The sequence below is a fragment of the Strigops habroptila genome, chromosome Z (assembly GCF_004027225.2).
Source record: "Strigops habroptila isolate Jane chromosome Z, bStrHab1.2.pri, whole genome shotgun sequence".
Classification (NCBI taxonomy): Eukaryota; Metazoa; Chordata; class Aves; order Psittaciformes; family Psittacidae; genus Strigops; species Strigops habroptila.
Window position 1 is genome coordinate 85,722,782 of NC_044302.2, and position 72,089 is coordinate 85,794,870.

General features: G+C 39.5%; 1 protein-coding gene across 1 annotated transcript; it reads right to left on the minus strand.

Annotated features, from left to right (window-relative positions):
- Positions 1-38,699: 38,699 nt before the first annotated feature.
- On the minus strand, positions 38,700-43,732 carry MRPS30 (mitochondrial ribosomal protein S30). The gene is made up of 5 exons (XM_030469931.1): positions 42,379-43,732; positions 41,980-42,125; positions 40,801-40,903; positions 40,105-40,281; positions 38,700-39,138 (listed from the first exon to the last, which is right to left on the minus strand). The coding sequence occupies exons 1-5, from the start codon at positions 43,064-43,066 to the stop codon at positions 38,870-38,872; spliced, it is 1,383 nt and encodes a 460-aa protein (XP_030325791.1). The 5' UTR covers positions 43,067-43,732; the 3' UTR covers positions 38,700-38,869.
- Between the last annotated feature and the right edge of the window lie 28,357 nt (positions 43,733-72,089).

Here is a 72,089-nt window from a genome sequence, read left to right on the forward strand (position 1 = left end):
CCCCCTTTAGATACAGAAAGGCTGCTCTGAGGTTGACCTGGAGCCTTCTCTTCTCCAGGCTGAATAAGCCCAACTCTCTCGGGCTGACTTCATAGGAGAGGTTCTCCAGCCCTGTGATCATCTTCGTGGCCTCCTCGGGACTCGCTCCAACAGGTCTATGTGATTAAAAATAAATTGCAACTGTGTGTAGCATTCCAGCTATCCAATGGCACTTAAGGCACCTGGTACCAGTCAATGGAAAGAGACTAGATCTTTCAAGGAGAATTTGTCCCCTGGAATGGGATCTTCTTCATAGATTTGACTGAATTCCTTCTGTAGATATCACACTGCATGCTTAAAGGTAGCTAGAACTAATACAGACTTCTGTCTATATGAAAAATTAGACTGATCTCAAACCATGCCTTGTCATGGGTACTTCAATCATACGGACAGATTGCAACAGACCCGGAGACTATATAAAGCACATCATAGCCAACAAAAGCTTCACATCTATAACCTTCAAAGACTCATAAAACTGAAGCAAATGATTCATAGTTCTTATTGCTGCATCCTAATTACGTACAACTCACAGCTCTACATGGTTTGGGTGCAAAGTGAAACTTCACACTTATGAACAAGTTGTGCTTAAAGAATTTGAATTTTTTTAAAGCTCCAAACTTCTATCTCAAAGGTTGCAGTTTTGCAATGCAAACCCACACTCCCTCAGAAACATAATGGAAGACTTTGCATGAGACCCCCAGAGCAAAACTGATCTGTTTAGGACTACTACAGTGTGATATACACTGTGCAGCTTGTGCTTTCTGCTCTGCTCAGCAAAAAGTAGGAGGCAGAAATACAAACTATGGATGCAAATTGGCTCTGAATGTTCCAGAGCTCACTGCTTGCCAGTCCATGTTGCCTGGGGAGTCAGAGTACCTGAGACTTCTCTGGGAACTCACCAACCAATTTCCGTATACTAGAGAAGGGAAAAACAAAAAAAAAAAACCACCACCACCCCCCCCCCAAAAAAAAAAAACAACAACCTCCCACAACAAAAAACAACAAAAAAAACCCCAAACAAAAAAAAAAACAACAAAAAACAACAAACAAACAAAAACACAGACACACACACACAAAAAACCCCAACCCAAACAAAAAATCCCCAACCACTCCAGATTAGCTAAAAATACTTTTGGTAAAAAAGGGAAAAAAAATCAATCTTACCTCATTTTGCTTTTCTTCCTTTCTCTATTTTAATGGAGATGAAATATATTAGCCCATCTGAAATTAAGAAGCTACTTGCATGAAGTCAAATACTTACTAGTCTGAATTCCTTCTCTCTTTGCATCTCTCTTTTATATCATCTTGGTTGGAACAAAGCCAAGAGACTAATATTATAATATTTCCAGCTACTCAGGATGTCTATTAAAAAATACCTTCTATGACTGATAGAATAACGTGCAATATGGGAATCCTATCCTGAACATCTCAGTGGAAAATTAAAAGCATCTTTTTAAACCAACAGATTCATTTTTCGTTGAGTCCTACCTGAGAGTCATCTTATTTTCATAGATTAGATGATCATAAACTATGGATTAACATAATAAAAAATAACAATTTTGTTTAACTATCTGTTCCTTTAGCTGTGAACTGTGAGTCGGACCATCTGTCTTCCTCTGGATTGCTAACTGAATGAAATAACATCAGCCCTGGCCAAACATAAATTAATATATATCATTATTCAAAATAATACTGCTACAATATCCAAGGAAAACTGCCAGCTACTGATTTTCTGAAGTTATTAATATTTATAGTCAAAGACAAACTGAACCCTTCTTGCATACAAATCCAGGGAGTATTTATTCCATTAGCGTCAAAACCACTTTTCTCCGAAATTACCTGAGTAACATCAAAATAAATTTGGACCTATAATAGCATTAACGTGTCACTTCATTTCAGTTTCTAAATATTGGGGGTTTTTACTTTGATTTGACAATAAAACAAAGAAAAGACATGATGTCGTTGACTAAAATTGTTTCGAAATTTGGTTTGGCAGTTTGCATATAAGTACAACTTGCTTATAAGTTACAACTCTCACTGTCAAAAATAATCAATTTGCTTTAAAATACTTCCTGTGGAATTCATTTAGGTCAAGATTATCTGAAGGTATGACTAAACAGGCATACTATTGTCATATAGCTGTCATTCTAAGAACAGCTTCTTTTCGAAGTTGACTGCAAGCACATATTCAGTTCCTTCATAAGGTATAACTTCCAGTAAACTAAGTATTATTCTCATCTAAGAGAAGATGGGTAAGCGTCAATCATTTTGTGTACTGAAATTCTTAAGCAAGAGATTTCTCTTCTAAATTAAATACTAATCCTAAATGTAGAACCAGAAAGTAGACTTTAATACAGCATCACAGTCTTTTCATCTTAATAAAGAGCTCTCCTAACTTAAAATCTTCTTTTTTTTTTCTTAAAATAAATGAGCAAAGGTAGATCATGGCATGTTCTTACCTCAGAGTTAACAGCGAACATACAAGCAGACATACCCGTTTCCCATATTGCTGGTGGGTTCAATACTTACGTTCATAGGAAATTCTCAAAATTACTATTTTCACTGCACAAAACTTATAGTGTCTACCAAAATTGATCTACTCAAACTTCTTACACGATTCAGTCACAAAGACCAACCAACCTTCTACCTTACTAAGTCAACCTACTTATACTCTTCTAGTACATCCTCACAGACATCATATGTCTCCGTTTACCTTTGCTATTCCAAACATTTATCTGCATGACCTTTCTATATTATGACATCTACATTTCCCTAAATTTTGACATTCATGGAATCTCTGAGGTCACTGAAGGAAAAAAAAGTAGCATTTCACCTTGTAGCACTTGGAGTCAGTGGATCTAAACATTCTTACAAATTATTTGTAGACAACATTGACCCTATTAGAATGGGAAATGAGGGGACTATGGGGAATCTGTGACAGAGTAAGCTGTGCAACAGACATACATCAGTCTAGTGGCAAGGCTGGTAACAGCAAGCTAACCTACTGAATCCCAAGTAATTCTGATACTTTCTGATGAAAAGTATAAATAACATTACCTGAGGACCACTGGGTGTGCAAGTTTTGATTGCGATAGAGTTCATTTTCTTCATAGTAGAGACTATGTTTTGGATTTGAGCTGTTATCAACAGTGTTGATAACACAGGGGGTTTTCTGTTATTGCTGAGCAGTGCTTACACAGAGTCAAGTACTCTTCACACCACCCCACCAGCAAGCAGGTTGGGGGTGCACAAGAAGTTGAGAGGGGACACAGCTGGGCAGCTGACCCCAAATGACCTGAGGGGTATTCATAGAATCACAGAATGGTTTGGGTTGGAAGTGACCTTCAAGATCATCCAGTTCCAACCACCCTTGCCACAGGCAGGGACACCTTCCACTAGAGCAGGTTGCTCAAAGCTCCATCCAGCCTGGCCTGAACACTTTCAGGGATGGGGCAGCCACAATTTCTCTGGGCAACCTGTGTCAGTGTTTCACTATCCTCACAGTGAGGATTTTTTTCCTCGTATTTACACGAAATCTACCCTCTGTCAGCTTAAGAACATTGCTCCTTCTCCTGTCACTACATGCCCTTGCAAAAAATCCCTCTCCAGATTTCTTGTAGGCCTCCTCTAGATACAGGAAGGCTCTGTCTCCCTATTGTGTTGGGGGCCCCAGAGCTGAAATCAATATTGCAGGTGGGGTCTCACGAGAGCACAGTAGAGGGAGAGAATCACCTCCCTCGACCTGCTGGTCACTCTTCTCTTGATGCAGCCTAGCATATGGTTGGCTTTTTGATTTGGAAGTGCATACCATGCCATACCATATGATGTCACACTCAGTGATAAAACTAGGGGAGAAGTCAGCAAGGGGGGTTGCTGCTCGGGAACTGGCTGGGCATCAGTTGGCTGGTGGTGAGCATCTGTTTTCATTTGCATCACTCTTGGTTTTTATTCCTCTCTCTTTGTGATTTTTCGTTTCATTACATTATTATTATTATTGTTGTTGTTGTTGTTATTACATTTCCTGTAATTTCATTTCAATTATTAAACTGTTTCTATCTCAACCTATGAGTTTTGTCACTTTTAGCCTCTTGATTCTCTTCCTCCATCCCACTGTGGAGGGAGTGAGCAAGTGGCTGCATTGTCCTTAGTGACTGGGGTTAAACCATGACACTAAGATACCACACTAAATTTAGGAATGTAAACATGAATGTTAATGATGTGAGAGATGCATTCATACCATCAGGGAGATGGTATGAATGCCAATTCATGGTGGGCGTTTAAATGGAAAAATACTGTGAATAAGTATTAGTGTGTGGAAGTGTAGTGCCTTTTTGTAGCAGCAAAGGTGCTGACCTAACATTTATATTAAATCAATAGAAATCTCTTTAATGAAAGCATGCAAAGAGTTTGCAAGCAGTGCATTCACACTGATGTTTTCCCAGAATAACCTCTGAGAACCTGAGGATGGATGCCTACAGAGGGTGATGAGCAGCAGCTAAAGAAAACAGCACCACAAGGATTCCTCAGAACTACAAATACTTTATTAAAGCAAGGTAGACCTGTGTATACTCCAGGCACTGACACCAGCCAACAGGTTATTTAAACTCCCATTTTGAGGACAATTGGTTTGGAATGGCACACAGTGTTATTCAGGTCTTGGAGTAAATTTAGAATAATTTGATTTGTCTAAAATAGCCCCCATTTTATTTTCTCTTTGACAAAATGCTTTTCCAGAGCAGGAAGAGATATAACAGAAAATAGTCTGATTTCCTCTAACTTTCTATCATCTGACATTTAAGTTACCTGCCTGGAGCAACAAGGCATTCTTCACAGCTCTCACATATTCATTGTGAACTTCAAGAAACGAAATCTCGTTATTTCCCCAGGCCCTGGTGTATTACAGTTCTACACAACATACAATTCATCATAATTGTTTGTGAGGGGCATGTGGCATATATGAATGACAAGTCATACCCAAGCAACTGTGCAACATGCCCTTTATCCAAAGAAAATAATCAGCCCTGAGAGAATGCAGCTGGTGCAGCTTCATTAAGAATATTTCACAGTGGCTGAGACAATCTAATCCCTTTTTGTATAAAAAGTGTCATAGAATATACTAGTAAAGCATGAATTCATAATAATTTCAAATTCTTCTTCCCAAAGAGCTTCAAACCACAGACCTTAAATTGTATCAAATGAGACACTTACACATCTTCTTTTCAAAATCATCCACCTACCCTCATCCTACTCCTATCAGAGATAATTAAAGTCTGAAAGATTACACGATTCATAGCCCAGTAATACGAAACAAGACATCATTTTCAATACTGATATGCTGAGGATGCTGCTGTTCTTTGCTTTGTAAATAACTGAACCTTAGTACACAAGTTTTACGCTATTTTGAATGGGAATACCAAGAAATTTGTCAAAACTAAGTGCAGCATAAGGACCATTTAAAAAAAAAAAAAAAACTAATGGAGAAAATTCCTGTGAAATACATTAAACTTTTGACAGTGACTACAGACAGCTAGGGAAGATATTTATATTCATACTGAAGTATGTAATTCAGAGCAAAAAAATCTCAGCCTGGGAGAGAAGTGTATTTACAGATACTTACAGGAACTCACTCAGTTGCAGCCACTCAGGCCAAAAAATGTCTTAGTGAGAGCCACTCTACTCTCCTATAGTCATGGAGTCCCCTTATGCATGTACCAATATGCCACATAAACCAGAATTTCCTAACTGTATACTGTCTAAACTGTCGGGTTTCAATCACTTCAGTCCACTGCGAAAGACCCACTACTGGAGTCAATGGACATTTATTTCTGAATAAAAATATTCGAGTTGGACTCTTATACCCATTCTCAAGCCAAACATATTTGAAGTGGGAAGGCTAAGATGGAGGGACAACAGCCATATTCAGGTTGCCTGAATCTACCAGTCATACATGGAAAAAAGATATCCTATTTCAACTTTGAATGTCACAAAAAAGAAGCGAAGGAAAAAATTAAAGTACTACACAGCTGTAGATTTATTGTATTCCCCTGGAGTCAGCTCTGCTTGGCAACCTGAATTGTTTTTGAGGATCTTGATGAAAACCTGCAGAGTGTGAAGAGGATCTGCAGGGACTCTTGCCAGATTAGACTTCTCTTGCTGAACCCAGGCTGGTTTGACATACTCATTAGAAAACCAAGCCCTTCCTAACACGTTTGTTTATGTTGACAGCCCTGCTCAAATATAGATGTGTTTGAAGAAATCTGTTGTAACTTCTTTTAGTGAAAGAAATGCACTTTCACTGCAGTCAAAGCTCCTGTCCTAGTGCACTATGCTTTCTAGTTCAGAGCAGTAGTAAAAGTAAAGCAAACAAAAAAACCCAAACCCAACCAGAGCACCAAAAATGCAGGTTTTGCAACAACATAACCGCATTGATAACCACAGACTGCTAGCATTCCCATTGAAATGCTCTGCCTCACACATGGTTCCTTTGTATAGCACCCACCGCTTTCAGCTTCATACAAGCTCATCTGCAACATTTTGGCAGTGTAACCAAAGCCCCTTCTTTTCTTGTACTCCGAAGGATGCCAGAAGCAATCCTACTTACCTATCTTTGTGGAAAAAGGAGCAGCATCTTCAAATGTCTTCCTGGGGAAGACGCTTTCTTTATCACAGCTTATCTCAAAACACAAGGTAGCTGCAGAGGGGAACCTTACACTGTTTTATTTTCTTGGATAGCTGGGCAACTGCTTTTCATTAATAAATAATTCCCAGAACACTCATGTATTTTCTACTGTGGTTTTTGATAGTTTCAAAATGAAGACCTCCGCAATAATCTGACTTCATTTCTTGAGTCTATATCATCCTTAGTGGCTATTGCATGTTTACTGTGGAGTTCATAGAAGCATTGGCATAAAATAAGCCTACAAAATAATAAAATAATACAATAATAACATACAATAATTGAGTAATAACATAGATGTGTGCATGTACATTAGGTGACTACATGCACTCAGATGCTGATAATGATGCCAATGAACCTATAGAAAAAGAAAAGCTTCTATAGGTACTTCAATGATAAAAGAAAGATGAGGGAAAATGTGGGCTCTCGCCGGAAGGAAATGGGAAGCCTGGTTACCCAAAATATGGAAAAGATCGAGGTACTCAACAGTTTTTTCGCCTTGGTCTTCACTGGTAAGTGCTCCAGCCACACTGCCCTAGTTGTAGAAGACAACTCACCTTAGTGCCCAGCAAGATCATGGAGCAGATGCTCCTGGAAACTATGCTAAGGCACATAGAAAATAAGGAGGTGGTTCGTGACAGCCGACATGGCTTCACTAAGGGCAAATCATGCCTGACAAATTTCATGGCCTCCTATGATGGGGTTACAGCACTGGTGGATAAGGGAAGAGAAACTGAAGTCATTTACTTGGACTTGTACAAAGAGTTTGGCACTATCCCACATGACAGTCTCTAAACTGGAAAGGCATGGATATAATGGATGGATGGACTACTCAATGATAAGGAATTGGGATAAGTGCAGGATGATCACACTTAAAAAGCTGAAGTCTACTGCTCAATGTTCAAGTGGTGATCAGTGGCTAGTGGTGTCCCTCAGGGATCAGTACTGGGACTGGCGCTGTTCAACAGTTTTTTTGGTGACATGGACAGTGGGATTGATTAGCAAGTTTGCCAATGACACCAAGCTGTGTGGTTCAGTTGACACACTGGAGGGAAGGAATGCCATCCAGAGGGACCTGGACAGGCTCAAGAGGTGGGTCAGTGCAAACCTCAGGAAGTTGAACAATGCCAAGTGTAAGGTCCTGCCCATAGGTCAGAGCAATCCCAAGCACAAATACAGTCTGGGCAGAGAATGGATTGAGAGTAGCCTTAAGGAGACTTGGGGGTGTTTGTTGGCAAGAAGATCAACATGACCCAGCAATGTGTGCTTGCAGCCCAGAAAGCCAACCATACACTGAGCTGCATCAAAAGGAATGTGCACAGCAGGTCGAGGGTGGTGATTCTCTCCCTCTACTGTGCTCTTATGACACTCTCCCCACAGCACTGCATTCAGCTCTGGGGCCCCCAACACAAGAAGGATGTGGACCTGTTGGAGCGAGTCCAGAGGAGGCCACGAAGATGATCAGAGGGCTGGAGAACCTCTCCTATGAAGACAGCCCAAGAGAGTTTGACTTGTTCAGCCTGGAGAAGAGAAGGCTCAGGGGAGACCCTAGAGCAGCTCCCAGTACCTAAAAGGGCCTACAAAAGAGCTGGAGAGGGACTTTTTGCAAGTGCATGTAGGAAGAGGACAAGGGGGAATGTCTTTAAACTGAAAAAGGGTAGATTTAGATTGGACATTAGGAAGAAGTTCTTTACTGTGAGGGTGGTGAGACACTGCCACAGGTTGCCCAGAGAAGCTGTGGCTGCCCGATCCCTGGAAGTGTTCAAGGCCAGGTTGGATGGGGCTTTGAGCAACCTGCTCTAGTGGAAGGTGTCCCTGCCTGTGGCAAGGGTGGATGGAACTGGGTGATCTTGAAGGTCCCTTCCAACCCAAACCATTCTATGATTCTATAATGTATTTAATAAGGCTACATTCCATATCATGTAGATGATGCAACATATAACAATATATTTAAGTCTTTTCAGTAATTCTAGTTTTAGCTAAAAATAAAAAAACCAGGAGGGGAAAGATTTTGCAGGGAAAGGATTACAAGCCAAGTTATATAGATACTCACTTTGAGATTAATGCAAAAAGTAAAAAGAGAGGAAAAAAGGAATGAGAATAGGGATGGATTAGCATCCTGGTGACAAGCAGGTTCAAGGGGAAGTGAGTACTGCTGGCAGCTTGATGAGTGAAACCTAGCAGAGAAAATTTAAACAAACAGGAGGTATCAGGTCCACAAACACCAGAGAAAACAGATCTTTCCCACGTGGTACAAAATAAAGGTATTCTAGTTATTATCCAAAAAGGAAATTAATATTTTACCTTAAACTAAATTAGGCTCCTAGGAGAAAAGCAGTCATGAAGTCAATAATTTAAATGCTGAGGTAATATTTGATTGGTTTCTGAAAGGGATTCTGGCTCCCTGCAGTATCAGGGAACAATCTCAATGACTTAGAAAATCCCGTTCAGTCCCATGTTTCTTGATAAACAGATATTTTATGACAACTGTGATGTCCACAGAGTTGTAAAGAATGTATGCTCTTAAAATAACCCTGCTAACAAAGTGTTAAAAACATAAAAAGGGGTAAACAAGACTCAGATTTCTGTCTAGAGGGACTTGAGCTGACTTGGTTGCCATGGCAGACATTGTAGGAAACACATGTCAAAGTTTAGAAATGTACTGAAGAAGACAAAGTAAAAGCAGGATCAATCTTAGACAGCAGGGAATCAGGCAGGAAGGCACCATTCTCTAAAGGTGTTTGCTGGGCCTATGATCCCTCCTCACTCTAGTGCATTTCAATGTAAAATATATGGAGCTGACTGCGCAAACAGAATCAAAGACTAAGAGCCCGGGCTGTTACATAGTGTGAGTAAACAGGCAGGAGTAACCCACATCTATAAAAACTGCTCACACCAGCAACTTCCAACAGTTTGTCACACAGGACCCCAGGAGTAAACACCCACATTTTCATATAAAATAATACAATTTCACAGTTCAGTCAAATTAGAAAAAAATACATTCAAATGGAAAACGCCTGTTCCCAAAAATGCATCTTGTAAGACAGCACACTGTCCAAGGGGAATTTAGAGCGCGCTGCTATTGCTGACTCATTATATCTACTGCTCCTGCAAAATAAAAAGTTGCTTTAGCCACCTTTCAGCATCAAAGAGGTTATAGTACAGCCACTAGAGACATATTTTGTTTGCTATAAATTTGCTAGTTCAAATACCAATTTACAATGTATGGGTACATTGCATATAACCCCTCTGTATTAGTCCTACAAAACTGAATCAGTCCCAGAAAAAATTATTCCCAGATTATACTTGTTTCGTTTATTCTGTGAAGGTTAGTGAACTCTAGCCATGCACTCTGCTTCTTGAAACTGTTTCTCAGGTCAGTCATTTATTTTGTTTTATTTATTCATGCCTTCACATTTAAACTTTAAACAGGCTTCTGATAATTTTCACATATTTTACAAAATTTTTTAAGTATTATAATTAGCACACATGCACAAAATTCACCAAGAGATCAGCCCAGAATTCCTTGCTCTTTCTTTCCTTTTACACAGAAAACTAAACAAAAGAACATTATTTTGCTTATCTTCACACCAGAACTATTTTTAGGATAGAAAGAATGGTCCAGTGGTTTCAACACTTGACAACTTCAGCTTAAATCAACCCCATGATTATCCAAAACAAATTATTAGCGTTCTGCAGGTAAAATAAAGGAGGGAGTAGAGAAATAGATAAATATTTAAATACTAAACTAACAGGATATATCCCTCATGAAAGGATTTACTGAAAGGCTTTAATGCATAGAGTGCACATAGCTAAAGTAAAAAAAAAAAAAGTTCAAGTGCATCATAGACACTTCTTAGACCATAGATAAGCAGCAAAAAAATGCCTGATAACATCTCCAAGGTACTATTTAAAGGTAAGTCAGTAGAGCTGGGAACGGCCGTCTTTGGATTTTGGCTTTGCTCTATACCGTTTATTCAACAATACACAGTATTGTGCCTGTGACCTGCTCTATTCCCTAAATAAAACAATACCCATAGAAAGCTGGTCTTGAATTCAGTTTGTTCTTAAAAACAATTGCATGACCTGGCCGACAGGAAGGGCAGTATGTCAAGAGCAGTCAGTAGGGCTGTGAGGCCAAGCGGGGACTCAGCAAGTTCACAAGCAACACCATGAAAGCAGGTTGGAATACTTGGCATGCCAGCCATACAAGCAAAGAGGCAGGACATGGACAGCTTGTGACTGGGTAAGTCTGGAGGCTATGTCCTATCAGTCCTTTTAATGACCTTGGCTCAGATTCTTAGTCACAGATATTAGTGACAAAACAGTTGCTTACCTTTCATGGTCAACGTGACCAAGAATGTCATGTCTCTGTGCCTCCACACCCACCAACTTTCTGACCTCACAGACCATGCAATATTTTCAGACATTCTGAAAAGAGACCAATCAAATGAACTTAGACAAACAAAAAAAAAACCAAAACCCCAACAACCCCCTCCCCCCCCCCAAAAAAAAACCCCAAAAACCAAACCACTAAAAACTCAAACTGTTGAAGGATCTCAAGTTGGCAGAATAACCTACTACCAGGACTAAAATTTGTTCTGCTCACCATGGCAAACATACCTTCTTTCACCAAAGAGAGAAAGTCAGAGGCACACTGCTCTTTCTCAAAGTGTGCCAAAATATTCAGATAAACTATTCCTTCCCAGAAAAAAAAAATGTACTTTTGCAGCCTGCAGGGAACACTGTCCCTGAGCCTCTTCCAGTCAGCATGTTTTCTGTGTGGCCCAACCGGGAACATGAGATTCAACAGGGAATTCTAGTTCCCTTATGTAATGGAATCAGCCACAAAACCTCAGCAGGTTTATAACAGATTCAGCCTCTACAAACACTGATTTTCACTTTGCAAAAATGAGAGTTATTATATTAAACAAATAAATACATATATATATATAGCCTATACCTTAGATGTAAACAAGGGGTTAACTGCTTTCTGAGCTGGGCCATAAATTAGCCAGATTTCTTTGCTCTATAACTAAAAGACCAAGGAAGTCAACACTTCCAAGAAGATTTTACAAAGTTCCGGGAATTCCCTCAAATAGAAGATCAGGAGGTGCCGAAACAGACAGAATAGTATAAAATAATAATTTATCCAAAATAATTCTATTAGAAGCATCCAGATTACAACATCTGCCATGTGCTTGTTAGTAGCCCAAAAGAGTGTAAAGAAACAGCAGCATCTGCTACTATACTTCTTTCCAGCTACTCGTTTGCATGTGTGACTTGCTGACGGACAGAAACATTCAGCCGATCACTGCTGTAAAAGTTGGGTTTAGCCATGCCTCTTTTCATCTATCTTTGTGTAAGTGTGTGTGTAAAAATGTTAGTCATTTTTGCTGTCATTGTTTATACATTACAGAAAGCCATGAATATTTCATTCTGCAGCTAAATTAACATCATACCGCAATTACAGATTTCTTCCCAAATGCAGTCTATTCTGGATGTGGTATTCAATTTCTTCCAGACAGTAGAAAATAAGTACTTTTCTGCAAGGAGTTACTGTTTCAGAATTCAATGTTCTTACTTAGGAACCTGAAAGGATTTTGCTTCTAAATACACTGCATAAATAAGAATTTCTCTACTTGTGCTTCAAACATCAGTTGTCAGACATACATCTCCTTGAAAGCACAGACATAGCAATCAAACCAAATCACCATTAAAAAAAAAAAAAAACCCAAAAAAAACCTAACTCAATGCAAATCAGAATAAAATAGTGTGAATTCAAGTTTGCATACATTTTCAGGTCTGAAAAGACATACAGAAATAGATTGTTTAGAGGAGTAGGATGACATTGATCTTTTTCTTATTAGAGGTATATTATGTCAAGTTTATTTTCCTGTTAGCACACAGAGCTATCACAGATTTAAGCAGCTAATAGGTACTAAAGTTACTGACTCTGCAACACACAAGACAGTCTAGATCAATTACAGATCTGCAATATGAGTATTTATGTACAATATATCTGGGGCCATTCACTGATAGACATTGCTCTAATGACGAAAACACTGGAATTAATGAATGGTAATAAATGGCAATGAAGTCAACACCCACAGTATGATGAAAAGCAGATACACACTTCTTCACATTTGCACTTCTTTTTCTTTTTCTGTTTGTGTTGATGGGTGGATTTTTTGTGATTTTTCTTTTCTAGCCCATGCCAGATCCTGATTCCGTCAAGCTTTGTTATATTTCTGCATAGCTCTTTTATTCAGAAGTCTCAGAGTATTTATTAAATAATGTACTGAGTGCTGGTGTCAAGGATGCTAAAATGCCTGTGACTTCTAGATATATTTATCTTTCAATAGCTTGGTTTCCTGTGGAAACAAGACTTACATTACACAGCTATCCTGCTTGTTATTCTAGTTCTCCTCCTCCCCATGTAAGATTTGAAATCCTTGGCCAGCTTCATCTGAACTTGCTAGAGTCAATGAGGTCTAACAGTTAGTTATGGCCTTATAAGCTTTGTAAAAACAGACAGGTGGATATACACTAAAAAATAATAACCTTTGATTTTATAGGTCTGCTGGTGTAATCAAAACCAGGAACACACATCTGAGTAGGGAATGCTCTCAAAGGGAAGCTGGTAAATATAAGCACAACACAGACTCATACTATAATTCAGTTAAGTAATCAACCAATAAAGAGATACCACAGGAAACCAGGTTACTTTAGTTCCGGTGTTCACAGATCTTCTTGTCTATTATTTGGATCAGTAATAAATTCCCATGATCCTAGTCAGTGTTTTACATTGGAACCGTTCAGACCCATATGCAGGCATGAGCTTAACAGTAATACATGTATGTTCATATTCTCTTTGGTACAAAATTAGACCTGTTCCTGAGACACTGCAATCAGCTGCTTAAGCATAAATGTACCATCACCCTCTGCTGGAAAGAGTTTAATCTGCAGAGACAACTGAAAATGCTAAATCCAGAATAAAACGTAGGCACACAAAGTTGAAGGTTGGAACACATAATTTTTTTAGATAATTATCACATACAATAATGTAGATTGTTGCACTGGATGCCAAGACTCCCCATCTAGCACCAGGGCAGTGTCAAGCTTATCAGAACAGGAATCACAACCAAGACTGGGATGGTGGCAAAACATTCCTGAATGCCAAATGCTAAGGAACGCTAATGACACTGATTTGTCCTCAGTCTGTTTTCTCACCAGGTTATTTGGCGTAGGGGAGTGTTGGTTCTGGGGTTTATTGATTTTGGAGGGAAGGAGTAGAGCCCTAAAGATTTTTATTTCATTAATGAGGAACCAAATTCTAATTCTGCTGATAATGAAATATTTAAAAGCTCCACTCTGCGCAGTACAACACGAGTTCTGGGAGCCATGGGCGTGTCCTACCATCTCTTTTAGTTTACTTTGCATCATAAGGCCAGTACAACACAGACAAAAATCCTACCAACATCAGATACCATTTGGACAAAAAAAATCTGCAGCATTAGGCTACATCCTTTTGATATCACTGTATTATTTGTTAATAGCAGAATTCTATTAATGATTTTTTGCTTATTATTAATAATTTTAACAAATATCTTCCTCAGTCCACAAACTAGCAAAGATTTTCAGTACTTAAAGCAGATGTACAGGACCTCTACTTCCTTGGAATTAAAATATTTTAATTCCTATTCCTTTCCTTGTATGTGTTACTGGTTGATTTTAGTATAAGTATATAAGCTTTGTTTGCAAACAGAGCAAGATATGTGGCAAGCAAACAACTCTTGATGGTCCTAAGACAGTCCTCAAAAAAAAAAAATCACTGGCAACATGAGACAAAATAGAACAGCCAGCTGCTCAGATACCAAGGTTGAGAGAACCAAATGAGTAACAGATGGTACAGACAATCTTTAACCATCAAAATCAAGCCCAAGCGATACACCACCCAGTTGTGCAGAAGAGTGGAAAAACAGATAGGTTGAAGTGAAGGGAAATACACAATGGCTTGAGGGTTCTAGCGTGGAAATTCTTTCAGTGAAGCAATGTTAATGGACCACCACCTATATCTCTGTGAATCTCTTCTTTCAGACCAACAAGCAATAAGAAATGTCCACTCTCTGGAAAAATGTAAGATGAAATAGGTTATGAAAACCAGTCGCATTTCTGCTGTTTACAATATTACTATATATAAAGTGATTATATGTTTCCACATGGAAAGATTCATGCAGTTCTGGTCTCTCTGTCTTCGAAAGAATTAGGTGTTACAGACACAGACGAAGATGTATGATGAAAAGATACTGAGAGCACAAACAGCTGGGCATACTGAAAGAAAAATAAACATCTTATTTTTTAATGGCATCTTTTAACTTAATTTTCACCAAGTTCTGTCAGTGTACTGGGCGCTGCTTGCTCCCAAGTGCTACAGCACAGCTCAACAAAAAAAAGGTTTAGGTATCTTACTACTAACTGGCACATGCATTTAGGGAGAACAGGGTAGACACCACAGTGAACCCGCTCTCAGGCTCCAGTAGGCACAAAAACATAAGATGAGAAGTTCAAAACAAGTATGAGAAGGTGGTTTCCACACAGTGTGGAACTAGTGGTGAACATCTTTGCCACAGGAAGCTGCAGATGCTGAATTTTAATGTCTCTAAAAAAGCAACTGGATAAATTCACTGAGGAAAACAGAGCAAAATAGTGAAATATAAAGACATCCATATCTGGATTGATGAAAATGTGTATCACTGCATATTCTTATTCTCTACCCCAGATATCCTCCACTATGTAACATCAGAGGCAGAATATTGTTTAGACTGGCCTTTGCCTTGATTTGGTACAGTATCATGTTTTCAGTAGGGTTTGACCCCTGGTCAGACTCTGTCTAATCCATTTTAGTGCTTAAAACTAACCATTGCCTTTGTGCAGTCCCCCAGATATCTTAATGTCTTCTGAATATACACAGAATGTCTTCTAAATATGCACATAACAGTCCTGACAAGCGTGCAACTCATCTCCCTCTCCTCGTCCATCCTTCACCAGCTGGTGTTCTCTCAGAGCACACTCTAGAGACAACAGTTACCTGCAGCTGATGTTGCCCTACCCCTTCTTCCCCATTTCACCTTCTCTTTTAGCCATTAAGTAACCCAGTGGCAAGAGCAGTTACAAAGACACAGGTGACAGGGCATATTCCTTCTTGGCCTTCCAAAGTGAAGGTTAAAACATAACCACTAGATGGAGCATGAAGTGCTCCTCTGGCCCAAGTGCCTAATCAGTTTGTCATTATCGCAAGCAAAAACTATGTATTTTTGTTTCCATGGGATAGCTTGAGAATGAAACCCCTTCTTGTCTGCTCATCAGGATAAAGTGAGAAGTGGGGGTCTGAATCTGTTTAGTCAGAGGAAAATTGAGCATAGGCCCCTCACACATTGAGCGAGCTCTTCAGCTACTGAGGTGTGGAGGACACATAAACAGTGCCACAACTTCTTTCACCATTTTGAAAGAGAAGATCAACTCCTTCTCAGCTTTCTGCATAGATAAACCTTACAGATTTAGCTCTGAAAGAAGATCGTGCATTGCTAACCCAACACAGAGAGAAGCCTGGTACTGGACGGCAAAACAAAGAGCTTTATGGCACCTTTAGGACTCTGCCTTTCTGGAGGATTCCCTGCTGCCTAGCTTAAGGTCAGGGCTGGCATCAGTCAAAGTGCTGGAAGCTTTGAATCCTGACCTTCAGTTGCTTATTCCAGGTTGTGGATGGCACTTGTCTCTCTCTTTTCCTTCCTTCTTTTTTGGTTTTTTTTTTTTTTTTTTGTGTGTTTAGTCTACATTACAGGAAAATAACAAATTAAAGTGAAGCTGTCACACACTTATGACTATAACAGTGAAGAAAAGTAGTGCAAGATAACCCATGCTCCAATAGTGTGCCACTATATCTGAAGATTCCATTGCTATAGTTTCGGACACACTGGTACTAGCTACAACTACCACTCCCAGACATCATCTTGCTCGGCACTGATCTCTGAAAGAGGCTATGGACCAGACTGGTATCTACATGAAATGCTCATGTGATTTTTCCTCAACACAGTTCCATCAAGATAAACTTGAAATTCAGAGTTTAAAATAACTTGGCTCATTATGACTGAGAATAAATGATTTATTCTAAAAGTCCTCAGCCGCTAGATGTGGGGAAAACAAAGTTTCAGCAAAGAGGTGGTCTGGGGACAGATATCAGTGGTTTCTTCAAGTCAGCACAAATGCATCCGGAAAATGACACAAGTCACAGTCTAAATCAGCAAAGAAATAATTAAACTACCAGCTAGGATGAACAACTGAGCAACACTGATAATCTAAAAAAAATAAAAAATCCAAACATAGTTCACTTTCAGAATATTGGGTTTGAACTGAGAACAGGACATCCAGAAAGACAGGCTGAAATGTGAAAGTAAATTGAGAGAGACAGAATGGGGTGAAGAGGTAAGCTTCAGAGTTGCCTGCAAAGAGAAGCTAGCAAAAGCTTTCACAATGTTTTATATCATTCAGACACTAAGAACAGGGAGGGAAAAGAGAGGGCAAGCTGGGCCCATGGATGCATGTGAAAGAGTTCAAATATGGAAGAGATGATGTTAAAGGAGATTCTTAAGCAGCAACCAGAGGAATAAGAGAAAAACAACAGAACAAAGAGAATACAGATTTACCAAATATGAAAAAGCAGGAGAATATAGAAAATGACAGGATTATGTGTCTCAAAAGAAGCTGGTTGACTAATCAGGTTAAAATTAATTTTAATTTCATATATATTTCTGATTGGGTTTTTGGCCATGGCAATGAAACTGAATATTAGAAAGATAAATATAATAGTTATAGGAAGCCCTGGAAAAGCCATTCCAGGAGTTGACTTGCACTTTCAGTTTAAATGATTACTGAACCATTTGGATTTACATTGTTGTCTTTCAAAAATCTCTATGGCTCAAGTGTGTCCATATATACTCATCTTTGGCATTTCATTACAGGAACACAGTATACCGTATTACCTCTAAAATAATAATACCCTGACTATGCAGAATTTTACCTATTATTTAACCACACATTTCTAATTTCCAGATTTGCCTTCCACCAAATTTTCCTAAACCCACTCTTATATAAATAAGGTAATTTCAGGTACAACTTTAAAGATTTAGCAGCTGTTATGCCACTGTTAGTCACAGAGAAATCCAGGCATTTCCCTCATTCAATTATGATGCTGCCAATTCCATTTCCTGGCTTTTGTCTTTCTGGCCAATGCGTGTGGCTCGAGGAAAATTCACTTCTGCTGTCCTATAGATCTAACAGTACTGCACAACAACACTCTGACCTTAGAAATTACGAATATGCACTGATTGACAACATGGGTGCATTTTGGGGTGAAATGCACATAAGTAAATTATATCAACATCTAATAAATTGAGGAGGAACACATGTTATAGTCCAGCCAAGCCACAAAATATAGCAAAATTTTTGAAATTCAGACTGTTTTAAGATACATCTTTTACTTGTACATTTAATATCATGTCCAGTCAGCTTATGCACCACCTAAATTCCTGTCTTTAATTGACAGAGACAGCTAAAAGCAATAGCATTCTGTAATAACCTAATTCTCAAGTCCTGGTGGAAGCTATCTATGTTTCTTGCTTTCACTACTTCTATTGGAAAATCACTTAAGTACTACTACACTGGTAAGAAAAGCAAGACTAGTACAATAAAGGCAAAAAACCAGTATAATCTACAAGAACTTTGGAATCTTTTTTTTTTTTTTTTTAATTCTTGCCTACTTCAGGGCAAGCATGTAATTACAATTTCCTGTTCCAGAAAACTTTTACGAGAGGAAAAGCTTTTCATCTTTCTGTCATTTCTGCAATGTGTTGTAACTCTTTGCCTTTGTTTCAACAATTTAAACAAAATCCTTCCATTTCCTCACTGTTTCTCTGATTACTTTAGGACACATTTCCATACTTGCTCCAGGTTGAGACCATGCTTTCCAAACACAAGTGGCTGAACAGCACAGTCTTCCAAAAGACTTGGGCATTGCTATTACTAATCTCAGTCACATTCACCTTATGTATATATAAGACCTAGCTATATATTTTAGGCTCACGCTTGCCATTTTTGGTTTATTTTCTCCACCCAAAAACAACAGGCAACTGCTGCCTTACAGTCATTGTATGACTGACTAATAGATCAGATTATTTTTTAATCTGTAGTTAATCACTCCTCAGTTGATGGCATCACCTACATATGCAACCATGGAAACCATAATAATAGAATTTATCTTATTTCTGGAACTGCAGTTCACAAATACATTAAGTACTTCCTGTGTCATGTACTGGTTCTTATTTCGATAATTCCTCCCAATTTTGTCTCAAAAAAAAGTTAGAATCCTTTCGTCCTTCAGTGCTAATCATCAATGAAAACATTAAATGACACTGACCATAAGCTTCACCTTTTGAGAAAGTCCTTCAGACCAGATATTAAATTCAGAGGTCCTATCAGCACATTAGGCTCATTTTTACCAATTCTAGCCTAAGTACTACAAATCCTACACTAACCTCCTTCTCCTCTAGATTATGAACTACATCATGGCTGTTACTATATCAAACATGTCAGTGAAATGTAGGTAGGGTTCTTGATTTCAGTGAATCATTTCAACATGAAAAGCACTAAGCTAGCACAATGTGACCTACCTTTTGGTAAACAGAAAATGGGGTGAATTGTGATCTATTTGTCTTCAATCAATCAGTATCCCTTTCGAGATTTTTCTTAAAAAGTAATATTGAAATAATATAACAAGTCTGTAATCACCTGAACCACTTCTTCACCCTTCAATTTTATCTGGATACTCAATATTTTAGTCCCACAGTGCTAGACCACAATAATGCTGCTGGAAACAATCCAACATTCCTCACTTTTGTGGGATGGATATAATCAGGTTCCCTCCTTCTCCTTAGGATAGTTCAAGCATTCTTTCACAGACACATTGTTAAAATTCACACCCTCCTCCATGTCCTTTACTAGTCCATATTCACCTTAATATTTGGTCAGATTCCTTTTTGCAAATAACAGCATTCAAGTACTTTTTCCTGTCCAGAGTGCCTTTAGGCTTGGCCCATCCTTACTTCCCAATATCCTTACTTGCATTTTCCTTGTTCTCTTTCCATGTACATATGGAAAAAAAAAAAAAAGATAATTACTATTTGCTTTAGTTTCCTTTGTAAGGCTAAACTTAGCTTGACTTCTCACAAGCCTCATTCCTACCCTTTCTGACTTCGAAGATATACCTTTCTTCACCAATCAGGTTCTTTTTCCATTTCTATATTTGGTACTTCTTTGGGCTTAATTCAGTTAAGGAAGTTGGACCTGTCTGGCTTCTCACAGCACCGCTCAGTATTTTACAAGATCATATCCTGCAAAAGAATAAATTTGCATAAACTAACTGTACATAAATTAAGTCTTAAAATGAAAACAAGGTTCTTGATCTATCTAAGAAATATGTTCTGTAACTGTTTGCCAACAGTAGGGCAAAACCCCTGAATTCATTTTAGGAATAAGATTTCTTCATTCTATGGAAGAAATTTACATGATCAATATCTTGCTTCTATTTGTTCTTCCTTATGAAAAATGTCAGTTCTTAAACAAATGGGCATATGAAGCTATATTCAGTCACTTTTCGGCATCTCTTATAATTAGAGAATAAGTATTTATACTGCATATCAATCCTCAGGGAGAGGACCGCAGATCCAAGGATGAGCTCTATTGGACTGCTATGGCTGCACACTCGTGTTCAAAACGTGGCACAGCATTTGCATACCTTCACATCATATGAGACTACAGTAGTTCCTTGAATTTATATCTCTTCCATAAAGGAAGACAAATTATTATCTTTCAGACAAAACTGAAGAATTCCTTGATAATTTAAACTATCAATGCTTAATTAAATACAGACAATGCTTTAGAGCCAAGAACACAAAGAAAGGAAGATGAGATCTGCTTCAATCTAAGATTTTTAAAGTATCCACTGGTTTTGTGTGTTGCTCCTAACTACATGATTAGAAAGCTGTATTAAGAGTTTCTATCAGGTCAGGTACATCTAAACTCTGACATTCTGCAGCCTTTCCTTTTAATATACTTTTTTCTATAAAGATGTTAGTATTTCTTACAATTTTCTGACCCCAATTTTAGTATATAATTTATTTACTGGTTTTACTGATGTGTATAACATAAATAATCACCAAAAGGTAGCACAGGGACACAGATTGTTTTCAGCAGTATTAGTGCAAGTTGAACTAATATATTCTTACAGCATGCCAGCCAGATGCAATTAAAAGCTATTGTAAATCTTGAGGATTTCAGAGAACTGTTAGCAGTCACGGCTGTCTGAAAATATCTGCCACAGGGAAAATACTGGTGTTTGATTGTTACTGATAATTCCTATATGGACAGATTCTGCAGAATTATTCAGAAGACACATTTGCACAATATGCTTCTGGCATCAGTGGATCTGAGATTTCATTTACCATATCAGAGACAGACCTGTGTTTTGCTTGGCAGAGCAAGCTAAGAAATGGTCTTATCAAACTCAAAGTGTGTTCCACAAGAAGAAAGAATTTCACCAGTGCAATGTGAAATTTTAACAATACAGAAGTTTCAGATTTGTTTCTGAATAACAACAAACTCTGTCCTCAAAATAAAAGCAGACCATAGAAAATACATCAACTGCTTATTAACTATTCAGGTTTCATTCCTGCCTGCTAGACAAGCCATAATTTTTTTCTCGGGGTTTTTTTTTTTTTTGAAACAACAAAAATTCATTGATACTGCATTTATCAATTCTCTCAGAATATGCACTAAATGGAAAGTATTTTGGTTCTTTAAGGCTTTACTTCCTCCAGGGAGCCAATCAGGGATAAGATTAAATACGCTGACTTAGTATTTTCATGAACTGCCTGGTCTGTGAGGAACTCTCCCCAAACTTGCATTGAAAACTGTTCCCAAAAATTTCAGCCATAGTATGACAGTTTTCTTAGCTTTTCTCTTTATCAGGGACTACATCCAGCTCCAGAATGTGCCAGTTCTATAGCTAGAGGCTGATGCTTCCTCTAAGGCTTTCACTATACGAGCAGCAACCAAAGTAAATGGCATATAAAAGTTCCCAAATTCCAAAAAACAGCCAATATGATTGTCACCCTGTGATGGCATCAAAGCCTCACATGAAGTCAACAACATGGATTTGGCAACAGCTGGCTTAGAATAGTGTTTCTCTAACAAAACTAAAACAGAAGGCCCTTATGAGTATAGAGACAGCCATGGCCTATGCCCAAATACACTCAACAGTCTTCAGGTGGCAAAGTGAACACTGCAGCTAGTCAAACAGGGGTTTGAATGAAAGTGGAAGTTATTGTGGATCTTGCATTTCTTTCTATTTCATTCCATGTCACTAAAAATTCCTCAGTGGTAGATCCACTGCCACATGTGAAATTTCTCTGCTTCAGTAGGACTCAAGCAAGTGTTGGGATGTGGAAGAGGTAAGGCAGAGGTTGTTCTAATCTGTCACAGAACTGGAGCCTGACATTGCAGCCCTCCTTCAGGATACCTGCATCACGGAGCACAGCAGTATCTAGGCCCCATTCCTTTTTTTTCCACTTCTCACTCTTACTGAACTCTCAGCCATACCTTATCATATTCACAGCCAAAATAACAACTATTATTCAGCTACAAAGATAGTAAACAGGAACAGAAACATTACACTCCCTTGTTCTGTCCCTGTTGCTCTTTTATTCATGAATAATTAAAAATAAAACTCACATAACATAAATTCATCAGAGCCTCCATTTATGAAAACATGATTTATTTTATTAATAAATGATAACCAGTAAGTCTTTACATATTCTCATGCTTTCTTTCAATTGATGCATTAACCCAGATGAACTTAAAAGACCCAGAATCTCACTGGGAATTTATTTCATAATAGAAACACAATTGTCTCTCCCTTTAATTATTATACCATAAAAGGTCACCACATGCTAATATAAAGCTAATAAAAAGGGGAAAACGTAGTTTTTGAAAATTTTTTTTGAAAACTCTTCCAAAATCTTTCCACTTCCTTAAACATGGGAGAAACGCATAAAGGGAGACCATGTTCGTCCTATGGTGTTCAGGAAGGCAGATCAAAAATACTAGTCTATGCACCCTAACCCAGAGAAGGGGCTCCAGCTCTAGTTTAGGAAAAGCTTTACTAGTGAAAAGGGTCCACCAGCCTCTGCACTCGGAGGGCTGTGAGCAGTGGTGCAGGCAGGAGGGCCCAGCCTGGGAGAACCTCCTCCACATGGGAGGGTGCCTGCAGGAGAAGGTCCCCCTCAGCACCTTCATCATCTTCACTCGCTCCTGCCCACAGCATCCCTCAGCTGGCCCCTGAGTGAATACAAAATTTTGCTTGCTGAAGTCTTCCTTCTGTCTACATATGTTCAAGAAATAATGAGAAACTCTTGTTAACTCATCACTATCAAAATCTCTACCTCATCAAGCAGGGGAATAGAAAATGGCCCATCCAGACAGACATGCAAAGCAAGCAGAGCTGTTCCTATTTTCCAGCACCAATTCTGTCAGACACAAATTCTATGTCTCAGACAAATAATAACTTGAAGCACTTGAGTAAATTGCTTCCAACTACTTCTGTCAGCAGTGACTGTGAGAGGTATCTCTCATTTTCAGTCACAGGAAAAACATCTATAATATGTTCTTTGAAGACCTCTGGTGGCAAAGACCAAGCACTGACCTTCCCTCTCTAATTTGAACACAAACATGAAATCCCTGCTGGAGGGGTTCACGCAGTGATTTTGAATGGTGATCTTGTGCACCTTTGAACAGCTTGCACAGTGATTGACTGTAGTTCTCCTATAGGACAAAATTCCTGGAACTAATACATCACTCATATATAAGTCGATATATATCCTCATAATACCCAGCATCATGAAAAACTACGTAACTAGAGCCAAGCAAATAATTACTTTAGCTTCTTTTTATGCTGCATGGAGTTACCTATAAATTGCAACTAAGACAGACATAATATTAGATGAAAGAAAAGAATTTAAGTTTATTCAAATTACTAATCATTATTTCAGCTTCTTTCTTTTGCCTCTCTCCCTTGTGAGCTACAGGGTCAAGGCTGGAAAAGATGAATGCCTATGACATATTCCCAATTCTCCTTAAAAAAAAAAAGTAAAAAAAAAAAAAAAAAAAAAAGCATCTATTTTACTTTTATTTTCTTTTTCTTTTGTTGATATTAGTTCAAGTAGTCAAAATGACCCAAGGCATGCTACAGAGCTCAAAATCTCACTATAGATCATTTTGCACACTATATGCTAACTAACAACAAATTCCTGCTTTCCAATATATAAAACAATCTCTCTCAATCACCCAATTCCATCTAAGAGGTTTTGTTTTATGAATTAACTTGCTGCCAGTCTACCAAAACAGCTTTACTTCTTGCTCCTTTTCTAAATCAGGATGGTAACATCTACAAAAACACAATATAAACATCATGAACGGTTAAATTGCATCCTAGTATTTTTAGCCACTTTAGAAGAAGCTTTCGTACATCCATTTCTCTCAGACAGCAAAAACCATGTATCCTCAAGAAAAATGAGTCGTGAGTGAAAAAGAGAGATTCTCTTAGTTTGAAGCTGCATTTCACAAGAAACACTGAAATTAGCATCCTCTCTATTAAGAAAAAAAAAAAAAAGCATAAATGTACCCTTTCATCAACAGATTTCCCAAACATAGCAAATGGCCAAAGAGATGCCTTCTCCTCTTCAGAAAAACAGTAAAAAGCACCACTGCATGTGAAGGCAAGACCACCAGCCAGACTGTTTAAGTGTTCAAAGAGCCTAAATCTTTGGGGATTCATGAGTCCCTGCAAGCCACAGTTCACACATTCCCCTAGATGCTGAGCACTCCAGCCTCACAAGATACTTTTTTCTTTAATTAAAGTGCTGCTGAAGCTCTGCGAAGCTCTAAGATTAAGCTATAGTGGTCTGATGGAGTCTAGCTCCACCAATGTATTAACACACATCTAAACTTGGAGTATCAGGTCCAAAGTACTCATTACCATGAAAAAAAAATCTAATTCCTCTGATTATAAATGAGAAATTATTGTGACATACTTAATTTGTAGTGATGTCTTTACATCTTCTTAAATAAAACACATATAAAGGGGATTTCTAAAAGCAGATTTGAAAACTGGATTTTCAGCAGTCTGCTGATTTATTAGAAAGAGTAGTTTAATATTCATTATTTGACATTTACAGTACAGATGGTCTCAGGAAACACAATATAGTTGTCTCAGGTTCTAAAATCAAGATTCTCAGTGCTTTTGTAGAAGATGGAGCAGTGGAGATTTCACCAGCTGATTGCTAAGCTTCCAATTCAAAAAGTGTGTTCATACGTACAGCTTCCGCCTAAGTTCAGCAAAAACGGGAATCTGACCCTAGATGGCTTAAGCCATTTAAGCAAGCTAGCAGTGAAACAATGAGGAAAGGCGCGGGATGTTGTTACTTACAAATATGATCTGGCCACAAGGAGATCCCACCATTACCCAGACATCATTTGCTGATCAGTCTCTTCAATCCTGAAATTAGACAGCCAACTTCCAAAAATAAGAACTGAAATAATAAAAAATTTCTATCTGTTTAGAGTAATGCCCTTATTGGACTGTAGGAAGACTGGGTTTTCTCAGGGCTCAATTTTAGGACCAATACTCTTTAACATTTTCATAAACGATCTGGACACAGGAATCAAATGTACATTTAGTAAGTTTGCCAATGATACTAAACTATGAGGAGCTGTGAACTCTCTCGAGGGCAGAGAGGCCTTTGAGAGAGATCTGAATATACTGGAGAGCTGGGAAATCACCAACCATATGAAATTTAACAAAAGCAAGTATCAGATTCTGCACCTGGGACAGGGTAATCCTGGGTATATGTACAATCTGGGAAACGAGAAGCTGAAGAATAGCCCTGCAGAAAGAGACCTGGGTTGATGGCAAGTTGAATACAAGTCAGCAGTGTGCCCTGGCAGCCAGAAGAGCCAACCATGCCCTGGGGTGCACCAAGCACAGCACAGCTGGCTGGTGAAGGGAAGTGACTGTTCTGGTCTACGCTGCACTCGTGTGATCCCACCTCGAGTACAGGGTGCAGTTTTGGGTGCATCAATATAAAAAGGACATCAAACTACTCGAGTGTGTCCAGAGGAGGGCATCCAAGATCACTCAAAAAAGAAAGTGCAAGCATCTGGTCTGAAATTGTGTGATACTGAGTGCATGATATTATAAAAACAATTTCATCCACCCTGTCCCCAGGAAAGTATGGGGATTTAAAACAGAGAATAGAAAGTAGCATGCCAAAAACTTCTCCACAGAGCTCTCACCCAGGACAACTTGAGACTGCAGCAAAATGGGCAGCTCCAATGATGCTAGAGGAAGTCCAGTTATTTTAGGGGCACTGCTGGCTCAGGCATTTTGCAAGGATAGAAAACAAAGGCCATCTGCAAAACTGACATTTGCCTAGAACTTGAGTTTACTATAGATGGATGATAAATGGAATAATCCATTTAATAAAGAGGAGCAAAATCTGCTTGGTACTCATCCTTTGTGATCCTTCAGCAGTTTTGTAAAAATTGCATCATGTAACACTTTAAGCTTTTTTGACTTTCCTTCATTAGTAATTATGAATGCTGCTCACCAACATCCTTTTGGATTCTTCAAATGCATTCGGTATTCTGTAATACATACTCTGCATAATTTGTGGTCTAAAACAACTATTTCCTTTTGTATAATTTATACAACAACTTACACTTGTATTACTGACCAAGTTTCTTTTCTATCACAGTGTACCTAAAACACAATGCAGAGCTCAGTTTATAATCGCAAGCACTGTATTAAGCCTCTTTTCTGTGATTTTTTTGTTACAAGTATAGAAAACAATTGCATTACCCTATTACTTTCAACATCTTCCTCACATATATGCAAATGCTGTGTTCTTCTCCATTTTGTTGTTTGATGCTATATTTTTACTCTGTTTGACTTATGAGGTTTATAATTTGACAAATAAAAATAGGTCTCAAACTAGTTCAAGACTACATTTCTTCTGCCCATTTCACCCTCATTGTTCTTGAAAGAACTGGAGCCCTAAATGCATTATCTAAAGAAACACGAGTTAGACAAGCAACTGGTTCCAATCGCAGGTCATAATCTCCCTACAGCATCAACCTCATCTTGCTAAACCCTCCTAAATCCCCTAGCTTCTGCTCCTCTAATCATGAGGGTTAGAAGCTGCAAGGACTGCTTTTCACTTCATTAAAATTTCCTTTTAATCTTTTATAATCTGTCAGCACAGTACATAAACACCCATCAGAAGCTTATTCCTTCCAATTTCACAAAAGGGGATAATTTTACTATACATTCCATATTTGCAAAGTTAAGCTTCATTTCACACCACCATAAACCTTGGTCAAAAGGATGAATAGTCACGCAGTTGAGCAAATGACATTTACAGTTACAGCTGGGTGCATTAACATGAAGCATTTATTTGGTGAAGTTAAACCTTGGTTTTGCTTATGAAACATCGAAAGCTGATCCCAAATGATTTCAGTAGATGGGGCTCGTTTCAGAAAGTACATTTTTCACTGTGTTGTGTCCTGTGTGCCCCTTGCGTGACTGGCTGTCTAAATCAGACTAGATTAGTTTTACTTCCTGAGGGGGTGACTAAAACTTCTTTCAAAGGGGACCAGCTTCTAACCCCAAGCACATATTGAATAGGTCATCTTGTTACAAATGTTCAAAATTCCAGTGAGTAAATTAGCAGTTATCTAACATTCAGTCCCAATTACTAATCAAGCATATTTCCTTTAAAAATATTGCTATCACCTTCTAGCTCTACATAACTTACATAACTTTGCAGAAATGCCTTCAGATAAATCTTCTAGGAAACCATAATCCAGCTACAATGCACCCTCACAACACAAAGAAGTCAAAAATCTCAAACAATGACATTCTTTCAAACTACATTCTTTGAGAAGTAACACGAGAGAGGTCTCACTCATGAGAGCAGTAATTTAGCATCAGTCATAGAATCATAGATTATCAGGTAGGAAAGGACTTCACAGATCATCTGGTTCAACCTTTAAAAGCATCACTTTTCCTTTTCCTTCCCTTTGTTCGAAGTACAGAAGGCTTTAGATTGGAAGGGACCACTGAAGGTGATCTAGTCCAACCTCCTACTCAAAGCAGAGCTAAATTCAAAGCTTTAGTCCATTCCATTCCTGCTTGAACCTTTCCTCATAAACACTTTATGACAGGCTGTTAGCATTCAGTAAAAAGCAAACTGGCAAATTTCAACCTGATGTTGGCTATATCTGATTTATTGTTCTCTTCCTCAGGTTTCCTTTCTTGGGGTGGGTTTTTGTTTTGTGAGGTTTGAATTAGGTTTTTTTCCTGTAAACAAAAAGCATTGAAATCCTCTGCCTTTCAGAAGCCAGAAACAAACATGAACATCAAATTAATACTTTATTCCCTGTACCACGGTAACCAGCAGCCATATCTAGTCATAAATATAGGCCAGCTCCTCCAGAGCAATCACATTTGGAAATACATAAACCTGTGAACTGCACAAAGGTTCTGAAGCACTTCTTTGAAAACAGACTCCCATAGAGTCTGCTCTCAAATTTTATAAGGAACTGTTCGGCAACTATTTTCTCATACACAGCTTTGATAATATTTTTTAAAAAAGGGAAGGAGGAATTGCTATATGGGTTGTTATCTCATAGTTAAGTATGGAATTATGTGGTGCTGCACTCTCCCCCAAATTTTATCTCACGGTGTTTATTTTGCTAATTCTTCCTAGTTTGTTTAAGGGTTCTCAGTTCTGATTTTTTTTTTTCTTTTTTTTCAGCTTTAATATGCACCCTGCTCTTCCAGTATGTACAAAATTCCCCTTGTCTTCATCGGCATTTCTGGACACAAAAGGCAGTATGTTTCCTCCTTCCCTGAATTTTTTCACCTTGCAGAAGTTGGTTAGGCTTCATACATTCATAAATAGTAACACAGTAACTCAGTATTAAAATTGTTACTGCAGCAAAAGCTTCAACAGAGTAACTCCAAATTTATAGCAGTGTAACTGAGACTACAATTTGCATTCTATTAACTGCAGCAAAAGCTTTTCAGAACATCTTCCCAGTAAAAACTGAGTGACAGTGAAGTAAGCAACATAAGGTTAAACTCCATCTGCAAAGGAGTTCCTTGATTCTCTTTCAGTACTCAAGCACTTTCCTATTCCACTTTACTTTTTATTTTCTTTTCCCCAGAAGACAGTGAAATGAGTGGGTGTTTATTTGAAGGAAAAATCATGCTTCTTGCTCAGGGAAGGGCTCTGCTTCCATTAGGTACTCATCTGAAAGTCATGCCACAAACACTTCTTCCATTCTAATCCTTACATGGTATGAAGGCCAGCATCTGAATTTATAATGCCTCACCTTTGCTCCACACAACACATATTGAGGAATCTGCATCAGATTTAAAGAACAGGAAGTAAGCTTTGAAATTAACTCGTCATGGTTTAAGCCCAGCCAGCAACTTGGCACCATGCAGCTGCTCGCTAACTCCTCCCAGCCACCACAGTGGGAAGTGGAGCAGAATCAGAAAAAAAGGTAAAACCTGTTGGTTGAGATAAAACCAGTTTAATAATTAAAATGAAGTATAATATAATACTAATTCTACTAATAACGATAATAATGAAAAGGGAAATAACAAAAAGAGACAAAGATTTTTAAAAAAAAAACAACAAACAAAAAGACAACAACAAAAACAACCCACCAAACAAGTCGAAAAACAACAGCAGTAACGTACAACACACTTTCTCACCACTCGCTGACTGATACCCAGCCCAACCCAAGCATCGATCTGGGCCTTCTGAGTGGCTCCCCCCAGTTTATACACTGGGAATGACGTGCTGTGGTATGGAATACCCCTTTGGGTAGTTTGGGTCACATGCCCTGTGTCTGCTCCCTCCCGGCTTCTTGTGCCCCTCCTCACTGGCAGAGCATGAGACTGAAAAGTCCTTGATCAGGGTAAGTGCTGCTCAGCAACAACTAAAACATTGGTGTGTCATCAGCATTGTGCTCAAACTGAAGCCAGAACACAGCACTGCACCAGCTCCTAGGAAGAAAATAAACTCTATCCCAGTTGAAATCAGGACAACTCTAAGTAAAACCAGCAAAAGTGAGCATGAAGAGGTAGCAAATACTTTAAGTTTAGCAGTAAAGCTCCATGAGAATACTGTCAGGCTTTTTTAAATCTTCCGTGACTGATTTCAATTTTGTATTCCCCTGGACTTCAACTCCAGCACTGTACTCCATTTATTCACTCTCTCTACCCATGATGAGTCCTCCTCTTCTGCCAACCACATTATATACCATAACAACTATTCTATCCTCCATAGGAAACAATAACTACAATGTTAAAGGATTTTGAAGCTGCTTACCTCAAAAGTGGTTTGAAATTAAGAATCATATTTCTGTAGACAGGACCTAAGCACACAAATTTTAAAGCACTGAATGTAGTTAAAAATTCCCTTGACTTTCCCTAACGAAATTCAGTAACCTCCTTCACAAACACAATAGAAAGCTTTCAGTATGCCATGGTGCCACATTCCCACTCCTCCAAACATTGCTGAAGACTGACAAGAAAAAAAAAAAAAAAAGGAATGTCAAAGAAAGAACACAGTCAGAGACACAAAGCTGAAACACACACAACAAAAAAAAAGAACCCAACAAACCTTAGAAGTCCATCCAGCTATTCCTCCTACTTGCTGAGACCAAGACAAGTTAATCAGATACTATTGTCGCTTTTTTAAAATAGTTATGTGTTCTGTATGCAACAATGCTTGATGTTCTGAAGGATACAGATTTCTGCAGGAATGCCTGGGAAAAGTCACCTTGACTAACCAATACCGTCTTCTTTCAAACAGCACAGGCTGGGATACCCAGCTCAGGAGGATCCATAAAGCATCTATTCTCTTTGCAATCATATTTCAGAGAATCATAGAATGGTTTGGGTTGGAAGGGACCTTAAAGCTCATCCAGTTCCAACTCCCCTGCCACAGGCAGGGACACCTTCCACTAGACCAGGTTGCTCAAAGCCCTGTCCAGCCTGGCCTTGAACACTTCCAGGGATGGGGCAGCCACAGCTTCTCTGGGCAACCTGTGCCAGTGTCTCACCACCCTCACAGTGAAGAACTTTTTCCTAATATCTAAACTAAATCTACCCTCTCTCAGCTTAAAGCCATTCCCCCTTGTTCTGTTACCACATGTCCTTGTAAAAAGTCCCTCTCCAGATTTCTTGTAGGCCCCTTTAGGCACTGGAAGGTCTCCCCTGAGCCTTCTCTTCTCCAGGCTGAACAAGCCCAACTTTCTCACCTGTCTTCACAGAAAGCATTTCAAGTATCACAAAACATTTCTAACAGATTCAGATCTATAGGAAAAAAAATAAAAATAATAAAAAAATCAAAGCTACAATCAGTGGAAGAAGGAGGGAAACTGAAAGTATTTGTGAATCAGCATTGGCAGAGACTGATACATTAATTCTCAACAGGACTGAATTATTCTTCAGAGGGGTCCTCTCACTCTACCAACTCCAAAAGAGGTGAAACTACTATATATTGACAACTATGCTTTAGCCAAAGTTCTTCTAGACACATAAATTTTGAAGCACAAGGAGAAGCAAAAAAAAAACCCTGCAGAATTTGTGAGGCTAAGCTGTCCAGCATTGACCCAACTTCTGATGGGATTCACAAAGGAAGCTGCTGCCCTGGTTATCATACCTGAGCTGAAATTCAGAATGCACAATTCAGAGCCACCTGAAAGAGTCTTCTCAGAAGGAGTTTGGGAGAAGAAAGGAGTGTGATCTCAGGGGCGAGACTGGCGAAAGCCAGAGAGGTTCTTTCTCACAGTCCTTCACCTGATTGCTACTGGCTGCACACCACTCTTACTCTTCCCTCTACTTGTGCACCCAAATGCTCTGGCACTTCCTTCTACCTCTTAAACACATACACACACCTGCTAGCAGACCTCTTTCGGTCAATCTTCTCCCTATTATGTCAGTGGGAGTTTGGACACAAGTCTCTTAATAAGGATGTGCTTATCTCAGAGGAGTCTTGTCTGGGTTATTTATTGTCAGTATCAGTTAAATATATTAGTATCTAACCAATGGAGCCACACAGTTTGCATTATTTTAATCTCTTTAGCTACTGTTTTTCAAAGTCATCATTTTTAAATCATATAAATAAATTATCCTCTCCCATAAAAAATATTTCTATTTACAGTTTCAATTCACTTAGCTCAGAGTTTGCTTTTAGGAGACTTCAATTCTGCCTTTCCAACTGTTTCCTTATATTATTTGGCTCTAGAGGTACTCACTGAGGTGTTCCAGTCCATCCTCCCCTTTCCTAGACATCTTTTATCACAGAAGGTAAAATGGCAACATCACACTTGACATTTAAACTTCAGTCCCAATTGCCTCCAGCTATCCACAGATTCAGAGCAATGCCATAGTCTGATCCAATGGATTGTAGCAAAAATATAGTTGATTTATTTAAGCCATAATTCTTTGTGCACATATGACATTTTCAGAAAAGCCCAGTAGGTATGTCTCCAGAGAGAGCAAATGTCCAAACACACTGTCATTATGTTGATTTAGTGTCTCCTCAATGCCAGGCTGGCCATGTGCTAAGTCAGCTCATGGTCAGCATAGTACTATGCTTACAAGAGCGAAAAGCAGCATGCTTCAGAAGTTATGTACTGTCCGGTCTGAGCAAAGCTGGATACTTTATTCAGTAGATTTGTATTGTAATGAAATCTTGCTGAATGTTTTCCAAAGGCAGAGTAGTGCCTTTAGAAATATATTTTAAAAATCAGGAAAATATCTATGTATCTTAGAAACCTAAATTAAAATTCTATGGAAATTATTAGGATTTAGGAATCTAACCTGTTTAGATAAAATTTAAAATCCTAATGTGAATGCACCTAATTGCAACATTAAGCACGTATTTTTTTAAATATCCAGTCCCAAATGATGTTCATCAAGAATGACATTCTATTAAAAAACATCAAATTATAGCTTACTACTTTGAAAACTGTAAAATAAAGTCATCTAATAGTGAAAATCCCTTGTGCTAATAACAGTTACAACCCTAAATGTTATTACCCTAGCAGAGTCTGACTCAACTCCACCTCAATTTTACCTTGATGCTTTCAGATAATTTCTCTAAGTAGTAGGCATTACTGTTCTCCCACTGTTTCCCCATTCTTCTTCACTTTCCTTATCAATTTCAGAAGTTTTTCATGGCAAATTCTGTCTGTATATTCACAGAGGATTTCCCAAAGATTTTATGTGGGCACATCTGCCCTATTAAAACAAAAAAATATTTGACATGAGCTTCTAGGCAGTAACAGGACCAGAGTTGGGCATTATTCACACAGGTTAAACACTATATACTTTAAGAAAGAATGGTGTCCTAATCTAGCAGTTATTGGTAGGCTCAGGAAATGTTTGAATTTGGTATCTATGCTTATATACAGAATGAAACACCTACCTTCATATACAAACAACACAGGCTGAGTCATCAATGCCTGCTGTTGCTTTCTGGAAAGGAGGACACACTTGGACATGTCAGAGGTTGTATATAAGGAATTACTATATTGATAGGAAGCTTAAAGGCAAATCTGCTATGAGACAAATCTCTTGGAAATACCACAAATCACTGTATAGCCTTAACTGCATTATCAGTGTCAGTACTCTGCCAAGAAAGAAAGACATAATGTAAGGGTCTTCTGCTGAAGCCATTTGCAGCTGCGCATGAAGTAAAATTCGTCTATGCTGAATTAATGCACAAACATGGATGGCCACAGTAAGATCAAAAGAGAGAAGGTCCAGGCCCAGCGTGCACTATGTATCCAAATCTCTGTATGTGGTTTCTACACATTTACAGTGTCTCATTGTCATGCTGACCACTAATTTATATTCACAGAATTGTAGAGTGGTTAAGATTGGAAGGCACCTCCTGTCCAGTCCACCCACCCCACTCAGGGAAGAATTACCTACAGCAAGTTGCCCAGAGCTGACCAGTCTGGTTTTGAGTATCTCCACAATGGAATTTCAACATCTTTCTCTGAGCAACCTGTTCCAGCGATCAATTGCCACAATAGTAAAATAAAATGTTTAAGTAGAATTTCCTTCGTTTCAGTTTATGGCCATCTTCTTTTGCCCTTTCATCGGTGTTGCATTCTAAACTTGTCCTCAGAGGGGAGTTTAGGTGTGGCTGTATCCCCACAGTCTCAGACTTGGTCAACAATTTACGTCTAAAGGATTGTATGTGCACAAGCAATCCTCTTCTATCACTTAGCTAAGATTTCAAAGGTTAGCATGCTATTAATCCCTTACTAAGAATCTGTTGCAACAAGGAATCTCTCAAACTTGAGAAGTAACCCTGGGAGGTGTTCTCACTAAAAAAGAGATCTTGGCATGCAGCCCACTGGTGTACAGGATAGCTCAAGAGGCCCTAGGCTGTCCACTACATATGAAGTAAGATAATTGACTCATAGTCATATTTGCAAAGCAACTACAGATGCTAGTTTCTTCCAAACATGGCTTTAGTCAGACCTTGACCAGCGCTATCGGCTGGTGGGCACAGGTGAGCGAGTTGCTCAAATTAACCCTTAGCTATAATGTTGTTGCATGTCTCCCCTGAATCCACTTTGAGTCTGATGCAGCCATTACAGTTGCCACTGGTGGTAATCACTTGAGCATGGTTACAGGAAATACAAGGTCAGGTTGGGGAGGGCAAGCACATCATCACAGCAGGATACCACTGAAAGAAGCCCAGCCAAACATTTTTCATTCTCTCCCATTAGGTATTGATACACATTGATAAGATGCCTCCTGAGCTTTCTCTTCTCCAGGCTAAACAATCCCAGAATTTGAGTTTTAAAATTCCAACTCCCAATCACCTTCAATTACCTAGAGAAATACGCTGTTGCAGAAACTCATTTAAAAAAAAAAAAAAAAAAAACCCCAAAAAAACCAAACAAAAACGAACAACCAAACAAAAAGCCTTTACAGGCTGAAATTCAAACCTACTCTGGGGTATCTGACTGATAAAAACATGCCCATTTGCAGTGCAGGCAGTCTTGTGTTAAAAGCTACACCTTCCAACAGTGAAAACAATCCTGTATCATGTCCATTGAGATCAGTGATAAATTGTACTGAATTGATTACAGGTTAAAGGAATATCGAAAGCAAAATGAGGAAACAAATGGAAGGAATATCTACTTTAAAGGATACACATTAAGATCAACTCTGTTGTACAAGGAAAGAAACAAATGAAATAAAGCATGACTTAGAAGGATTAAGAAAGGTAACAGAGAGGATTCTGTAGCAGGAGACATAGTTAAAGAAATTGAACTTCAGATATTAAAAGATGTAGAAGAAACACTGAATGTTCACTCAAAGAATATTTCAGCTACAGACAGAACCCTCAAATCATGCAGAAACCGGGCACAAAAAAAAAAGAAAAAAAAAAGAAAAAAAAAGGATTAAAAATTATTGCACAGTTACAGGTCAATACAGCTGAGCAGACACCATAAAAATGCCTGTCCTGCCTAGAAGAATTGTCTTTCCAATACCATAAGCTAGATAGCACTTAGTCCTGTAGAGACATAAAAAAAGCATGCCAAGTGTCCTACCTCTTTTCCTTCTTCAAGTATTTTTCTGAAAAGGTAAATATGCCCTTCATAGGGCACCTGTGGTTCCCTGGTCCCACACACTGAGGACTTTCTATTAGGTGTCATGTACATGCCTCAATCATGTTTTTTTTAGGATCCTCAACTTGTGTTTCTTGAAGGTCTTGTCTCAGTGGGGTTCTGGTAAACTACTAGAAAAAGATGTATATAGTCACACACTGTTTGCAGCCAGTCTGGTTTTGACACTAGCTCAAGTTTTGTCACTGCTAACTTACGTCATGGTCTTCATTGTCAGCTTGTTCATGTTCCATTTGCTTTGACATTTCTACCCACTTGGTAAGTTTCTTCCTCCATGACAAAGCAGTTCTTCTGCAATCTCTTCTGCAAGCTTTCTTGGCACTGTTTATTAGACTCAGTTCTGATCCGCAGGACATTATTCTATACCAGAGCAGGCTCTGTTCTATCTCAGTGCAGACTTCGCAGGCCTCATACGCTGATGCACTTTGGTTATTCTACTGGCTGAGGATGGCTCATTTTTGCACATGATGAACTGGAAAGCCACTTTCATTGCTTCCATCAGAGCTGCACTGCTAGCTTGTGCGGTCTCTACAGAGCCCGCAGTGTAAGTTGTCAGTAGACTCACCACCAGCTGACTCCAAGACATGCTCTTGCCTCGGGAAAAAAATCAATATTGCTCCAGAACAAGGACACTTTCGTCTGCTTCTAACACAAAGGAGCAGGTGTCTTCTCCAAAGACAAACTAGAGCACAGAAGAGAGATCAGGAGACTTCTGCATGACCAAGCAGACACTATAAATGTTGAAGCTATTTCTCTTGTCTGAGAGGAAACACAACCATCTATACCATCAACTTGGTACAACACGACCCTATATAGAAAGAAGAAAGTTTCAGAGTCTTCTCATCTCCTCCCTTCAGGTTTAATTTTGGGAAAGGCTGCTTAGGCAGTTCCATTCAAAGTTAACCACTTGCAGTGTCATAACCTGAAATGACAGTACAAGTAGAATGTCATAGATCAGTCATCCATTTAAAGGTGATACCAGTTTTAAGCAACATAGTTCAGTACTAAGGAAAATACTTGTTATGTAAAATCAAATCTTATTTTTAGGCCTTAAGATCCCTTGTGATACGCTTCAATAGGCCTAAGCAGAAATTAATACAGAAAAAAAGATCCAAACTTGAAGATTTCCACCCTGTGTTCTTTGAATTGCCTTTGTTTCTCTTAAACAGCAAACTCAACAAAACAGAATGCTAAAGAACAATGCTCCCACGAGACTTAAAGGAGTAGAATCATGGGAAGTTTCTGCTGAGCAAAGCTCAAGAATAGGAATGCTGCAGCTTCTAAGATTTCTACTTTTAAACATTTAGTAGCTATACACTCTTGAAAAAAAAAAAAGAAGCTTTCTTTTGACTTTATTGTTTTAAGGCAGCATTAAACACTCTGAACAGATCAGTACAAGACGAAAGACTGCTGTTAGTAAACTGCATACATTACAATATCTCAACTTTGCCAGTCAGTGACAAAACAGCAGAACAATGCCCATTATATTTTTTCCTCAGTAGAAGGTAAAACAGTGCCACCAACTGCTTTTCCAGGGTATGCCCTTGCCTTTTGAGACAGCTGCAAAAAGCTGGATTTGATACTTTGCAATTCAGCCAACTCATGCAAAGCCTTCATTCCTCACTCCAACACTGGATACTTCTACCAGGTTACACATCTACAGCAGTATTTCAGTCACCAATAAAGCTGCACAAAGGAAAAAAGTTCTTTGAACTCGCTCCAATACATCTCATGCCTCAGGATAGACAAAAGGCTGAATCACAGGAAAATGAGTGTTTTTTAATCCTGGGAGCAGGAGATTCTTTGACTTTACATGTCATTCTCCCACAGCCACTACCTGTATGCAACTCACAGTTTCAAGATGAAGGCAATACCATATTGCACCTGCTGTGAAGATTGTCTGCAGGGCCAGAAAACCCAAGTATTTTTCCAACTGTTTCCATTTTGCATCACCCCTTTATCACACCAGAAAACAAGTATCAATTCCTCACTTTTAGTCTGGGTCACAGAATCATAGAATAACAGGTTGGAGAGGGCATCAAGGATCATCAGGTCCAACCTTTCCTTGGCAAAGGTCATTCTTTATAATCACAGATCATACTTTATAATCAACATGCCTACCCAGCAGTTTATCTTCTGTTCCTACATGGAACATTCATTTAATTCAAGGATCAGCAGTGATCAGAACTAGTAATACTCAACCATTGCTACGACAAAGAGACTGCTTGAGGACTTGCTTCTGTTAAAAAGAAACCAGTACTCATGAACATCTTGCTTATCTAGTTTATCCTCTACTGATGGAGAAAGCGGCAACTACAGTTTGTTCCAACATACCAAAGTAGCAATCAAGTAAGACTCTACAACTACTTCATTCTTCATCAACAAAATACTCTGAGCCAGTTTACAACAGGAAGCAGGATCCCAAATGACTCAGGCTGAAGAATGTGCAGGCAACTATTTTCAACAACAGTCCAGAACTCTCTCTTTAGAAACAACTTGACTTTTAACAAGAACCCTGGAAAAGTCCAAAAAGGTCAGCCACAGTGTATGGAACTATATCAAGGTTCCAAGTTAACAGGAAAACTGTAGAATCCAAATACATTTGAGAGTTCTCTCTATGGTTCCTGAGGTGACAGTTAAAAAATGCGTATGCATGTTCACAATAGAAAATTTGGAAGCAAGTTTCATCATGTTTACACTACTGCTTGATAAAAGTCTAAAAATTTCCCTTGCTATGTAACTAAATTGCCAACTATTCATTTTTATCAACTTTTATTCACTTTATGTAACTAAATTGCCAACTATACACTTTTAAGGAACAGTTTTTATTCTGATCTCACTTTCTCTTTAGAGTAAGTAAGCATTTAAAACAACTTATTTCTTTTCAGGCACAAAATCAGAAATTTTTCACTGGTGCTGAGTATCCAGACAACAGTTACCCAGCAACAACCAGATGGTCATATAAATTCATACTTTGCTGTGCTAGTTCAACATAGAGTTATGGATCTACTAGAAGAAAGTATTCACATGAACTTAGAATTAGTGCAGTACACTTCTAACAGTAAACATACAAAAGACATCGAGGTATTCTAGACATTTATTTTTCAGTGTACAGTATTACACATTTAAAATAAAGCTCAAGTATATAGTGTTTGCTTAAACTAAAACTAAAGCATATTCTAGTCCGTAATTCATGGAGTTACATTGAAGTTCAGGCACATAAACAAGAATACCTTATTGTTGAATGATTTACAACTCTTTTGGTCTGTTCAACAGAAAACGGACCAACTGAAGCAGAACTTCATCATTAAAGCCTTTCACACTACCATCTTCCACAACATCATACAATGGCTTACTGTCTGTACCCCAACAGATATTCTTCCGAGGGTTATTTTCAATAGTTTCTACAGTTAGTGCTAAAGTATTCAGCTGGTAACAAAAGAAAGCAAAGTATTTTCCATCAGTCACTACCGCCTGAGATACAAAAGGACGTGTCACATCTGCTTCATTCCAGAATCCTACAAAATAAACAAATGACACTAGTTATACAGGAAATTTGTATCAGGACACACAACTAAATCTCAATCCTGAAATACAGAAAAATACCGGTAACTGCAAAAGCAACTTAGCAGGGTTACGTGTCCTGTCTGCTTTAGCAGTACAAGCATTCTTCATACAGACTGAAAAAAATGCAATCACGAATCAAAGATATTTCCAAGATCAGGGACAAAGCATCACATTTGCATTTTGTACACAACTCCCTATCACTGAATGATAAAAACCTCACACTGAGCAGCAAAGATTTCAGAAATTACAGAAGTTTTTAATACATCCATGTCCTTCAAGTGATCTGAGGGGGAATATCACTGCCCTGTGAAAAGTATGGAAAAGTTGAAAGACATCTGCTTCACAACAGAAGCATACATATGCATATGTGTGCATAACTGGCTATAGTGACCAGCCAGACAATACTATGAACACTATGTCCGTAAGTGTTAATACTTCAAATAACTCCCACTGAGCATTAGTAGTCCTTTTTAAAATATTTTCCTTACGTATTTATGGATGTGTGCTAGCACACACAGTATATTCTTCAAAAGTATTTAGTATCATATGCAGTGAATACTGCTAGAAACTGTTAGAGAACAAAGAAACTGCTTGATATCTACCACCCTTCTCCAGAACAAATGTCAGTTAAATGAATGCAGTATTGAACTTTCTGCACAGGCTTAGTGTTGTGTATGAAAAATATTTTTCTGCGTAATTATTTTCCCCTGAGTCAAAAGTACTCAATAACAAAATCTTAACTAACTGCCTTGTATAAGGTCTGCTTCATTCACTGGTTCAATGAAATTTAAAACAGCCACTTCAAGGATGGTCTTCAGAAGAAAAGGCATGAGAAAAAGGTGATGAGGAGAAAAGGTTAGAGAACTTTAGAGTAGGCATTCATTACCAGGAAGAATTTCTCAAGTTTGCTGTCTCACCTTGATACATTGCCTGTGCTGCTGTCCAGGCAAAGAGACTTGCAATACCATTAGCTCGATAAACAACTTCAATTTGATCCTCAAGACGTGCTTTTATAAATCTTTCCCGTTTTAGTTTATCAGGAATAAGATGAAACTGAGTATGTCCATAACAGCACGGATCTGCTACCTTTGATCCTGTGTTTCCCAAAATGAAAAAAATTGCAAGTCAGTAACAATCTTCATTATGCATACGAACACATCTTCACTATCTGACTCCAAACAACAGAAGGCTACAACTTCTACTGTCGACCTGTATAAATGTTGAGATTCCTGCATTTCTGGGTGAGACTGGAGAGCTTGCTCCACTCTAAAAGGCAGGAGTTCACATACTAAAACGTCTCTGAGGATACGAATCAAAATTCAAAGCCAGTTTTCTGCCAATTTTCTATTCAACCCACTCCTTCAAGTAAATCTGGTCGCGGAGTACCATACACACAGGCGGATGCTACTCACCATTGCCTAACGACATAGAATCTCCACAGAGATTTATATACTATATATGTTTATATAATATATAAGAAAACATACTAATGTTTTCTGTTGATGGGAGGAGAAAGGTCAGGGGGGTTGTTTTGGGGTTAAGGGGTTTTTTTGTTATTTTGGTTTTGTACACAAAGAAAAGCTAGTTAACACTGCACGACTAGAAACTCCTACCTATGAACACCTTGTTTTCATACTGCTTTTTGAACAATGGCAGTTTGGATGGTTTGTGATTGATAACAGGAACATCTCCAAGATTTGCCTCTAGGGGTACGACCTTGTAGGAAATACAAGAAAGAAAAATCATGACACATGTCACATTTCTGACACCACACCATACATATGCCACTTTCTGGTTAGACAGCAGAACATGCAAGTCTTGCTTACATACAACATTTACATAACTTTAACCAAAGTTCATTTTTTACAACAGAACTTCTTGTCTTATGATACATGCTAGTACATGCATCTTACGTTGATGCCCGAATTCTCTGCAATGTACAAAAAACATTGTGTGAAATGGTGCTAACAAAGCTGCCAGTTGGTACCATCTTCAAGACCAGAAACCACTTCTGTAGAAAAGGAGCAAAAACCATTTCTAGCAGCTATCAATAAACTAACTTGAACCAGCAGTGTGAGTTTACAAGTATTCAGTGTTTTGCACTAAGTAACATTTTTAACTGCCTAGACACTTCCAAAATGGCAAGGTTTGTAACTTCTGAATAGCTAACCTAAGCAAATTGTACAATTAAGTTAGCAAGAAATGTTCAGCATTTACATAAAGTGAAGCATAGTTTTCTGTCTGTGGTGGAAACTGGACAAAAGAGACCCTCACAGGCTGTACTATTAGCACTGTATAAACCTAGAAAAAAGACTGGAATATTTAATCAGCTTCCAGAAAACTGAGCATTTGAGAAAACAAGTGTTAAGCACTAACAGAGTAACATAGCACACATTCAGATTAGAGATGCTCTTACACCATTCTTTTCTCCTCCATTTCTCTCATCTTATTATTTTCCACTGAGAACATTCCACCCTTTTCTTATCTTTGCTCCCTTATTTTTGCCTTACAAGCATAAAATAAGCTTAAAACTCCATTTAATGAAGTGTAGCAACATGCATTTTAACTAAAGCACAAAGATGACCAACTTGAAGTTCAGAATACTGTCTCAATAGCTACAAAGCAGCTACCACAAGAAGGTAGTAAGGCCATTAAGACTTGAGCAATGCATGAATGCACGAGATGCCTGATTAACAAGGTCCTCCACATACTACCTACGGCATGGTTTCAGCAGCTGTCAAAAACACAAGTGAAAATGCAATGGATAAAATTGCTGTTGAAAATACACATACCTCTGGAAGTTGCTTTGGTACACGTATCTGGAGATGTGGGTTATCATCTATTTGAAATCTCACAGGATCAACTCTACCCTTTCTGTATCCACGATCAACAACTTCCTCACCATGATGCCAGTAATAATTAACTTCAGGGTTTAGATCTGAAACAGAACAGAGACATAGACAGAAACAGATATCGCTCCTCTGCAGTTAGTACCCTCCCAATTCTTGTTCTGTAGCTGCAGCAAAATAGAAAAATCAAAATCTGCTCGCACCATGTGGGACAACCGACACGAGATAAACTATCAGTAATGGTCTGAACAACTATATTAGCAACACTCCTGCCGGGTTCACAGACCGGCCCCATAGGCCCAGGGCTCCCACTTCCCTCTCCCTCCCACCCCTGTTCCGCACCAAGGGAGGAGGCAGCCAGCAGCGGATTGCGACAGGACAGGAAGGCAGCGAGGGTGGACACGAGCTGCGTTAGGAACGGGCCGGGCGTATGATCCTGATCGCGGTACAGGAACGGCCGCTTCTTATTTTGGTAGAAGCTCTCCTGGAGGAGAGCGTCGCAGGCGAGGGAGCGCAGCTCGCCAATATCCAGGCTCGGCGTCGCTCCCGCCGCGGGCTTCGGGGTTTTCGGAGCCGCTGGGGCCTCCGTTCCCGGCGCCGGGGATCCGGCGGCCTCGGGTGCCGCTCCCGCCACGCCCTCCGGGGCTTTCGCGGCCTCCGGCGCCACCGCTCCCGGGGCTTTCACGGCTGCGGGCGGCGCTCTCGGGGGCAGCCCCGACACGAAGACAGTCTTGGTGAAGCTCCGGTACCAGCGGTCGGCGTTGAGGGCGAAGGTCTGCGGGTAAACCATGTACTTGGGCCGCTGCAGCAGCCCGTACAGCCGCAGCTTCTCCTCGACCGAGGCCGCCGCGTGCACCCGCTGCTTGAAGTGCTCCAGGCGCCGCCGCTTAGCCGCCTTGCTGTTCGACGTGGCGGAAGCCACTATGGGCGGGTAGAGCGAGTCGGGAGGCTGCGGGGGAGCAGCGGACTCGGCCTGCGAGAACCAGCGCCGGCCGTGCCACAGCAGCCGCCGCCCCCCGGGCGCCGCCATTTCGCAGAGCCGAGCGCCGGCGGAAAGGCAGCATTCGGCAGCTGGAAAATCTGATTGGCTGCTGGGGAACACGTGAACGAGCTAACCTTCCAATCGGCACGCTTCTCCGTGAGAGAGCGCGCTGCCGGGACAGAAAGGGGCGGGTCCTCTGGGGAGCCGCGTCGCTGGATGGACCCCGATCTCCCCCGCTGCGCAGAGCAGCCTCTGCGCATGCGTCGTAGGCGGCCCCATGGCCTTTGCGAGAGAGGAACAACAGCTCCCAGGAGGCACCGCGGCGCGCCCGGAAGTGCCGGTCTGGCCGGGAGGGGAGCAGTCGCCAAGGGTCGGTTGGAACGCAGCTGAGGGCGAAGTGCTGTGTGCGAAGGAAGGAGCTTGTATTAGAACTTGTCAATAAGTTATCGTGTTTCAGAAATACGAGATAATTTATTGGTAAGATCTGGAAATGGAGCGTGCGTGACTCGGCACAGGAGCACAAGGCCGCCTCATTGCGTCAGTGTCCGTCAGTGTAAATCGTGGGCTGGATCCCCTGTTGCGTTGTTGTAAAGACTTTGTTTTTACACGGTAGTGGGTGCACACTGCACTGAGTGTAAACTGAAGCTGAAATGCTTGTCAGAGACTGCAGAACCTGTGAAGCTGGCTTTAATAAAGAAACTGAACTCCTGAAATAAGATCTGTTGTGGCACTTGTTTAGGAAATTGGAAATAAGCTAAAATGACACACTGCAGGAAGTGCTACAGTTACGGCATTTTTATCTTTGAGATGCTTGGAAAAGTTGATTGTATTCCTCTTTGGTGGAGACTGACCAGGGACGGGAGAGGAACTTACCAGTGGGATTGGGGCAGGAGAAGTGTTTTATGCTGTCCAGATGATCTGCTCGATTTCGTTAACTTCAGCTTAGCTTTCTGCTGAATTGGTGGTCAGAGCTGCAGTGGTGTGTGGAGAAAGCTTTGGAATACATGACAAAGATTGAAACCCAGTATCTGTGTTGATATTTTCAAAGAATATAGAATATTAAAATCTTAAGGCATAGATAAACAAAAGATGTCCTTTAGTTAAGATTCTCAAGGTACTTTATAAAAGACAGATTTAAATGTTAAGTTGTAACTCAGTTAAGAATCAAGTATTTAAACTTTCGATGTTCAATTTTGAATCCAGCCACTCTTCACCAGAAGGGTGAAGGAACAAGGCCTTAGGTCAGTTGACTGACCATTTAGTGGAGCAACCTTCATCTTTTTCCTCATCTCACATACTGTAGTCTCCAAGAGCATCTGGAAGCCTGTTTTCCCCTTGATTGATAAAGTACACTGGCCAAATGTAGCCAAGGTAAAGCTCTCTTTTATCTATTTAAGCTCTCTAAATCAATTCCCTTGTGATCACAGCCAGCCATGTCAAAAACTTACACAAACTGACACAGAAAACCTCTTGTTACTGTTCTTACGCATTTTGCTGCCGCATCTCATGTTTCAAAACTCATTTCCTTTGGTGGTTAGAAATATTCATCTCATTTTGTGCTTAAATGTATTCATGGTCAATTTATACCTGCTTGTCACTGTGTCAACATTGTCCTTTAGTTTAATTAGCTCATTTTCCCCTCTAGTGTTTGCCTTCTAAAATATTGATGGAGACCAGTCGTATCACTTCTCAGTCTTCATTGACAGAGACTAAACAAACTCTTCTCACACAGACTGATCTCCATTTCCCTGATCATCTTAACAGCCCTTTCTTAATTTCCTCTGGTTTTGCATTTGTCTCAGGGATATGTCACCAGACAGTACCCATTATTTCATACAAAGGACTGTATTACCTACACCAGGATTACTAACATTTTGCCAGTGTTAAAAACCTTTTTCATCATGTTGTCAAATCAGAATTGCCTGCCTTGCAGCTGTACAACACCGTGAACAACTTTTGTATAGGATATTCTAAACCCTCAAGAAGTTCAATACAGAAACTGAATATAAGTGATGAAGTAAATGAATGTTTAAAGGACCAGTTTTATTTTCCCTACTTTATTCAAAGGCTTTAAATGTTTCCTACACCCTGATACTAACTATGACATTAGAAGAGAGGTGTCAGGAACCGATGCTATGCTTTAACATACGCTTAATTCCTAAACTATTTACTGATGGCCTGGTCACAGGTCAATCTTTTTTTTTTTTTGCTTGGTATACGTTGTAGTATTCATCTTGATGTAGGAGCTGATAGGGCTTGGATAAAAGGGCCCAGTAGACTGTAAGGTTGAAGATACAAACATGTTTTGCTGATAGCTCTGTCGTAAGCTTTTGATAAAAATCTGTTATCCAGCCATAGATCTCTCAGTTCAAAGAAGTAAAGCAACAGTTCAAAAAGGATCTATTTTACTTCTTTACTGAGATAATCCACAACATCCCAATTACTCTCAATCTATAAACTCAGAGCATCTTTGTGTTGGTTAAATTAATGCTTAAAAAGATCCTGGATAGGGAGACTCATACCCTGTCTAAAATGTTAAATACAAATGCTAAAGTGAATGCCATTGCCACAAAATAAATCTCTAAAATTGAAACCAGAGGAAAAACCTGCATCATGGTTCCAGTGTGAAGATCATTGTAAAAGGTTGGTTTGAAGCCCAAAAGTAGTTTAGAAATTAGTGCGGTCCACCTTACTGAACCTACTGTATAGGGAGGGATGGCACAGAAATACTCTGTTTCCAAAACTCAGAAATTAGTGTGCTAAATGTACTCATTCGGAGATGAGATTCCATATACAGTAATTACTGGGCAGGCTTGTTATCTCCTATATACAAGTGTAGAAGCTGCTTAAGTGCGCACACTTCTTCAGTAACCTTCACAAGTGCAGGCACAGCCCAAATGGGATCACAGGCATCACAAATGGTGACAGGCCTTATTCCACACCAGCAGGAGGTGTGAAGTCTGAGTCTGCTTCGCCTGGCCATGGTGGGGTTGCTCTGTGTCCTCTCAGGGTCACTGCCAGATCTCCAGCCACTGAGAAAGGGTTCAGCTCTCGCACCTGCTAAGCCATATCTTCCATACTTGTGCCGTGGTGCTGGCACCATGCACCTTCTCAGAGACCTGCATCTTAGTTTAAAAGGCAGGGAACAAATAACAGTGAGATTGAAGCCCTTCAAACTGCAAAAAAAAAAAAACCAAAACCACAAAACCTCAAAAGGTAGCCACAAGGCAGACATGGGTTTTGTTGTACACTGGGAAATACTGTAGTTTGATTCTAGAGCAGTGATAGCAGACCCTTGGCACACTTGAGGACATACTGAGGATTGCTGATGTCCCATTGTAGTTGTCTTAGGAATTTAGTCCAGAAGTACACAAGAAATCAGATTAGAAGTTAGTTCTGGAAAGTTCGTAGTAAAAAGAGTCTCCAGAGCTCTGAAAAACAAAGCCATTATTCAATACCAGGTATTCCTCTTGTAATAGTATCTCAAGACCTTGGAAAAAAACTGAAGGTCCATTAAACTAAGCATCATACCCTATGCCTGAATAATAAGTAAAGTGGTTCTTCATTTTATAATGTACTTATCATTTTGTTAAGTTGTAGAGAGGACTAACACTCTACTTTTAGGTTAATGGTATGAAACAGACAATGTGTCTTTTAAATTATCTTCTAACCAATCAGTTATATTTTTAAATTTCTGCAGAAGCTGCAGAGTTAGCCAGTGTCCCTTTCAATGTGGGGCAGATTTTGGACAAGGCATATCCTTTCTTCTTGGTACTCATCTTGACAACCAGGTTTCAACCAAAAAGGAATATACCTAGGTTTAACCAGTTAAGGTTTAAATCCCTGCCTAGCCAAATGTTTTGTGGCTCAGGATGAGGTCCATAAAAGAAATTGAGAACTCTGCTTTGCCCTCTCATGCCTGCCTAAAGGTCTGACTAGTAGTGGAACCCACCTTTTTATTGCCAAAGTTAATAGACTAATTGAAAATATATGGGGTATTTTAAAACTGAAATAGATCTCTCCAGAAGATCTTTTCACCCTCTTACTGGCCCGGCTCTCTTTAGGAGACATTTTAAAAGTTGAAAAGTTCATTATTTTTCAGAGCAAATGTGATATTGAATATTCATTGGAGAACAAGTGTCATATTCACACTTACAGTGTGTCTCGCTGGCTGACTTAATGGCTAGAGAGGGTGTCATCTTCTGCCTGCCTGCCTAGATGAGATTTCTATTCTGCAATATCGTATTATCTATAGTGCAATAGATACAATTTTAGCTGCTGAAAAGATATTAATTATTTTATGACTTATGTCTTTAGCTGGTTTTAAAACAGATTATGTGTTACAACTGTTGCCAGGTGATTATTTAAAGCAACTCATAGCATAGATACATGCAGTAGGGAAAAGCCATTATCATCTTTACTAATTGAAACCTGCGGACAAAAACATGCTTCTTACATGATATCCAAATATCTTTATATAGACTGTAAAATGCAAATGACTTCAGCCTGTCATATGGATCTAGGAATGTCGTATGTTTATAGGAGTGCATCCTTCAAAACTTCTAGGACTACCTAATGCTCCAAACAGCACCAATTAGAACCAAGTTTGCATTATGTTTCAACTGCTATTTCTCAGGCAAATTCCTTTTGGACTAAAATTGCCTATGTTCATCTATAGATCAAAGATTACTCCCCCACCCCTACCCATTTAAAGGAAGATCAAAGTAGCTTTGTTACAGGGCTATGGAAATGGGAGAAAAAAGATGTGTTTCTGACCAAAGATTTTGTTTAATTAGGAAAAAAAGTTAAAAGAATTAACTTCAAAGTTGGACCACTTTCTAGTTCGCCTGTGAGAGGCGAGATTCCAGATGAGTTTAATGAAAGCCCCTCACATCGTTTCAAAGTAAGGAGTCTTCCAGCTGGGAATTCAAAAGATGCACAGGCCCCACATTCTATCTTCTGTGGATTTAGATGCCATTACAGCAAGGCAGTTGAGAATGGTGATGACATTTAAGACCACTCTGGCTATATAGTGCTGTAAAGATAAAAGCTTATCTCAGAGACATGCTTGGACAAAGCTTAGTTTCACTGCATGACCACCCATTAGCTTAAAAAAAAAAAAAAAAAAAAAAAAATCAGAAATCCTTTGGGAAAACTAGATTTCTTAGTCAGTTTTATATAGTATTTCAGTGCTATTGTAGCAATTAAAAAGAATACCTCACATATTCCCCACGCATTTTCGGGAACATCTAACTAGTGGACATCCCATATCTGCTGTTTCAGGTCATTGCATGCTATTTTCCCAAGGTCTGTTTTGTATGTGGAGAAAATCCGGATAGTTTTACTCCTACACTTTAAGATAATTGAGTGCTAAATGAAAAATCTTTATAGTGAAATTAATAAACTGAAAGGAACAGAGGTTGATTGACTAGCAGAAATAATATACTATCATTTTGAAAGGCAGATAGAGCTATTTGGATAATGATTTGCTAGCTACGTGACATTTCAAACATTTTTAGTAAAACACTTCATCGTTCGCACAATTACAACATTCAGCTGGTGGAAGAGGTACACTTTTGTGAGAAAATTTGTGGAGTCAGCTATAATATTGCAAAGATCACACAAAGAATGAACTGATGAGTAGACTGGGCTCAATATGAAGATGAAGGACTGGATGAACACAGGTGTTAAAGAATAAAGCAAATGTATATAAATATTATTATAGGGAGTTAGTGAGGTGGCAAGTGTTTATGTTTGTCCTTAAACGTAAACATGTTTATGTCATTAAAGTAGAATTTGAAGAGCAGTAGGCATTCCACTTACTTTCTCTTTTCTTCTGGTATCAAGGACACCAAGCTTTTTCATTCAGTTTAAATGGGAAGTTTGAAACCTAATTTCCAAGTTCCATAACTAACCCATTCTTTTGGCAAATGGGGGCTGATGATCAAGTATTTTTCTGACACTTAAAAAAAAAACCCAAACCACTCAATAAATCTGCATAATGTGAGCTATGTTTCCCAACTTAGACACTTACTTTAGACAGCCAAAAAAGAATTCTAACTCAAAAAGTGAAAAGTGCAGGTAGGAAAAAAGCAGGCTTTCCAATACCCATCAAAACCCAAAGAAGACTGCCTTTACAAACTGTATCTCTAGTATATCCACTATGTTTCTTCAGCTTCGCAAGTGAGCTGCTTCTCACCAGCAGGCAAAACCATAGTGTATTTGGTAATTAGAAAATTACATCTTCTTCTAAACAGTAGAGGAACCTTCACTGCTTAGATTCGCAAGTGCTAACTACAAAAAGTACTTGACCATCTTCCCTAACAGTATGAAACTTTTGGTACATACGAAGGTCCGCTGATATTTATCCTTGGTGATTAAGTCTAGAGGATGACTGCAAGATAAATATATGACCTGACAGATGACTCACAGCTGACTCACAGTCAAATGATAGCTAAAACTGTATTACTAAAAAGAAAAATAAGTGCATACAGTTACAGATTTTTTTTTTTTTTCTTTCTATATGTCCTTAAAGTGCTGATTTACTGACTTCTGGAATTGCTTCCTGTTAGCATCATAGAAGCATGCAGACTAGAGGGAACCTTCAGAGGCTGCCAGTCCAACCTCCTGCTCAAAGCAGGACCAGTTAAGTCAGATTGGTCAGCATTGTGTCCCATGAAGTTTTAAATACCTCCAAGGATGTAGATTCCAATGTTCATGTGGGTCTCTGTTCCAGTACTTGACCATCCTCATGGTAAAAACATTTTTTTTTTCATATATCGAGTCAAAATTTCCCAAGTTCCATCTTGTGTCAGTTGCCCCTGAGCCTTTTACTGTGCTCCTGCTGAAAAAGTGTCTCCTCTGTGCTCTCCCCGTTATGTACCTGAAGACAGCAATCAGATGTTATCGGAGCCTTCCTCTCTTCACGCGGAAGAAGTCTTTGTCCCTCAGCCTTTCCTCACAGAGAAAGTGCTTCAGCCACTGAACATTCCCCCACAATGGCCCTCCACCAAATTCATGTCAGTTTTTCAATGTACTTCTTTTACTAGGGAGTGCAAATTTGAACATAGTTTTCCAGGTTGTGCCTCACAAGTGCAAACAAAAGGGAAGAATCACTCCTTTATGTCAACTTTTTTTTTTTTTCAGTATAACAACAAATAGGGCAATTGTGTTTGAAAAATTCAGAGGCCACGGTGTTTTGTGAAAAGCTGAAACTGCATAAAGTATTAAAGCCTTAAAAAAGTGAATGAATTAAGTATGTAATATAACGTGTCGCTGTGCTTCCGACAACATGCTTTGAGATGTAATGAGAAGAGCTGCGCCAAGACTAATACCACTAGATGTCACCATGCTTCCACCCAAAATCCATCAGCAACAAGCTGGCTTTTCCCGAGTATGATTGACAAGTACTGCTGGTTCCATCAACACCACGCTTAGATGAAGCCTTAGGTTATCTTTTGCCAGCTCTATCGCTTTGCAATCCAATCAAAAGCTATGTAGTATAATTTCTTTTTTGTGCCATTGTGTTTAGATGGTTTTAAAATGGTAATTCTCAGGTAAGAACCCTATTTGGGGCTTGATGTTAGCTCAGATTCATGAATTTGAGAAGAAACATGGTCGGTTAAGTTCATCCAGTACTGCTGCTGCAGCTCAGTCGAACAGGCAGTGGATTAGTGGAGAGAATGAAGTCCAGATCCTATTGCCATCTCTTTTACTGATATACTCTGTGACTCTTAACAGGTAATTTCACCTTAGCTTTTCTGTTTTCCGTTTACTATTAACACTAGCTTCTTCCATGCAGGAAAATTGCCCAGTTATACTGTTTGTTGGATTATCTGTATCCTAATTCAGTTACAGGTGTTGTGCAAAGGTTCTGAAAAACCAGCTATATAGGTCCAGCTGAGAAAAATGCTGGAGGGAGGTATCCACCCGCTATTCTAGCCTTACTCATGAAGTTTCAGTGATTACTAGAGCCAGAGCTGGCCTTAGGGGGCTTAGTGGGTCCACTTTATGCTGGGCATTAGAAATCATTAGTTCCTGCCCCCTCTCATCTTATTCTTCTGAGTGGCATCACCTTGCATTCAGGTTTAAGTTTGTAATACCTTATCTGATATACATAGGAGCCAAATTCAATTGATCTCCTGGATAGGCCATCCATCTTTATCTGCTCTGATCCAGGATGGGGTTTCCTACTTATTTTTTCATCAATTTTTTTGCAGAAAGGTGATAAAGTGGAACATTATAAAAACATCTAATTGATAGGCTCTTTCTTTTCTCATGGATAAATCTGATAATTTGAAACTTAAGGTGAAATATCTACTGTGCGGGGAAAATGCAGCCTTCTCTGCATTTGAATTTTCTCCTGCCCTGTTCTGTTAGGTGCTTTTGTTCTTCAAAGGGAAAAATGCAAAAATAACTGCACAATATCCACAACAGAAAAAAAAAAAACCAAAAACATAGCCAAGGTTAAATCAAGTATGTGTATTCCAAACACAGACCCAACCAAATGCACTCAACATGGATCTAATGGGCACTCATTTTCCCACTGACACTCCCCTCTCACTCCTGCAGTGATCCTGTCCTGGAATTGAGCTCCCATATTATGAGGTATGAGCAGGTAAAACCCAAAATATGAAAAGTTCCTTTCATGTGCTGATGAAAATACTTTATTTTGAATTTGAAGAACCAAGGATTTTTTGAGCCAGTTGGCCCGTGCAATACACTGCAGTATGAATTACTAGAAAAACAAAAAGTGACTGATGAAGAAAAGTACAAAGGTTACTAAATACTTCCTATAGAAAGAATATGGATTGTCAGCCCTAATGTGGATAGTGATTGCATTTAATTATGCATTTAAATGTTGAACAGCTTGACTGACACACACTCATGTCTATCAGTATACGTTATCAGTGAAAGGCTGTGCCAAACATTTTTCTTCATCCTGTCAGCACGCTAGGTGACAACACAAAGTAGTAGCACACTCTGTTCTCTGGAAGTTGCTCAGTTTGGAATGATGCATAGATTAGGAGACAATGCACAGACTTCAGAAGAAACACCAATAAACCCGCATAAGATCTCACAGACTCTAATTTAAAATAGGTGCCATGTAAATAAACTCCCAGGCCATCAAGCATAATTTTCTTGGAAACACAGAGTTTTAGTGTTACACACACTGACATGACCAGAGGAAAAATTTCTAATATTCCAGTATTAGATTTGAAATCTGTTCATAAAACCATAACACCAGGGATACTTTCAGAATACAGGAACTTCATAGTCTTTTGTGACAAAGTGTTTTGACAGACATTGGTCAACCACAGGATTACTCCTTGAATGAATCTGACCTGTCCAGTGAGAGCTGTCAGATACTCAGTACCCCAACCATTTTTAATGAGGTAGTCATTATGTAATAACACTAAGCTTTTTTTCTTTATACAACATTGTCATGCATAGTGCACAGAAAAGCTTTCAACTCCTATTTCAGAGCCATTTGTTAAAAAGAAAATGGTCTGGAGCTTCCCTCAGTGAAAGCTGCTATGCTAAAGTTGGATTGGGAAGAAGGCGATTTCTGTGTACTTGGTTTTACATGCACTTGGTTTCTGATAATTCATTTCAACACTGCTATATCATATTACGCTAGTAGCCATGGCAGGATTAGTAGCAATACTGCAAATGGCAGTGTCATCAGGCAAAAATGTATAGCTTTGTGGTTGCAGAAAATATGAAGGCATTCAAAGTCATTAACATATAAAAGATTGAATAATGGCCTTTACAACTGACTGCTAAAGAAGACCAGATGTTGCTCACAGGAGATCTGAATCTGGGTGACAAGATGTTGCTACTTGTTCATTAAATGAGACAATCGAAAATTACAATTGCACTTCCACCAAAAGCTCTGTAGATACGGCAGCTCTTCCACTTTTAGCATTATTTTAACATGCCAGCCATGCAAGGAAGGTATTATAGCATGGATAGAAAATTCACTGCCAAAGAAATAACTGAGTAATCTTGTTTCTCCAAAATACATATAATTGTATTGAAAAAGAAATCAGAATATATTTATATCTGTTGTATATTAGAGCATAGAGGAAAATTCTTTCCTAAACAGATCTTTTTGTACAAAGACACATTGTGAACAGGTGACAGTATATTCTTATGTAAAGAAAAATAGAAAGCTGGTGAGTAGAACAAGGTTCAAGCTTAAATACAGTATTAGCAAACCATCGTTATATTCTGCTCAGATTCAGAAGTCCACTCTTAAGTCTCTGGATAAGATCAGTTCATTAACATACATGTATGAGGTTTTATATGAGGGTGAAGGATACAAAATGACATTTCACGAGTTTTTTCAATATATCATGAGTTTTTAAATGAGCTTTTAAAACCATGGTCCAAGGTGTTCAATGAGCAGCCCATTTTTCTTTATATACTTTTAAAGTTTACATATGATGTATTTTGTAGTAATTTAAAGAACGTCTTGGGTAAAATTAACCTCATCAGTTTATTGATATCTACACCTGGGCAGGTTATTAACTTAGGTCAGTTATTCAGGCTTTCCATATAATCAGTAGGTGTCTAATAAATGTGATCAGTGGAGCCCAAAAGGCAATTTCTCTCTTTTTTCAGTAGGCAGCTACATTTAGTCAGATGAGTAAGCTCTCCAGCTTTTCTTTGTAATGGGAAATTATGTATCCAGCCACCATGACAGACAAACACATGGTAGACACCAAAGCTGAATCCATCCCTGATCACTTACACAGATAGTACCTTTTCTTCAGCTAGCACATTAGGGTTAGACAAAGCTGGCTAAAGGTGTTTTAGCAGTGTAGACAAACTTATTACGGTGACGTGAAGGAGGTACTTGATAGTCTTTCTGCAGAGGGAATGAGGCAGCTATTGCTTTCTGGAGGGAATGCCCTGGTCCCCTGCAGTTACCTCTTTTGCATGCCCCTGCCCCTCTCACAACTCCCAGCAGCATCTGGCTTGCCCTCAGTTGTGATTTATGCAAAGCAAGAAGATGGGTCATTTCAAGCGTGCTGCTCTGGATAATTGCCTCTATAGTGCTGAGGTACAGCCCAAACCTACTGGAAGCAGTGAAAAATCTGCATTTTCATTCACAGGGCTCTGAATTAGATTTATGCATCAATCAAGTATCTGAAAATGCTGTTTTAATTAATAACAATTATTTAGATAAAACAGCTTTCAGCTACTGAAACTGAAGAGAGAATTAAAAAAAACAAAACCAAAAAACTTTGTTTTCTGTCTGAATTTTAAGACATTGAAGTCAGTCTCAACAAATTGTTTTTATAATTCTCCGTAACTATATGGGGCAGAAACTTCCTGTAAAACACTTCTTTTTCCACAAATAAAAAAATAAAAAAATACAAAAAAAATCTTTTAATGCCAGTCCAGAATAAGAATAAGTTTCAATGTATCAGAATTTCCTGTTGAACAATATGCCCTTTTTTCCCTTATTTTAGAGCCTTTGCTAGGACAACAGCTGAATGTTGTGGTCTCTGATATACTTCCTTATGCCTACACTGTATCTTTCTTTGTGTCCAGCAATTTGCACTTTTCCTCCTTCGGTTTTCTCATTTTCTTCTTCTCAGATGTTAAATTAAGCACAGCTTTTTTGCTTTTTTTACTCCCACATTTCTTCCAGAAAAAAGTAACTTTAAAAATCGTATTGCTATCGCACATGGCCTGTTATATATCAACAAATTATATTTTTGTTTGATTCCAAAAGAAGTGGAGTCAGCAGTTGGAACCAGACAATGTCCTTCATTTTTCTGCTTTTATTTGACAGGGTAAACTATTTATAGCGTTTATTGCTCTTACATTTGCTCTTCACACTAAAATATCTCCATTTCAAATGAACAGTTTGGTTTAGGGCTTTAATGTAAAAAATGTGTATTTGTGTTTGAATACTTTAGCTCTACTCTAGTTTTACTTTCTATTCCCTGACGAAATTCTGAACTCTGTCGTCCAAGATGTAGCTTCTTCTGGACTTCAGAAAAGCTTTAAAAATTCAGTCCCACAAATTATTTTTAAAAGCTCAACTTCCCTAAACTTTCCTTTTTGAGCACCTAAGTTCATCATTTTTCCATTCAAGCAGAGAGAAGACAGTAGGTCTTGCTATACTTAGGGTGGGCTGTAAGCCTGTTCTTCCTCACTGTAGACACAGACATCTTATCAGTATTAAGCACTTCTCAGCACAAAAACAATAGATTATGTTAAAACACCAGCAGTCACCAGTACGTCAACTCACTTCTTAAAACAGGACAGCAGAGGAATGGTAGAACATACACACTAAAATTTGTAATGCTGGAGGATTTATATTTTATAGAATCATTTAGGTTGGAAAGGACCTTTAAGATTGTTGAGACCAACCGGTAGCCTAGCACTGGTAAGTCCACCGCTAAACCATATCCCACATTTACACATCTTTTAAATACCTTCAGGTGTTATGACTCCACCACTTCTCTGTGTAGCGTGTTCCAATGCTTGACAACTTTTTGGTGAAGAAATTTTCCCAGACAGCCAATCTGGACCTCCCTTGGTGCAACTTGAGGCCATTTCCTCTTCTCCCACTTGATAACTGGGAGAAAAGACCAACACCCACATTGCTACAATCTCGTTTCACATAGTTGTAGAGAGCGATAAGGTCTCCCCTGAGCCGCCTTTTCTCCAGGCTAAACAAGCCTCCTCTCATCTTTGCAACTGACACTAGCTCATGCCTTGTCTACCACATCTTGACAAGACTCTGCCTGTACAGCCTATTTCCTCCTTTTGTCTTTTTCCAGTGCCTCCTCTCATCTTTGCAACTGACACTAGCTCATGCCTTGTCTACCACATCTTGACAAGACTCTGCCTGTACAGCCTATTTCCTCCTTTTGTCTTTTTCCAGTGCCTCCTCTCCATCTGGGGATGGAGGAAGCTGTGTGAGGTGGAGCTGCATGCACACCAGGTGTGCTTTCTGAGCAGTAGTCTACTCCCACATCATCACCTGCTGTACTTGGTGCATATATTCAGTCTTTCTTGCCCTCTGTGTCCTGAGCAGATATGGTCTTCTGGGGACCTTAATGCACGTATTTAATATTCATGTCAGCGTGCACATGCTTAAAGTTAAGCAGAAGCCTGAATAATAGAGGTAGTTTACAGAATCAGTGTCTAATTCTGGCAGAGGACTATGTATTGGCAGTGTAAGTTCTTCCTCCCAAAGAGCTATATAAAGTCCCTCTGCAGGCCCAGATTCTAAAGCACTGAGGCCAAAATCATCCCTGGAATTACACTGTTAAGCTTCCAAAAACAACTCTGCAAAGAAAACAGTCTGTAAGCCCAGCAGATGATTTTGATTAATAAGAATATGTTCCTAAAAGTAAAGTTACAGAGACATTTTAAGAAGTGCTACACTATTCTTAAGTACTAAAACAAAATGTGAAACAAAGACGCTGTCTAAGATAACACACACTTAAGGTTACAAATTACCTGACAGATTTCTCAAAAGAAAATAGGTGGCCCTAAACAAAGACATGCTGAGGGGCAGTACCCTTAACTGTGTTTTGCCTTTGCCATTTATGTTCAGGAAACATTTTTGGAGGTTGTGTTGCTTGAGGCAGCCAAATCACCCCTAATTTAGAAGTAAGCATGAGATTAAATAAGCTTTCTGCAAAAGCATGTTAAAAGAAAATCCACTGATTCCTTCTACTCTCAGCCCCTTTTGTTATCCCTGCTTCACACTCTTACTACCTTCCAGATGTGCGTGTACGTGCGTTTGTGTGTCTGTGTGTGCAAGCTTTCATTATCATGAGTGCTGCTATTTGCGAGGCACTGGTTTTATGAATAAAAGAGTCAGAGTTCGTGTGCCAGCCCACCATCTCCCTCCCTGTAATAAAATTAGTTTAAAAAACATGGTACTTCTAGAAACTAAATTGGGATTGTGTTTACATGGTCTTGTAGATTCTGAGTTGTTTTGCAGGGAGAGTGGGAAGAGAGTTCCATTTATTTGCAACTATTTAAAACCTACATTTCACTGAAGACTTGCAGGCGGCTTTAAGAACTGAAGGACGATAAAAAAAGACATAAAAATAACAAGAATAATGAGAAAATCACAGGCTTTCACAATTCTTTCTCCTTAATCTCTTCCCTTGCTCCAGGATATTTTGCTTTTTTAATTAGCTTGTTTTTCCTTGTATTTATCTAAGAGATGTACACAACCACATCAGTGCTGCCATGCCAGCTCCCCCATCCCAGCCCCAAACATGAAATTTCATAGTTTCCCGATAACAGCCTCTTTCCTCCTTTTGCCTGTTTATTCTAGTTCTTCTCAACTTTTACGGGGAAAAAAGCTTTTTAGTGTTTCATTTTGATTTTCCTTCCACAGTCTAATAACAAGCAATGAATTGAGCCCCTAGGGAAACTCATATTTCCTATTTTTTTGATTCCTTTATGGCAGTAGACTAGAGGGATGTGCCATGCTGGTCTGTGGTAAAAAGGCTGTTGAGGAGAGCTGTGGACATGATTAAGAGATGATCAGAGAACTTCACAGACTGAGGCACCAAAAGGACCGAGCTACCACCTGAATGGGTGGGTTAAGGATCACACCTCGGGGCTTGCATGACGCAGTTCTGCCTCATCACATGCTGGAGTACCACCATACTGACAAATGTAGACAAACCCTGTCTCGTTGACCCCAAAACTGGAAGTACTGGAGACATCTGCACAGGCTGACATAAGGCAGCCCATGTCCAAACACAGTCTGGCAGCATCAGTCCAACACTGCACCTGAACTAATGCACTTGGCCAAGGACTTAGTACCGTGGATACCTCCACACACTAACACAGCTGGACTCCATCTGGATCCAGCTGCCTGTTTTCACAGAAGTCTAGGTTTGCCACAGCTGTGTGGCCACAGACCTCAATTCTCTGCTAGATAAGACCTAGTTTCCATTGAGATTGAGCTCTATATGCATTTGTCTTCTGGGCAGAAATACCCATAAGATGTCGGGGGAAAGAAAGGTAGACGAGAGACTTTTCAGCTTGGAGAGGTAAGGGAAGACCACACAGGACAGCAGGAGTAAGGGAGAGACAAGCAAAGAGTGAAAATCTGTGAAGGCCACAATGGCAGACAGGGAATTTTCTGCAGGCTCCTGATGCTGCTTGTTGTCATTCAGAAAAATAGAAGCATAATGTTTGAAATTAGAGGCAAGTCCTCGATTGTCAAACAGAAAATGAACTCTGACTTCCATGCACACACGAAGAAAAAAGCTACAGTTTGTGTTTAATTGATTATATTTTAATTTTTTATTTTTTTTTCCTCGTTTCCAAGGGAACAGAACATATAGTGATTGAAAGCACATGCTGCTAATTTGATGCCCTGGAAAAATCCCAAGTGGCTTAATGTCATGCAGCCTAATTTAATTTGCATTAATAGTACAGTTTGCCAAAAACATTGCTGGTAGTGTGAGTTTTGGTGTGTGTGCGCTACTGCAAAAAGTAAAGGGAAATTGTAGCAACATTTTAGTGTGCTGGATCCACTGACTTGCAAAATACATACAGATCTATTTAGGTGCCTAAGTGTCACTGTTACTGTCACTTTGAGACAGGGTCTGTCTTACTATATGGGGGTATCTGTATTTTGAATCATGTTAAAGAAGTGTAACAGAGGTATTATAAAAGTTTGTTATAATGAACTCATCCTAGATACGCTGCAGATTCCAGTGGTATTTCCTATATTTCCAACAGTCTGAAATACAAAACTGGTGATGTCTGTGAAACCAGAATGAAGTAAGTTTCCATTCCACAGCATGGCAACAACAGCATAGCTACCAAGGTTACAGATTAAAAAAAAAAAAAAAAAAAAAAAAAAAAAGACCTATATTATAATTAGAATCAGGAGGAAAGCTGTTAAGACCAAGCTTAATATGCTGTGATGGTGATAGGCGAACCTCTAGCCTTGATGATGCACAAAAAACCCCACACAGCTCAGGGGCTTTAAGATTCACAACTGCCACTTGCAGGAGTAAGACGAAGTTGTGGTATCTGGTGGCTCCCTCTGCAGGTTATGAGGACAAGAATAAGCATGTAATGCAACGAAACAGGGAAAATGTCAAGAAACAAATAATATGCAATAAGCAAGGTCCATTGGGTAAAACAAGAAACTTCTCTCCAGAAGCTATCAGGAGAACTGGCTACCATGGATTTGGAGAAGGCTGAGGTTCTTAATGACTTCTTTGCCTCAGTCTTCACCAGCAAATGCTCTGACCACACAACCCAAGTCTTGGAAAGCAAATGCAGGGACTGTGAGAACGAAGACCTTAGGCCCACTGTAGGAGAGGATCAGGTTCGAGACCGTCTTAAGAACCTGAACGTGCACAAGTCCATGGGACCTGATGAAATCCATCCACGGGTCCTGAAGGAGCTGGCGAATGAAGTTGCTAAGCCACTGTCCATCATATTCGAAAAATCCTGGCAGTCAGGTGAAGTTCCCGATGACTGGAAGAAGGGTAATATAACCCCCATTTTCAAGAAGGGGAAGGTGGAAGACCCGGGGAACTACAGACCAGTCAGTCTCACCTCTGTGCCTGGCAAAATCTTGGAACAGTTTCTCCTGGAAAACATGCTAAGGCACATGAAAAACAACGAGGTGGTTGGTGACAGCCAACATGGCTTCACTAAGGGCAAATCCTGCCTGACCAATTTGGTGGCCTTCTATGATGGAGCCACGGAACTGATGGACAGCGGCAGAGCAGTTGATGTCATCTACCTGGACTTGTGCAAAGCATTCGACACTGTCCCACATGACATCCTTGTCTCTAAATTGGAGAGACATCAATTTGATAGATGGACCACTCGGTGGATAAAAAACTGGCTCGATGGCCGCACGCAAAGAGTTGTGGTAAATGGCTCGATGTCCAGTTGGAAACCTGTAACGAGTGGTGTCCCTCAGGGATCGGTGTTGGGACCGGTCCTGTTCAACATCTTTGTCGGTGACATGGACAGTGGGATTGAGTGCGCCCTCAGCAAGTTTGCCGATGACACCAAGCTGTGTGGTTCGGTTGATACGCTGGAGGGAAGGGATGCCATCCAGAGGGACCTTGACACGCTTGTGAGGTGGGCCGATGCCAACCTTATGAAGTTTAACCAAGGCAAGTGCAAGGTCCTACATCTGGGTCGGGGCAACCCCAGGCACTGCTACAGGTTGGGCAGAGAAGAGATTCAGAGCAGCCCTGCAGAAAAGGATTTGGGGGTGTTGGTTGACGAGAAGCTTAACATGAGCCGGCAGTGTGCGCTTGCAGCCCAGAAAGCCAACCGTATCCTGGGCTGCATCAAAAGAAGCGTGACCAGCAGGTCGAAGGAGGTGATCCTGCCCCTCTACTCTGCTCTTGTGAGACCCCACTTGGAGTACTGCGTACAGTTCTGGTGTCCTCAACATAAAAAGGACATGGAGCTGTTGGAGCGAGTCCAGAGGAGGGCCACGAGGATGATAAGAGGGCTGGAGCACCTCCCATATGAAGACAGGCTGAGAAAGTTGGGGCTGTTCAGCCTGGAGAAGAGAAGGCTGCGTGGTGACCTCATAGCAGCCTTCCAGTATCTGAAGGGGGTCTACAAGGATGCTGGGGAGGGACTCTTCCTTAGGGACTGTAGTGGTAGGACAAGGGGTAATGGGTTCAAACTTAAACAGAGGAAGTTTAGATTAGATATAAGGAAGAAGTTCTTTACAGTGAGGGTGGTGAAGCACTGGAATAGGTTGCCCAGGGAGGTTGTGGATGCTCCATCCCTGGCGGTGTTCAAGGCCAGGTTGGACAGAGCCTTGAGCCACATGGTTTAGGGCAAGGTGTCCCTGCCCATGGCAGGGGGGTTGGAACTAGATGATCTTAAGGTCCTTTCCAACCCTTACGATTCTATGATTCTATGATTCTATAAGGGTGTTGATCCCAGGAGGAAGATCAGGGAAAGAAAGGCCTGTTCTGCTGCTCAGCAGAAGGTCAGAAGGATCAGAGAGTTTGATAAAGAAGAGCAAAATGTTTAATAACTTTTGCATTAGTTTTTACTAACAATGTTATCACATTTAATGACATCAACAGAGAAAAATTCACAGCTTTAAATGGGAATAGATAAATCATAAATATTTCCAAATTATCAGAAACTATTAAATTTCATTTGTTATTCTCAAAGAGCCACCAAATACAACTTACAACCCATTAGCAGTTATCTGTAAATAACTCAAAGCAAATGGATTAATAGAGGGGAAACACAGTGTTTGTCTTCAAAAGATGGGAAACCAATGTGTGGAATTATAGGTTCTCTGCTTAGATTAAATGCCGAGAAAAATATTGAAGCAAATAACCAAGCTATTCATTGTCATCTACAAGAAAAAAGAGGAAAGTCTAGCAACCTTTATGGATTTATCATGAGTAAAAACCATGGAGAGTCTATTCAACTGAGCTATTCAACTGAGAGACGTCTGAAGCTCTGCATGTAAACTGGAATAATTCATTACCTGAATAGATACATGACAACAAACTGGGAAGCAGTTCTGCAAAAAAGGATTGGAAGAGAGGGATTAACAGAGCATCAGTCAACAGTTAAGACTGTTATGAGAAATGCAAACACCATCCTGTTAAATAAACAGAGGTATAGCTTGTAGGACATCTCACGTATCCCTTTAGGATTTCTCAGGGTTACAGTACTGTGTGCAGTTTCTAACCACAAAGCATTAATATCTTTTTGAGCAATGCAGGAGTAGATTGCCTGGGGAAATTGTGGAGTGTCTGCCAGTCCTTGAAAACAGGGCAGACAGGCAACTGTCACGAATGCCTATACTTGTACACCATTCTGAGCAGTGCAAAGGAAATGCAACTCATGACAACATTTATGAGTCACAAATGCATCTGGGAAAATGAGCATTGCTATCAAAACAAAAAAAAAGGGGGGGCAACTGTGAATATATTGTTCAAATAAGAGTAGACATTGAGTCCTGTTCTGGTCTTTGCATAAGGTTTTGATCACTTGAAAATAGAATGGAAATGTATCATCCACTCTTCTTTCAAAGCAGATTACAAGTAATAATGACATGTGGCACATGCTTTGGAATAATTTCATTTTGCTGGCACAGGTCTCACTCCATGAAAGCTTCATTAAAAAGCGAAACTAGAGTTCAGACTCTGCACTTTTTAATGCACCAGTATTAAATACATCAGTTCTAAGCTTCTTCTGGGCCTTTTATTATATTCTGTCAAGAATTTTGCAAGCATGGCACAAATCGAAGGCCAAATCTATCCCTTGAAAACAAAGTTTCAGGCTGAGATTACTTCAGTTCACTGGGTAGTAGACTAAGGTTGGAAGTTAGGGCTTTAGCTCATTTAACTCGCTCAAGTTAAAGGCAGGCATATGTTATAAAATGGAATTCATGGTCCTTCTGCATTAGGATTCTAGTCTGCATTTTGATAATTCTGCAGGTAAGCTGCTACTAGACCTTGGTTTGTCAGATCACACATCTCCTGCTTTCTGGTCCTGGAGTAATTTCTAAAACTTGCTTCCCTCAGAGAAAGCTCTAGTGGCACAATTATTTTACAAGTATGGTTGTGCCTCCAAGTCTTTCTGTGTATTTCTTAGCATGATTAATAGTTTCTATAGCTTAGAGTACTTTAGAGCTCTAAACCCTTTGCTCTTTGTTAGTTCCTGAGGTATTGTTGTGTTTTGTCACGACACCTGGAAGAGTCCCTTTTCGATGCCACAGCCGTGTGGTAGATGAGTGTGCTGAAATACCCAATTCATGAATTTGACTCTTCAATCCCAGTAGCAAAGGTATGCAATTTCAGCTGCAAAAATGCCTGGTGGTATGTCAGGTAATATAGAATCTGCTGCATTTCAATTCAGAGGAGAAGTATTACTCCCAGCAGCTGTGGCCAAGTTAGACAACTGGTTCCTGAGACTCTTGTTAGTTGGGCACCAAACTTAAAACACTTTGCCTTGCCTTTGCAGAAAAGTACCTGTCTCCTATAATCAGTGAGGGAGCTCAGGGAGACTGCTTAATGTAGCTGGCTAAATTACATGCCTCAGGTGGGACAGTGTGAATCCCTCCAGCTTTCTAATTGAGAAGGTATGAAGCTGGAGGAAGGGACCCATTCATTTTTTCCCATAAATTTCTGTGTCTATCCTTTTGGCATTATAAACAAAGTTAAGGCTGTTTCTTTCTGTAAGTCACTGGCAGAGTTTGGAGAGTCAAGCACTTAAATGAGCTGTTTTTTGATTCATCCCATGCTGATTTAGACCCACACTATTCCTTTCCTTTTCTCTTCTCTTGCCATTGTCTCTGAATCCAGAGTTTTTCTCCTCTCCCAGAACATACTCATGTGATGAGCACAGAGCAGTGCTCTTATTAAGACTATTAACTTCCATTTCAGGAACTTAGTGACAACATTCTTTCTAGTCCCACACTATCCTCTTCATTTAACTTCTATGGCATGATTTTTCCAAGTTTTATAAGGTTCAGTTTCTATTATAAGCTTAACAGAAAGGGGAGTCTTTTTTTTGGTAATGCATGAACTGTGCAGTAAGTTACAAGTCAGAGAGACTGTTTTAATAGTCACTTTTTTTAAAGTTGAAAGGAAGTATTCTAAAAAATGGACTAATGCTCCTACCTGAAAGAGGTTACCAAGCAGCAGACTCTTCTGCGACTTAATCTGCTTCCACCTTCCCTTACCTACCCTCCTCTGATCAAATTTGCCAACAATATTTCATACTTCTTTTCTCTTTCCCACAGTTTATTCACCTGTTGTCTTCTGACATTACAGTCTTCTTGTGCAGTCTCCCTGAAAAAGGACGCTTTTACATTTCAAAACATTTTGTACATTGTATATGATTTAGGCATAACAAATAATACTTATGACAACATGCAGGCTGATAAAAATGAACAAAGATACTCATAAATACTCATGATTAAATGACACACAAATAGATGTGCTTAGATTTACCACATACCCCAGAAATGAGGGAGTGAAAAAAAAAGAAAAAGTGATTTGGTACAAAGGACATTTCAAGCATTTCTGTATACTGTTTGCTACTGTCACATGCACTTACCTTATCAAATTGAAAGATTCATATAGGCTTTGTAGGGCATTGAACCAAACCCTCTGCATTTTTTAATCTGTTAAATTCATTGTGGAGTTTATAAACAATTGGTTAAATAGGACTTAATTCAGAAAGATCACCTATTTTTTGTTTTGTTTTAAGCTTGATGCAGGCAAAAGAATGCAGAGAGGTCAACTCCCTCCCAGGCCCACAGCATGCAGGTGGCAGATAGGTCAGCCACTCATGTGGAGTTACACAGTTTTAACATAGGTTTTTTGTCCAACATTTTCTCTATTTTTTTTTTTTTTTTTTTTTTTTTGAGCTTCCCCTGTTTTAATTGCTTTTATTGCTGACTCTGGCGTCTGTTCTATCTATTTTCTGTAATTTCCAAAGAAATGCCTCTTGCATTCCTCGCAGGCTTGACCCACTCTTTACTTTAAACTGTTCTCCGGAGTTCTTGCACACTTGGCACAACCTCAGGGCAGGTTTGCCATCCACACTCTTTCTTGCTTCCAGATTTTGTATACTTCAGTCAAATCAACTCATAGTTACCTTTCCCCAAAGAAAACAGATGCTACTTCTGTGGTTTCTCCTATAAAGAAGATCACAGAGCTGAGGAACCACATTTTGAAAAAGAAAATAAAACAACTGCATGGAAATATTTATTATTGTAGTGGATGAATAGGGCAGCAAGGGAAAAACTACCTGACCATGTTTATATTCCACAGTAGTAAAGTTCATCACTGAAAAATACTGTTGTAAGTAGATGTCCACTATATTAAAAAAAAAAAAAAAAGGAAAAAACCCACAAAGAAACCTATTAATAAAGAATTACAAAAAGATGTGCACACATTTCAGTTTGAAGGAGTAATAGCCAAGAGTAACTGTTTGTTAGAGCATATTCTGCTCCCTGGCTCCTCCTCAGGCACAGAGCACATCTCTACCATGTTACTAACACAGTGCTAAGCATAGGAACTTTCTGGTTCTGAGCCTTTAAATTATTCTGTTGGTGTAATTCCACATTTTTGCACAAATGTGGTTTTTAAGGTTCTGACACTTGGTTTCATTTCACAGTAGGATGAGAAAAAAACAGATCTCTTCAAATAAGTATCGTTTTGAAATGCATGCGCAATAGAAATGCTTCATCAATAATAATTTTTTAAGCATATTTCAATCACTGCTTAGAAATTTTAAATACTAAATAAAGCAAATGCTGTGTCCAAAAGATAAACCACAGCTAAAAAAGTATACGATAAACAAAATAAGTTTGTTTCTCATTATGACACATACTTTGGTTTTCCCACTACTAAAAATTGGACAAAATATTATAGTCATTTACCTTGATCTGACAGCACATTGTTCTGGAAAGTCTGGAAAGATGTCTGCCAGACATTTCTTATTTATCCAGACTCTCAGAAAAAAAAAAATAAATTGAATGTTCTTCAAAAAAATTTGAATGTTCTTCATGTTTCTGGAATCTAAAATACTGCCTTTTGGGAGCTAGCTTTTTTAATAAATCTTGATAAAACCTAAAACCATTCACATCTCAAATAGTTCACAGGCTTCTTTCTTTGCCATATAAGCAAATCGAAGATTCACTAAATGCATTACATAAACAGGCGTTTAAACAAGCACCACTCCTATCTCTGTATTTTCAGATGCTCTGATTATTGGGTCATGGAACAAATTACAGTTTTGTTCTTCTATATAATTTTATTTCACCTGATTTATGTATTTTTTGCTTTCCCCATTCAGTAGGACATTCTTCTCACTTAATTTGTTTGTCTAAAAACTGATTATGAAATTTAGCCTTATGGCATATGTACTCCATTTCTAGTCTATGGACTATGAGTGGAGTATCTAGAGAGCAATTCGTTGGTGTAGTATGTACAATGAAAATAGAAACCAGTCAGCTACACATGTAAGCATCACACAACTGCTGCTTTACTGGAAATTAATTCTGTCCTTATCCCCTATTTTGAATGCGCTGACTTGATCCGATCTTCCAGGATAACTCCCACTGAGGCAAGCTTGCAAAACAGTCATCATTTCATCAGACTGGATCATTCTAAATTTTGAGTGACTTTGCTGTTTAGATCTACTTTTGTCTGTAGAAAAACTTTTGAAAAATACAGTTATAGACTTTTTAAAGAAAATTAGGTTATTGAAAATTAATGAAAATCCATTTATTTTCACTTGGTGAAAATTGTACAAAAGGTGTAAAATATTGTGAAATTTCTGATGTCAAATTTTACTGTCATCTAACATTTTTCAATCTTGGTTAAGCTAATCAAATTAGGAAAAAAAATGTGATCAGCAGGAAATGTTATCAGTTATGCAGATGTTTTGATTTATTTATCTTTATAGTAATTTGGACTAGCATATGTAAGTTCATAGTCACTATTAATTGGCATAAACCAGTGCACTAGAACGTGATGCAGCATCAAAGAGATTCCACTTGGGAGCATTATCTAACTGGGTTTGTTAATCATTACTTTTGTATGTCATCATTGTTCAGCATAGTATAGAGTGCTTTGGCAAGCAGAAGAAATGAGGAGGGGAAAAAAGATATGACAGAACATCTCTCTAGTAGATTCTCTTTCTAGCAGAGTATCTGTAAACTGATTCAGAAAAATATTATCATCTCCCATAAGAAATCATTTTGGCAAGTTGAGTTTGCTTATGGCCTTGACAGAACAAGCTTGTCAGGAAGGTGACAGTGGGGGGAGGCATAAAAAGCCCTGCAAGTTTATCAGCATGGAAATAAAAGTTGGTAATCTCCTTTATCCACAGGCCTCCACTCCATCCAGGCTAGTGAAAGAAAGTGGAATTTAATTTTCAAATCCTGTGAGAACAGACTCTTAGCGTTTGGGGTTTTTTTGGTTTTTTGGGGTTTTTTTTAAGACAAGAAGTTTATCTTATTTATATACATTAGTATCAGGTGAACCAATATCTGGAATTTTATTTAGTAAATATAATACCTTGATACTATTTTGTGAATGTCAAAGTACTCGTGCTCACATGTTAACCTATTCTCTTGTGAGTAATATTTTTTACTTTTGGAGGGTGTGTTTTGGTGCTATGGTGGGTTGACAGTAATTGTTCAGACTGAACACATTATCTGTTCTCTTACAGGGAGAGATGGTACTCTTATAGAGTATCATCAAATGCTAAGGTGCTGTTCTTCTGTTCAGCTTTGCTGTGGAGGAGAAATCAATGAACACTGAGGAATTTAAATTCTCTCTTGCCTCAGACCATATGTACACATAATACAGTGAGGGGACCTGCAGTGGTCTTGACACCTATCCTACCTGCCAGATGGGATAGACAAAGATGAAGTGGATGTTATGAGTGGACTCATAATGGACTCCTCCTTTCTGTATGAGCCAGTGGCAGCAAAGCAGCTCTTTAACCTATGTTATGCCAAGAGACAACAGCTTTGCAAGCAGAAGTAGTTTCTCCTCTAAAAAGTCTCATTCCTTTCAGTTAATTTACTACGTATTTTTCTCCATATGAAAGGGTGAACAGATAGATATAGTTGTGTGTTTGCTTTTGAATCAGAGGCTTCAGCTACCTTCCTGTTTGCACGCTGAGAAACAGAGTAGAAATGACTAGTTCAACTTATGCTCATAGTACTAACAGTTAAATGGCTGCAAAAGAAATGCTGTGACAAAATCTTTTTCTTTGACATAGGTGCACCACAGAACCACAACCTCAAAAATATCAGAAGTTCAGAACAAGCAGAAATGAACACGTCCAGCTTCACTCCAAAAGCTCCTCAGTAACCCCAATTAGAATAGGCAAAAACACGGGACCCCAACTGTTGGCTATGGTCGAACAGACAGCATAGGTTGGACATGTATACATCTTTCCCTACAGGCCCCTAAACTGCTAGGTGAAGCCTGAGGGTAGTGTGAGGGAGGAGACAGAGTGAGCCTACGGAGCTAAGAAAAAATTCTCAATATGTAACAGTCTCCAGAATGGCATAGGATTTTAAAAGAGAGTATGGCATGTGGATGGAAGTGGGTGATCTTTGGTGCTCCTCTGCACCAAATGTCTCGTAGACATGCAAGTCTAGCTAAAGGAGAATGGACTCACTGGTTGGAACCTGATCTCCACCGTGGTTTCCCATGTTTCTCAGTTTGCTAAGGTAATTGGGTTACACCCGTGATTTTCACAAGCTCAGAGAATTTTTCACTATTTACAGTCAGCAATTTCTGAACATTTGGACATTCCCCTGGCAACAGGCTTAGACACATCCCACCTCACTTGTATGACCCAAATGTCGCCCTTGGCTTCCCTCTGCATTGCAGGGGAGAGGCAGGGCTCAGGGCCCTCAGCCAAAACTCCGCCTGAAAACCCATCTCCTCCTTTTGCTGCTGAAGGAAGGGTGAGGGGAGTCCTCACACATGCATTGTATTAAGTGCCTGGAGGTTCAAGAGGTGAATCTGCACGCACGTGCAATTGCTCTCTTCACGCTGTATCTCTTCACTCCACGCTCATTCACCACCTCTCTTCTCCACGGATCTCAGTGCTTCCAATGTCCTTCTCTAAATCTCCAGCTCTGCTCACTCATGGGACTCACCACTCCTGTCCTCTTTTCACAGCTGCTGCTGAAATAGCTACCACAGGAAGATAGCCGTCAGCCATGCTTCCTATCACAACCTAGTAATAAAAGAGGTAGCTATGAAAGGAATACAACTTCAAAAACCTTTATATCAGCCAAATAGAAATTGCTAGAAATTAAATACCTCAAATATATTCCTAGCAATGTTTGGATCAATATATTTACCTCATGTACAGTAAAGTCTCCAAACTGGGGATTGTTTGAAATAGACTTTTGTTTTATGACACTCACCAGCTGTTTGACAAATATGGGAATATTTTATATAACTTTTCCATTTGCAGAATGGGAAATAGTTGCAAGTTACACCTGTGAAGCTAAGACAACAAAACCTATTAGACCCATAGTCTCAAACGAGACATTAATCACTCTTTGTTACAGCAGTGTAAATGAAGTACGATGGCACAGATGCAATTGCAGAGAACATCATAGAATCATAGAATGGTTTGGGTGAAAGGCACCATAAAGATCATCTAGTTCCAACCCCGCTGCCATGGACAGCTACATCCTTCCATCAGACCAGGTTGCTCAAGGCCCCGTCCAGCCTGGCCTTGAACAGTGATGAGGCAGCCACAGCTTCTGTGGGTGACCTATTCAATGCTTCACCACCCTCGCAGGAAAGTTCTTCCTAATATCTAATCTAAACCCTATACTATTCTGTACCTATATGTCCTTGTAAAAAATCTCTCTCCGGCTTTCCTGTAGGCCCCTTTAGGTACTGGAAGGCTGCTGTAAGGTCTCCCCAGAGCCTTCTCTTTTCCAGGCTGAACAAGCCCGACTCTCTCAGCCTGTCTTCATAGCAGAGGTGCTCCTGCCCTTTAGTCATCATCATGTCCCTCCTTTGAACTCAATCCAACACCTCCGTGTCTTTCTTATGTTGAGGGGCCCAGAGCTGAACACAGTATTGCAGGTGGGGTCTCACGAGAGCAGAGTAGCGGGGGAGAATCACCATCCTCAGCCTGCTGGTCACACTTCTTTTGATGTATGATTGCGGATATAATTGTTTTTCTGGGCTGCAAACACACATTGTCAAGTCATGTTGAGCTTCTCATCAGCCAACAGCCGCAAGTCATTCTCCTCAAGCCTGCTCTCAATTCAGTGTCTGCCCAGCTTGTATTTGTGTTTGGAATTGCCCTGACCCATATGCAGGACCTTGCATTTGGCCTAGAACTTCATGAGGTTCTCACAGGTCCACCTCACAAGCCTGTCCAAGCCCCTCTGGATCCCATTCCTTCGCTCCAGCATGTCAACTGCACCACACAGTTTGGAATCATCGACAAACTTGCTGAGGGCACACTCAATCCTTGTACATGTTGCTGACAAAGATGTTGAACAGGATTGGTCCCAACACCGACCCCTGAGGGACACCACTCATTACTGGTCTCCACTTGGAGATGGAGCCATTAACTGCAACTGTTTTTGTGACCATCCAGCCAATTCCTTATCCGAGTGGTCCACCATCAGATCCATGCCTTTCCAGTTTTGAGACAAGGATGTTGTGTGGGACAGTGTCAAATGATTTGCACAAATCCAGGTAGATGACTTGCTCTTCCCATATCCACAAATGCTGTAACCCTGTTGTAGAAGGCCAACAAATTGGTCAGGCACGATTTGCCCTTAGTGAAGCCATGTTGGCTGTCACCAACCACTTTGTTGTTTTCTATGTGCCTTAGCGTAGTTTCCAGGAGAATCTGCTGCATGATCTTGCTAGGGACCAAGGTGAGACTGTCCAGCCTGCAGTTCCCTGGGTCTTCCTTTTTTCACTTTTTAAAGATGGGGGTTATTTTTCCCATTTTCCAGCCCATGAGAACTTCACTGGACTGCCATGACTTCTCTAATATGATGGATAACACCTTAGCCACTTCATCTACCAATTCCCTCAGGATGCATCTTACTAGGTCCCATGGACTTCTGAACCTTATAAGGTTCCTTAAATGGTCTCGAACCTGATCTTCTCCTTCCATGGGTGGTTCATTCTTCCAGTCCCTGCCTTTGCCTTCTGTGACTTGGGCAGTGTGGCTGGAGCAGTTGCTGTTGAAGACTGAGGCAAAAAAGTCATTGAGTACCTTGGCCTGCTCCATGTCACAGGTAACCCTAGTTCCCTAGTCTTCCTTTTATTACCAGTGTACCTATAGAAGCTTTACTAGTTGGTCAGATATAATTCTGTCAAGGCTTTAGCTTTCCTAACCTGATCTCTGTCTGTCAAGACAGTTTCTCTGTATTCCTTGCAAGTTACTCATCCTTGCTTCCACCCTCTCTGTAGGGTTCCATTTGTTTTCCATAAGCATGCTACATGTCTGCTTCGGAAGAAATCTGAGTTGCATGCCTATTATTAAGGACTGAAAGCCTAAACAGAGAGCTTTTTTTTCTGTCAGGTGCACCTGCCCTGAAGAAAGCCCTGACAAAGACTTGACAAAAGCTCATAAAAGCTTCCTGCGGCAGACTAAAGCCCAGGAAAACTCCCCGCATGCACAGTTCTTGTCTGACCCACAGGTGTCAGTGAGCAGTACAGGGATGAGGAAGCTGGAGTCCTGAGCACATGGAGGGCTACATGACTGTGTTTTACCACAGGTCAGATTCAAGTAGGGTGTAAAAAGAGCCCCACCAGAGACCCACTTGGAGTTGGTCCTCAGAGCGGCAGGCCTGCAGCTGGGGGCTCTTCCCTTGGGTCAGGACATTATCCAAGGGAACTCCTTGAGATTGAGAGCCCTCTCTTTTAGGTGAGTGATTGTGCATTTTGGATCTTTGGCCATAAAGTTTAAGAGTCTGCAGTGTAGTGATGAATCCATGTGACATCCTGAATCTGCAGTTGATGGTAGAGCTTTAATTGAATTTGAACAATAAATTTCATTTAGCCTCAGTTTATTGTTTCCCTGACAATTTTAAAGTCTTAACACATTCAGGCTGAGTGGAGTCCTACCAGCAATACTTTTTGCCTCAGCTCTGTTCCTTTCTTGTCTGTTCTGTCAAATCTAGGAAAGCTTTGCTCTAGTCAAGTAGCAGTGGTAGGTAAAAGTAGAAAGACTCCACATATATACTTGAATAATTCACTGAATGACTCAAAACTGTGTAAGATTGCACTCTAGATTTGCATAACTAATCCCTAGTAGTCTTCCTGTAGAAGCTAATTCACTTGCTTTTCTTTAACTTCTGTAGATAGTCTTTTAAGGAGATGCAGGACATGCTGATATTTCTGACATCTGCACTCTTTCATCCACCTGAAGCTAATTTAAAAATAACATTAACAGTGTTACAGAAGCTCCAAGAAAGCTAAATCACTTGAACTGTCTACTGAAGTTAAGACAGTTATATATTCTGTATATCAACTTGCTTCGCTTATTTGGGGCTTGTCCATGAGAGTGGAGATCCTCT

Bases quoted from the DNA above. Each gene is read 5' to 3' on its own strand.
- MRPS30 (XM_030469931.1), bottom strand. From the start codon at position 43,066: ATGGCGGCGCCCGGGGGGCGGCGGCTGCTGTGGCACGGCCGGCGCTGG. The intron at 42,126-42,378 runs GTGCGGAACAGG...GTTCTGTTTCAG, and splicing joins GCTGGCTGCCTCCTCCCTTG to ATCTAAACCCTGAAGTTAAT. The intron at 40,904-41,979 runs GTATGTGTATTT...ATTTCCTACAAG, and splicing joins TACCAAAGCAACTTCCAGAG to GTCGTACCCCTAGAGGCAAA.